We start from the raw sequence: 72,089 nt of genomic DNA on the forward strand, positions 1-72,089 counted from the left end.
CCTGTAGATAAAAATTAAATACTTAATTTAAAAAAAAAAAAAACTAACTACTCTCCTCTCTTTCCCTTCATTTTAAATTATTATTTTTTAAATCTTAATTATCAAATATTTACTCTCTTTTTCTCAAAATTCACACTTCCTAACTTACTCGCCTCATTTTTTGTAAGGGCAAATTACCAATACCCCCCTCGAGGTTTGACTAAAATACAAATTTTTTCCTGAGGTTTGGGAAATTATAAATTGGCCCCTGAGGTTTATATTTGCATCACAAATGATGGGGTAATTTGTTATGCAAATATAAACCTTAAGGGTAGGATGTAATTTCTCAAACCTCAGGGGGGAATTTGTATTTTAGTCAAACCTTAAGGGGAGTGTTGGTAATTTTTCCTTTTTGTAAAGATTTGTTGGTAAATGAAGTTTGATCAGATTAACTTATTTTATTTTATTTTATTTTAATCATTATCACCATCTTCATCTTTATCTTATATATTAACCCGATTTGTTGACATATTAAGTTTGGGAAAAATGATCAAAAAGTCCTATTTTAGGATTTGTTACTTTGTTTGGTTCCAAAGTTTTTCTAATACACATGGAAGTCCTATTTAGTTTGACGATATTACTTTGAGGTTCTATTTTCAATTTTTGGTATGGTTTGCTGGACGAATGTGCCCTTCCCACAATTAGAGTCAACATTCTAGGGATCACATACTTTCTCATCACGTTTCTGAGTGATTGTTTTTGGAAGGTGAATCCAAATCTTGGTTCAGATGGACTAAATAAGAGGTGATATTGTGGTGTGACATGGTTGTTAGGTCACGGAAATTATCCAATTTCCATCGTCGGAGTCCGATGAGGTTGTCGTTCGTTGCAAATAGGTATGGTGCGATTTTACATGTGTCGATGTCTTACTTCTTGTTGGGCATCTATGTGTGTGTTTGTATGTTTTGGATAAGCCACACGCACATGTGTTAAATTCACAGGCCTAAACAATCACATATTCGAAATTAGGTTGTAGTAAGTAGGAGGTTGATGATATTTCTGATCATTGATGCGAACATACATATGTATATCACATATCAATTTTTTCTTATGTGGACGAGGTTGTATTTCAAGAATGGAGGCCAATTTGATGTTATTGTGTTGTTATCATGCTATAAATGTCGCATACAACCTTTAATCTCCATACTTGTTAGGCGATTTGGTCAGTTATCTGTGTGGCAAGTTCCTAGTTTTGACACTAGAAAAGGTGTGTTTGTGTTTCAAGATCCTGGGATATAACAATGTAGCATTACAAAATGACACCAATATGCACAATATGATGTGCCTTGCCCGCTCTTTCCAGTTGCAACTTATCGACATTACTATTGAACTACGTAGTGGTGGGGGTGTTGGTATGAGTTATGCAAACAAACACAATGTCGAACCCAATTTAAGAGGCGTAAAACGGTCAAGCCATGTTATTGATATGGACGACGATGGTGATTTGTTACCTAATTTCTGTCTCCACAATGAGAAGGTGTTTTTCTCAGCCCCATAGGCTTACAGTCTAACCCATGTTGAACAAAGTTTCGGCACAATTGAGTTTTGGGTAGTCTTTTACAAGCATGTAGTGGAGTGTGGGTTCGAGTTCAACTATGTGAAGAATGGCTTGGTATGGATTACCACGGTGTGCAAGATGCGGGACACAACGGGATGTCAATGGTCGTTGAATGCACAGGCCTTAAATGTAAATGGTTATTTGTACCTTCAAAAAATGGGTTGACGAATAGCAAAGAACCCAAGATTTGGGTCAGATTTGGTGTCTAATTTCTTCTCAGACCGTATTCGGGACAAACCACTCATACAGCCAATAGATGTTATTTTTGACTTAAAAAAAGATTACAGACTAGAAATTATTTATCGTGTTGTGTGGTTAGGTGACAAAAAGGCTCAAGGCGAACTGTTTGGTACACATTCCATTTCGTTCGACCAATTGCATTGATATAGCAATGTTGTTGTGGATCACAACCTAAGAAATTATATCAACATTGATTACGATGAACAACAACCACCTATTTCAAAGATAGTTCATATCATTCAAGGCATGTATTGATGGATTCAAATACTGTCGGCCACTACTATTTTTGGATGGTATTTTTTTGAAGGGAAAATTCAAAGAAAATCTACTAGCTGCCACTGCCAAGGATGGAAACCAAGGTATGTACTTCATAACCATCCAATAATATTCCCAAGCATTGAACTCATTGCACTTGGCAAACAGTGTGCACAAATTTTTAAATACTATGCTCATTTGTGATAGTCCAAATGTTCGACAAGAATGTTAATCAGATCTTATTACCATATATGCATGTTCCCTTTTGTGACAACCCTCACCACTGTTTACCGATTAACCACTGATTACTGCTAAACTGAGACTGATTATGATAAGTAATTGAATCAACTGAAATACTGAACTGATCGATTAAATGTGCTAATTTAAATGCATATCTATCTGTTGATTGTTAAATTATCTGTTTATGTTTTATGCTTTAAACTGCAAATTGAAGGCCTTATCGGCGGCAGAATATGAAATTGATTGATGATTTATGATCATTAGAATTTATGTGATTTTATGGCATATTTAATTAAAATGTGATTTGGTATGTCTAAATTAGATTAATTATTGATAAATTGCAAACTTAGACTTAATCACAACTTTGCCATGCCTAGTGACCCACTAACTAAACACTTTGAGCCTCATACACACTTGACCAAAACATTTTCTTCAGCCATTTCCTTGTTCTAGCCGACTAGAGTGAGGGAGTGAGAGGAATTGAGTTAAACTTGGAGAATTGGCTAGAGAATTGAAGTATAGATTGCGAATTGAGCTCCCTTATCTTGCATTGGAGACCTAAGGTAGTATAATCACCCTCTTGTTTATGAATTGAGCTTGTTCTTGCATGATTCATGTCAAGATTAGGGGATTGAGTCTAGAATTGGCTTAATGTGTTGAATTGTAGCATAGATCATGCATGCATGCTTTCATTGTCAAAATTTGAGTTGATTTCATGGAAAATTGTTACTTGCATGTCCAAGTTCTAGCTAAGGTTCATGAATTCATCTTGTTTTTGGAACAATTGGCTCATTAGAGCTATTATTTGAAGCTTGAAAATTGTTTAAAGTCTTGCATGTTTAATTGAAGTTATGTTCTTGAAATTTGGTTGAAATTGAGTTGAATTGATCTTCCTTTGGGGCTTTGGTTTTACAATTGACCTTTGAAACATGTTGTTCTATGTATTTACAAGTGTTTTCCAGGAAATGGGCCCAAAAGAATCGAGTTTGTTACATTTGAAGTTGAATTTGAGCTTGAGGTTCAAATCTGGGAATTCCAGATTTTGAACTCACGCTCGAGCGGGGTGACTGGCGCTCGAGCGTGAAATTTGTGCTCTCAGCACTTTACACTGTTTTGAAGTCCGCTCGAGCGGGGTAATTTACGCTCGAGCAGGACCTTGTGTCTTACGCTCAAGCGGGTGTCGAGCGCCCAATCGAGCGTGATTTTCACACATCCAGCACTTTTGACTGTTTTGCAGTACGCTCGAGCGGGTAATTCTACGCTCGAGCGAAAACCTTTGTCTGCATATCCGCTCGAGCGGTGTAACCGACGCTCGAGCGTGAACTCTGTTTTCTAAAAATTCTGGAAATGCTTTTAAAGTGTATCTTTGCATCCTCATCCCATCCTAGGCATTCTTAGGCCTAGTTTAAGGCATCTTAATGAGGATATAGATGTAGAACCACAACGAGTCTAAGTAGGGACTAAGTCTTTGTTTCCCGAATCTGAACTTAGTGTGTGTTCATCCTGTAAACTGTGTAGGGTTGGCATCTGAGGACGCGCTCTAGTTTAACTGTAGCCCATAACTCTGTGAGTAACAACTGTGTAAAGATATGTTCAAATATGAATATCTTCTGAATGGTTAAACTGTACTGTTTCTGAATTGATACTGCTAACTGAATGAATGTATGTCCTCTATTCTGAACTATACTTTGGCATCCATAACAACTACTGTTACTGTTACTGCTACTGTTACAAAGATCTCTGTCAGTTCCCATGTTGAAACCACTACTGTTTACTGATATGATGGCCATCATTGACTGTTCCGTCTTTTAAGACCTACTGTTTACTGTAATACTATGCCAATGGATGTACCACATATGACCGTTGTGACTGAATGACTGATATACTGAATCAATTGACTGTTTTCAATACTGAAAGGACATTCATTCTCAACCACTTTACGCATTATGTTATTCACTGGGCTTTAGCTCACTGTTTATATATTTATGTAGGTGTTCAGGCACCAGACCGGAGCTAGGAGCATGGGTTAGACTCCCTTTTTTGTCAAGCCAACCACTGTGCCTCACTGCGAGGTTCCGAGCCTACCAAGTTATGGCTTAGGGGTGTTTTAATTTCCCTCGTCTGTCTCTGTATCTGTTTTGTATTATTGCATAGACTGATAACAATGTATTGTACTATCTTAATAGGGATTAAGTCCCTGACCTGGATGATGGTAAATGTTGTACAAACTGTTTTGCACTGATTGTATATATGTGTGAAGAGTCTTTTTGCATACAGACTATCACAGCTCATTGGACACTGTTTACTTACTGTTTTGGCTTCCGCCATGCCCCTGTACTCTGTATTACTGTATTTCTGTTAAACAGCCCTTCGGTAATCTCGAATTACTGGCCGGTTACGGTGCTAAATCCATAGGGGCAGGTTTGGGTCGTGACACCTTTAGTTATTGCAACTATCGACTCTAAGAACGAGACAAACTAGTCTTGGTTTCTATAGCACTTATAGAACGTCATTGGCAACGATCACACAATGACATTCGTGTCCGATCATCACGTGGAACTTATGGAATCAATGCCCAACAGCGCACCATGCTTTTTGTTTACAACACCTTCAATGAAATCTACTAGACAGACTTAAATATATAAACAAACTGCATCGGGTAGGGTTGGTTTGCAAATTACGTGAATGCACATACGCACCCACCGTAGCTACCTTCAATCAAATGGTGGAAAAACTCATCAATTCCCAAAAAACAGTGGATGGAGAATTTCTCCAAGACTTAGATCCTAAGGCATTAGGCAAATGCGTATTTCAGGTAAGTTTGTTTGTTTGTTTAACATTTGGTTCGTACAATGACTTCCTAACACATCCACTATTGAACGCAAAATTTTTTGATGCAAGGGTAATCAGTACTGTGAGGCGTGCTCCAACGCCGCAAAATCGTTCAACAATTGGATCACTGAGGTGCGACACCTTCCAATCACTCATTTGGCGGACAGTATACACACCCAGAAAATGCGTTAAAGAGCAAAACGAGTGGCCAAATCACACAAATGGGGTAGAAATATGTGTCTAAAAATGAAGTCCCGGTTGGAGAAGGCTTAAAATAAAGGTAGATCATAGATAGTAAGTCAGTCAAACATCAACGTTTATGAGGTCCATTCATACATGTCGATGCTGGTGGACATTGGCAAGTGAACATGTTCATGCTTCTAATGGCAGGGCAATAGGTTTCCTTGTGCACATGCAATGGCTGCAGTCCACAAAAATGGTCAAGATCTTTCAGACATTATAGAACCATTTTTCGACATTACCGAATACCAGCAGTCGTATGCCACCAATATATCCCCAATCCTAACTGTCGAGCAACCACCATTCAATGCAAAAAACTATGTGATACGACCACTCACAGTCAAACGACCATCAGGGAGGCTCAAAAAGAAAAAGAAACCATTACGTCGAGAAAAAGTGAAACAAATACGTTGCATTAGGTGTGGTCGAATAGAGAATAACAACCGAAAGACATGCAAGGAATCAATTTAGATCTCTATGACTCCTATTAGTCCTCAACACAACCAACCAGTGTGGAATCAGGCTTACCATTTTCATCATTCAAATGAAAGAAATAATCAATGAGATTTATATGACCCATTGTTTTCCCTTCAAATATTAACATGACCAATGCGATCACAATCATAGCAGAAATCAGCCAGCTTCTCATATTTGAATGAGATCCATGAATCTACAGCCCCTCCTTGAGAGTCACCCTTGCGCTTTAGAAAAAAAACCTTTAGGAAGAGGTTGTGTGACATCAATCTTCGTTTGGATACAAAGAAAACTCCAGTAGAGAAGGAGCCTTTCAGTATGAGCTTCAACTCATAGTAAACACCCGAATTTACGCCCTATCATTTTGCCATTAGACTTCATGAGCTTTACATTGGGCAACCCATGCACTTGAACCCAAAAGGAAACCCATCGAAACTCTATCTTTGCTGCCAGTGTATCCACCGAAAGCGACTGAAGAAGTAACATATTTCCCATTACAATCCAAGGTGCCTTTGCCAAAATCTTCTTGCAGTCCTCTAAATCCTCAAACATGAACAGGAATACATTCTCATTCCATGGGGCGATAGTGAAGGGCTGCCTCGTCTTCCAAGCCCCCATCAGAATGGAGGTCACAGCTTGTCGATTTAGTTGTTTAGAAGAAAAAATATTCCCAATCAAACAACGATTAGATACATCCTCGTTTTCCCCAGAGCCTTCCTCAAGGTCCAAAACTTCCTCCCCACAAGTAGGTAACTGGTTGTCCGCCATCGTCGAAATTAGAGCACTCTAAAAAGAAGCACCACATACACAAAGAAATAGGGATCAGTGGCCTTACCAAAGGGAACTTGTTTGATAGGAATAAAGCTTCAGATCCCGAGAAAAGAAAAAGAAATTTGGGATAACCCAGAGAGCTACGCTAGGGTAGAGAGGCTCTCATAAAGAAGAGAATAATAGATTAAAAAAAAAAATTCATACCACATAAATGAAGATGTGAATTACAAAATTTTTCCTCATAGATAAATATATAAAAATAGATTAAAAAAATTAATTTCGTGACTTACAAATAAAGATAAGAATTAAATAATTAGTTTAAAAATATAGGGTATGTTTGGTTTGAGTTTTAAAGATGAGTTTTAGAAAAAAATTTCCAAAAAATTGTTTGATTTGAGATTTTTCTCAAAAAATTTTCAAAATCACTTTCTCTCTCTTACACATCAATCAATAACTTTTTCTCTCTCCTCTCTCCTTCTCAATCACTTTTTCTCTCACACACATCTACTCAATTACAACAAAATATCAAATCATTCCAAACTCCCAAACTCCCAAACTCCAAAACTAATTTCAAAATATACAACCAAACAAACCAAAAAAATTTCTAAAACAACCCATCCAAATTTTTTTCAAAAACAACTCTCCCAAAAACAAATCAAACAAGCCTATAGTGTTTTCTCAAAAGGCTCCAAAAGTCTATTCTTAAATTCTCATTAAATTTTTTCTTTCCCACATGGCAAACCTCTTTGATTGTCATTCATGTTTTCTTTTCTCCTTCATTTTCTAATTGTTTGATTAATTAAAATAAAAATTAATTTCATAATTTATAGGTAACGATTTATATTTCAAAATTTTCCCCTATAGATAAACATATAAAAAGAGATAAATAATTTGAAATTTTAATTTCATGAGTTACAAATAAAGATAAGAATTAAATAATTAGTTTTAAAAAAAATAATTTCATAACTTATAGATAAAGATTTGATTTTGAAAATTCCTCCCCATAGATAAACATATAAAAATTGATAAATAATTAATAGAAACTAATTTCATGACCTACAAATAATGATAAAGGTTACATAATTTATTTTTTTTAAAAAAAAACAGAATTACTCATATTTTTTCCATCATTTTGAACTTTAATTAATTCCATAGCTTGTAGATAAAAATTAAATACTTAATTTAAAAAAAAAAAAAAAACTAGCTACTCTCCTCTCTTTCCCTTCATTTTAAATTATTATTTTTTAAATCTTAATTATCCAATATTTACTCTCTTTTTCTCAAAATTCACACTTCCTAACTTACTCTCCTCATTTTTTGTAAGGGCAAATTACCAACACCCCTCTCGAGATTTGACTAAAATACAAATTTTTCCCTGAGATTTGGAAAATCACAAATTGGCCCCTGAGGTTTATATTTGCATAACAAATTTTGTTATGCAAATATAAATCTCAGGGGGCAATTTGTTATGCAAACATAAACCTCAAGGGCGGGATGTAATTTCTCAAACCTCAGGGGAGAATTTGTATTTTAGTCAAACCTCAAGGAGGGTGTTAGTAATTTTCCCTTTTTGTAAAGATTTGTTGGTAGATGAAGTTTGATCAGATTAACTTATTTTATTTTATTTTATTTTATTTTCATCTTTATCACCATCTTCATCTTTATCTTATATATTAACCCGATTTGTTGACATATTAAGTTTGGGAAAACTGATCAAAAAGTCCTATTTTAGGATTTGTTACTTTGTTTGGTTCCAGAGTTTTTCTAATACACATGGAAGTCCTATTTAGTTTGACCATATTACTTTGAGGTCCTGTTTTCAATTTTTGGTATGGTTTGCTGGACGAATGTGCCATTCCCACAATTAAAGTCAACATTCTAGGGATCACATACTTTCTCATCACGTTTCTGCGTGATTGTTTTTGGAAGGTGAATCCAAATCTTGGTTCAAATGGACTAAATAAGGGGTGATATTGTGGTGTGACATGGTTGTTAGGTCACGGAAATTATCCAATTTCCATCGTCAGAGTCCGATGAGGTTGTCGTTCGTTGCAAATAGGTATGGTGCGATTTTACATGTGTCGATGTCTTACTTCTTGTTGGGCATCTGTGTATGTGTGTTTGCATGTTTTGGATAGGCCACACGTACGTGTGTTAAATTCACAGGCCTAAACAATCACATATTCGAAATTAGGTTGCAGTAGCTAGGAGGTTGATGATATTTCTGATCATAGATGCGAACATACATATGTATATCACATATCAATTTTTTCTTATGTGGACGAGGTTGTATTTCAAGAATGGAGGCCAATTTGATGTTATTGTGTTGTTATCATGCTATAAATGTCGCATACAACCTTTAATCTCCATACTCGTTTGGCGATTTGGTCAGTTATCTGTGTGGCAAGTTCCTAGTTTTGACACTAGAAAAGGTGTGTTTGTGTTTCAAGATCCTGGGATATAACAATGTAGCATTACAAAATGACACCAATATGCACAATATGATGTGCCTTGCCCGCTCTTTCCAGTTGCAACTTATCGACATTACTATTGAACTATGTAGTGGTGGGGGTGTTGGTATGAGTTATGCAAACAAACACAATGTCGAACCCGATTTAAGAAGCGTAAAACAGTCAAGCAATGTTATTGTTATGGACGAAGATGGTGATTTGTTACCTAATTTCTGTCCCCACAATGAGAAGGTGTTTTTGTCAGCCCCATAGGCTTACGGTCTAACCCATGTTGAACCAAGTTTCGGCGCAATTGAGTTTTGGGTAGTCTTTTACAAGTATGTAGTGGAGTGTGGGTTCGAGTTCAACTATGTAAAGAATGACTTGGTACGGATTACCACGGTGTGCAAGATGCGGGACACAATGGAATGTCAGTGGTCGTTGCATGCACGGGCCTTAAATGTAAATGGTTATTTGTACCTTCAAAAAATGGGTTGACGAATAGCAAAGAACCCAAGATTTGGGTCAGATTTGGTGTGTGATTTCTTCTCAGACCGTATTTGGGACAAACCACTCATACGGCCAACATATGTTATTTTTGACTTAAAAAAAGATTACGGACTAGAAATTATTAATCGTATTGTGTGGTTGGGTAAGAAAAAGGCTCAAGGCGAACTGTTTGGTGCACATTCCATTTCGTTCGACCAATTACATTGATATAGCAATGTTGTTGTGGATCACAACCTAAGAAGTTATATCAACATTGATTACGATGAACAACAACCACCTATTTCAAAGATAGTTCATATCATTCAAGGCATGTATTGATGGATTCAAATACTGTCGGCCACTACTATTTTTGGATGGTACTTTTTGGAAGGGAAAATTCAAAGAAAGTCTACTAGCTGCCACTGCCAAGGATGGAAACCAAGGTATGTACTTCATAACCATCCAATAATATTCCTAAGCATTGAACTCATTGCACTTGGAAAACAGTGTGCACAAATTTTTAAATACTATGCTCATTTGTGATTGCCCAAATGTTCGACAAGAATGTTAATCAGATCTTATTACCATACATGCATGTTCCCTTTAGTTATTGCAACTATCGACTCTAAGAACAAGACAAACTAGTCTTGGTTTCTACAGCACTTGCGGAACGTCATTGGCAACGATCACGTAATGACATTCATGTCTGATCACCACGTGGAACTTATGGAATCAATGCCCAAAAAACAGACTTAAATATATAAACAAACTGCATTGGGTAGGGTTGGTTTGCAAATTACGTGAATGCGCATATGCACCCACCGTAGCTACCTTCAATCAAATGGTGGAAAAACTCATCAATTCCCAAAAAACAGTGGATGCAGAATTTCTCCAAGACTTAGATCCTAAGGCATTAGGCAAATGCGTATTTCCGGTAAGTCTATTTGTTTGTTTAACATTTGGTTCGTACGATGACTTCCTAATATGTTCACTATTGGATGCAAAAATTTTTGATGCAGGGGCAATCGATATTGTGAGGTGTGCTCCAACGCCGCAAAATCGTTCAACAATTGGATCACTGAGGTGCGACACCTTCCAATCACTCATTTGGCAGACAATATACACACACAAATAATGCGTCAAAGAGCAAAACGAGTGGCCAAATCACACAAATGGGGTAGAAAGATGTGCCTAAAAATGGAGTCCTGATTGGAGAAGACTTAAAATAAAGGTAGATCATAGATAGTAAGTCAGTCGAACATCAACGTTTATGAGGTCCATTCATACATGTCGATGCTGGTGGACATTGGCAAGTGAACATGTTCATGCTTCTAATGGCAGGGCAATAGTTTTCCTTGTGCACATACGATGGCCGTAGTCCACAAAGATGGTCAAGATCTTTCAGACATTATAGAACCATTTTTCGACATTGCCGAATACCAGCAGTCGCATGCCACCAACATATCCCCAATCCTAACTGTCGACCAACCACCATTCAATGCAAAAAACTATGTGATACAACCACTCACAGTCAAATGACCATCAGGGAGGCCCAAAAAGAAAAAGAAACCATCACGTGCAGAAAAAGTGAAACAAATACATTGCATTACATGTGGTTGAATAGAGAACAACAACCAAAAGACATGCAATGAATCAATTTAGATCTCTACGACTCCTATTAGTCCTCAACACAACCAACCAGTGTGGAATCAGGCTTACCATTTTCATCATTCAAACGAAAGAAATAATTAGTGAGATTTATATGACCCATTGTTTTCCCTTCAAATATTGGGCTAATTATTATGCTTAATATTGTGGGATTTCTAAGACCCATAGTTTCCCTTTAAAGATTGGTATAATTTTTGATACTTTTTTATGTGTTAGTACTGTGTGTGACATTGATTCACATACTCACAATACAATAATTTATTTTGTTCATTTTCCATTAATGTTTCAAGTGTCCATAATGACTTCTTGGTAAGACACATCGTCATTCTTTATAATATTGGATGAATTTTGATGCTTATTCTTTGTGGAATTTTTCTAAGACCCATTGTTTTCCGTTCAAAGTATAGGCTAATTTTCATGCTTACGTTTGCGTTAGTTATGTGTGGGGCATTAGTTCACATGCCCACAAACTAACAACATAGGCAGTACAATTTTAATTATTGCATATATCATGTGCATATAATAATTGTTTGTTTTCACATTGCCTAATACTATTTTGTCAACATGTACTACTTACATGTTTCGACATTACATATTTTGCCATCAGTATTATATTTTGTTAAATCTAAACACGACGACCAACTAGGGAACAAACGTTACATACAATGGACAAAAATGGCACAACCAACATTTCATGGAAAACACGTTCACACTTTCCATCACACTCCATATTAGCAATGACAACACTGTAACTTAGCATTAGATACGTTCGTGTTTCTCATGCCATAATGTTTACACGCATAAACAAACCACATAAACACCACATGTGCATATTACTTGACAGCAAAACTAACTGGCACATGACATCTACCCTTATACGTAAACAGTTTGACAGTGTTGTGTCCTCGATAACATCTATGCGAACAAGTATCACACACCACCCCTCGCATTACACGCAAATGCGTATTATACAACACACAACAACAGTTTCAAACGACATTCACAACTTAAATGGCGACGTTTTTTTATTTAATTAAACTATGTTACCATGTCGCACACACATGACACTTAAAAACAACATCCGTGATTCCAACAACCATGAACGCTAGCTAATTACTAAACAAACGAGCTAAACAAACAATTTAAGCGGCGCACAGTATGTCAAAAAAAAAAACACAAAGGTCACTTAATGAACAAGATTTCACAAAAACAAACAAAAAAAAATGGACTTCATTTTGTGGATCCCATGCATGTCAATCAGTCATTCGGTACACCTCGTCCCTCAATCCCCTCTCGAGGTCATTCACAAAGGCCTTAACCATGTTGATGTATAGAACAATACAGTTGTCCCTTTGCAATAAGCAGTTGACCTCGGCGTGATGCACAATCCAACTTGCATGACCAAACAATCGATCAACACATCAATGCAACATATATTTCAAAATTGTATACATATGTCACATACGTTTTGGTCATTTAAAATGTTAAGTCAAATTACACGTATGAGCCCGCTTTTTGCTGGGGGCAATCCGAAAATGATTCGAAGTCGTGCTCAAAATCTTGTTTCAAGGCAACATCAACCCCCTATATGTACTTAAACTTTGTTTAGCCGCCGCAAGCACACATTTTTTCTAGAACATAAAATGCACATGTCACAACTAGAGTAATGGTATGCACAAAATACAGTAGCACCCACACATATTCTGAACAAAAACCAAACAGTGTAGTATATTACCACAAATATAGCCTTCATGAAGTGTGTCCTCAAACCTATTACGGGGCCTCATTGGGTTGTAATACTTCTAGCTTCCAACCTCAATGTGGTACACCATAAGAGTCTAGTGCGCTTTGTGACATATAAGAAAATGTCCGTACCTGCTGGCCTGCACTGGGCAACATTCATGTTGTCCAACAAGTACCTCACCCAAGAACTCTTATTTTTAGTGCTAAGCATCCCCTAAAATGGCCATCATGTTACATTAACACTTCCCACATTGATAAAAGGACTAAAAAGAAAAAAAAAGAAGTTAACAACGTATGAGGCATATCTTGCTAAAAAAGTATGATGTCTTTGGCGTATCCTACTCGACAATAGAGGCCATTTGTTACATCAACAATAGCTTTACGTAAACATTGATCACCTAACACACACAACCATTCACATCAATTATGAAGGCATAACTCCAAAAAAACAAACGACTTGCCACACCAAGCCATTTCACAACAAAATATGAACACAACTTATGTTTCCACACACACAGTCGATTTGGTAACGAACGCCTTCACGTCAGTAAAATACACACATTGTTCTTACCGTCAACCCACATTACAACCCTATCAGGAAAACAATTCATGTGTCACAATGTGCACACCACCAATAAACATTAAACAAAATGAAAATGACAACTCAAACATACTTGTCGCCATGCTGCGTGCATACGTTACTGATTTTTTTCCTTTTCCTCGACCGTTACCATTTTCCAAACACCAAGGCGGTGGTTAATATCAAAATTGGATCACTTATCCTCCGATGGTATTGTCACGTCCACATTAACCACGTCATCAATAACACCACACTCCTTGCTACACACACTGTTGTCCATGAGCTTAAAACTCAGACCGTCGTACAAAATTCCCTCAACTTTCCGCCCTATGCCGTACTCAAACTTCGACAGTTTTCCTTTCGTACTTTATTCTTGATGTTCCTAACAAGTGAATTTTGCCCACCTGCAACCAATGCTCCTTCCAAGTTGTTTGTTCCCAATTCCACATTAGCATCATCCATAATAATGGCGTCGTACACAGCATCTTTCATTTTGGGTTGTACTACCAACATGCCCTTGCTAGCAAGCTCGCAGTCCACACCAATAAAGTACACATCTGCTTGGATGGCATCCAACACACTGTGATCATCAGTCCCATTATTACCCATTCGGTCGTCCCCAAGAGTACCCTTTTCGTTCACACATTGAAATGGTTGTGTTACAACATGCACTTCCCGGTCAGCAAGCTAATCTTCTAGTGAAGATACCTTCTTCATCAACTCAACATTGTCCTAGGCCATCCTACGAATCTCATCATCCTTCACTTTTACAACTAAAGTGAAGCCACCGACAATATGCACAGTTTGTCATTCATTTGTCTTTTTCAGATTATCAACCTCTTCCTCCAGTTTCATGATCACTTTGTCCTTATCTTTGTTCTTCGTTTCAAGCGCTGTTAATGTAGCAACGCTTCCATGAGCTTCACATCATTACCACCCCCCAAACGAATATCTTTTGCAGCTTCATGTCGTGCCTCGTAATTGACATTCACAGTTTCCACATTATCACTTACCCGGCTAACTGTTCCCCCACGTTTCAAACCACCATACCATTGAACCAAACCCTTATCAAAACTCATGTCCTTAATCACATTCATATATCTTCGTGCCATATCTGCATTGAATTGCCTGGACCCACCAATGCCATCCACGATGAAGTCACTACTAGCACCATCACCTAGTATATACATAACCATTGTATCGGTACATGCCACATCCACCACATTTTCGTCACCCATATCCTCCAATTTCAAGATTTCCCATTCATAAGATTCTAGGATCAAACAGTAAGCCCTAACCTGTTCTATTTAAGAGTTAAAAAAAAACACACGTCACACATACACACTACACATACATTACACAAACACCAAAGGAATAATATCATACAACAGCTCTTTCGGATACTTGAAAGTTGACATGGCTCATAAAAGTGATCGATCGCGTCCTCACAAATAGATCGCTCACATTCCATTTCAGAAACCTGGGAAACATTGTCGAGGTTTCAAGTTCGACAACAGTGAATGTTCATACAACTAGAACTGTAACACATCCACAAAACAAATTAGTACAATTCGAAATCAAAACACATTAGTCGTACTGTACCATGGCGGCTCACCAACATTACATACAACGTATGCCATTGCTAACCATAAAACAACACAAACAAAATAGGAAAACCAATTAACGTAAAAAGCATACTAACAAGGCCACCATGTATCCTATCACTTTGTACGACGTACAATAAAACTCCTTAACCGACTCCATTAGTGTGTTAAGCACCGCCCCCGTCCAATCATACGTTCGCACCATGTCTAAATCGTCGAGGAAGCGGACAAACACCAAGTGATTATCTCTCCAGAATAGAGAAGACCAGTTTAACACAAACATACAAACTGAATAGTTTAGCCGCATCCTCCTCACCTCATTCTATCTTGCCTTGCATAGCATCATGGAACAACATCTTTATGAGCTTCGCGATGATACAACTAGGGTTATGGCATTGATGTTGGATGAAATCAGATGGTGGCTTTGGGCTCAAGGTTAGGTCGAGGTATTGGCCCCCACATTACAGGCTGAAAATCAGCCTGATGTCTTCTTTGCATACCTTAACAAGTACGCTCACAATGACAAACGCGTCGTCTCGATGACTGTACAATCAAATGATTTTCAACACCAGATCATCGCACTTTCTAAATTCGTTGTGCTCTGGCTTGTTGATTAGTATCGATTCAAACATAACCCAGAACGGCGTCCTCCATAAGTGTAGGTAATGGACATCACATAACCCAACAGTGGACACCATATTCACGATTCCAGCCATGTTAGAACGAAAGTTTAATCTTTGCTTCACATTTTTCGACGATCCACCCATACGCACACCAGGTTTTGCTTGTTTGAACAAGATATGTCCAACCGGCCTCACCCTAATGTTCTTACGTAACAAACCCTCTGCATCTTGAACCCTTTTCTACTCGCACGATCTCGTCCACGGGCTCACACTCTTACCCACCGCTATATTCAAAATAAAAGACCAATTTAGAGCGACCACCCGAAAAGTCACACACACAATTGTAGACACCCCATTTTTGATCGACCTCAAGACTTTGACGTCATCATTTGTGCACTCGATGATTGCGCATGTCTATGCTTGTTTTGAGCGCCTGAGTCCTCGGCTGAGCGCCTTGTCTTTGAGCCTCTAAACCCTCTTTGTTTTGGCCTTGTTTTTGGGCCAAACCTTGGTGCCTCTTTCCTGGAGGGGAAAAGGGCATTGCAGGCCACTTTTGGCTATTGTCGACCACTTTTCCTTCTTATCGGCCACTTGAAGTGGTCGGTCGGCTAGGGGAGGTGGCCGGCCGGCCACCTGAAGTGGCCAACGGCCAATTTTCTCCTTTTTTCAAATATTTTCAGATCTTTTGAGCCAGCTGCTGAGCACTGAAGCTCATCTCCATACACGTGTATGGAGGGATTGAAGCCAAGCTTTTGGCTTGCCCCTCTATATAAGGGGAGGTCCCTCCCCCTTTCTGAGGGTTTTGCAATTTTAGAAGCAAAATTTTACTCTCTCTCTCTAGAATTCTCTATCTCTCTCTCTATATTGTGCTTGAAAGTGAGTTTACTTCACATTTTTGCACTAAGACCCTTAGCCAAACACCACCACCTTGGAGCTGAGGTTCTTGAAGGTTTTGTTTGGCCTCTAAAAGTTGGTTTTAGCTCAGAGTTTTCGTTGTTTGCTGTGGTTCTTCAAGCGTAAGGCCTTACCTCCCTTTAAAGCTTTATTTATTTGCTAGTTTAGGCCCCCTTTGCATGCTGTTTTGGCCTAGTTGTCAACTGCAAAAACCTCTATTTTTTAAGTATTAAAAATAGTAGTTTGAGGCCTCTTTGGAGTTAGGGGTGGTCCACCCTCTTTTGTAGCTTGTTTGCTAAGCTTTGTGCCATCTTTTAAAGCCTTTAAAACAATATTTTTTTGGCCTTTTAACCACTAAATTCTAGGGGAATTTCAGTGGTAGAAAGTTAGTTTTGAGGTCCCAAATAGGAGGGGGTGGCCTCCCCTCCTTGTGTTTTGTTTGCATGTGTTGATGGCCTAAAAAGAAAGCTTCTATTTCTACCATATCATGGCTTGATCTCAGCATGTTTTTGTGACTTTTTTGACCTACTTTAACTATGTTTTTGGTTGGTTAAGTCACTTGTTGCTTGCTCTTACACTTGTAGTGTAATCATGCATACTAGCCTTGAATGCCTAATGAGTTAGCCTATCATTTTAGCTTGTATTAGCTCCATCTCAGCATGCTTTTACTCATGTTTTGCTATGCTTTAGCTCTATTTTGGGTGGTCTTGGTCATATATGCTTTGCTTTGTATAGCTATTGTGTAAATGGCTTCACTAGCTTTTTGAGTTAAGGCCCCTAACATGCTTTGCTTGAGTTGTTTGCATGTCATAGCATTATTTCACACATGATTTCAGAGCATATACCACTATCACACTCTCACATATATCGCTCTTTAATTGCTTTTGAGAGTTGTGTCTTATGCCTTGCTTGCGAGCCAACATGTGCGCATGATCTTCTACTCTTTTGTGCCTTAATTCCAATATGTTTAGGCCACTGTTTTGGCATGTTTTAGGTCTGTCCATAGCTGGTTTGGTTGTTTAAGCTTGATAATGCATGCTTCTAGTGTAATACACTTCACTAGCGTTGATGCTCTTGGCCCTTAACATGTTGTGCATATGTTGATTGCATATTTCAGCATTACTTGTCATGCCATTTTAGCACTGAATATCTGCCACCTCCCTCATTTCTTCATTTTTCCTTTTGCTTTGAGGGCTTGTTGGCCTTAAGGTTGTGTTTAAGCATGAGTTAGAGTTTGTGCTTAAATGGCTTTAACCCTCTTATGAGGATTCCTCCTAGCCAAAGGCATGATCTCTCTCATGCCTTAAACCATTCTTTTAGTTAACCCCTCTCTCATTAGAGGACTTTCACATTGGACAAATCAAGTAAAGAATGGTTTGGTAATGTAAAATGAGTAAACAAGAAATGGACCAAGTAAAACATAAATAAGATAAGCATTTGTGTTACATTGCATGTGTTTGGATCAGACGTTAATCCAAACACAAGAAATGTGGGACGTTTCATACTCAAAGTGATGAAATGTGTCGCATTTCTTGGTCGCTATCACCCTTGATCATGCATGATAGGGTGGAGGCTCTTTGTGTATTGTTTGTGCATTCACTAAGCTTGTACAAGCTTGGTTTTTGGGCCATCATGCATTGAGATGCTTGGTTGGTGGCTTGAAAGCCAAGTACCACACTCCTTTGAGCTTAAGAAATGATGAGGAGAGTGGTATTGCACACATTTCCTTGCAAATACATTGTTGTGCCTCTGTTGTTCTCTATTGCAACAAAACCAGAAGCCTAGAAAAGCTGGTGGCCGACTGGCCACTTGAGGTAGCCGATCGGCCAGTTAAGGTGGTCGGCAGCCACTTTTTGTGGCCGATCGGCCACCAGTCCATTTTTGTGCAGAAATGATCCTGTTTTGTAGCAGAAGCAGTATGGAGGTTGGTTCGATGTTCAGAGACTAAGGCAAGTGTAAACAGAGACAACCGACGGCAAAGCAATGGATTTCCAAGCGGAAGCCAACCGAGCATGCATATCTTCCTCGCCCGCAAGGCCACTTTATTGCTTTAATTAGCTTAGTGTAGTTGATTATTCAATTTGTGTTGTACTATTTTAATTAGCTTAGCATAGCTATTTGTTTCAATTCGGTTTGTAATATTAATTAGCTTAGCATAGCTAATTAGTTGGTTTGTAATAATTGGCTCAGCTTAGCTTAGCTTAGCTTATTTATTTGGGCCCTCCTTCGCGATGGCACAATGTTGTAATAAGGGTGCATGTGTGTGTGCATGTCTTCCAACCCCATTTCTTTCTCCCTTTTACTTAACTGCTTTCAATGGTTAGTTTTAGGGCATTTTTCAATTAGCATACCTTATGCTTTGCATGTTTGCATCATTCATTTGTCTTGCATGCACCGAGCTCGGCGCATCATACAAACTGCATCGTATGTCAGTACTTACTTGAATACGTGTTTCAAAGCATGTTATCAAGTTGCTCCGTATGCCATGATTAGATAGTCGAGCCTATTTAGTTGCATTTTGCATGTGTTGCATTAGGCATCTTATATAGTTAGGAATCATGCATATTTCTAACTAACTTTTTGTTTTGGCTCGGAGTACACTATAAGTGTTACGCTTTAGCATACTTGCATGAGTGTGAGTGTTGCCATGATAGCATGCTTGCCATGAGGCTACTTGCTTATGTGATTAACTGCATGAATGCTTATGGGTGAAGGCTAGATGGCCTGAATTGGAACAACTAGATGATTGTGAGTTTTAAGCCCACTTTGCAAAGTGGCAAAATCATGTTTTAAAGCCCACTTGAGAGTGGAAAATCCGCGCTTTAGCCTGCTTGCAAGTGGCACTTTCAAACCACTTTCGAAAACAAGCATGAGTTGTTTTGTTCCAATTCTCGTGATTGAGTCTATACTTGTATGGTTTGCACATCACATAGTAAGTTAGCTAATAAACCGGAATAAGAACACATGAGGTTTATAAAATAACATGTCATGGTAGTAGAGGCCGACCCTTTGATCGGGCGAGCGAGGGTGCTCATTTCAGGACCGTTCCCTCTCGTACCCAAGTTCCCGAGCCAATGTAACTTTGGTGATAACAGACACGTGGCCTTTCGCATGAGTCGAGGTTTCCTAAATTTCCCAAAACAAAATATTTAGGTGGCGACTCTGTAATCTGGAAAAGCAGTCCATGTTTGGCGCTTTTTATTCAAAATCGATTTTCCAAAACGATTTGCCAGATTTGGACTCTTTGGTGTTTATCAGTATCACATTGCACTTTGTGAGATTAGATTTAGAACCGTGACAGGAATCCGAACTATAGTAAGACCAATTTGCGCCTTCTCCCGAAAGGGGGGCACGTGAAGGAAGTCAGGTCTACAGTTTCTGGCAACTCTACTGGGGATTTAGAGAACTTGACTCGAACTCATGATATGTTGTTTTATCTACATTTATATGTTTATTTGCATTGCATTTGCATTGGTGCGCCTAAGTCACAGTGTTTCCCATCTGCCATTCCTGAACGGTTTGCCAGAGGCTTACTTGGAAAAGAGTGCCATAAGGCTGACTGGTTGTTGGCTCTGCCACGATGGGAACACAAACCTCGGATCTGGATCACCGTTGTACCGTTTGATCCTCCTTTCATTTCTCGGTGTTAAGAGCGAGAGGTATATTAGGTGGTCTTGCTAAGGCACCCTTTTTAACCATTTGACCTAGTTACATATCGGAAGCCTTAGAGACTGTTCCAAACTAGGGCAGGTTGCTCACCCGAATGTAGGATTGTTTGAAACTGCATGCGTGCATAGTGAAACCCTAGCTCCTGACGAAACTAGGACAGGGAAACCCTACCCCACCATAGGGGTGTTTTGGCTCTCACTTGCTTGATACGTGTTGTTAGGGTGTGTCTCTACAGGGAATGTATGTATCAGTTGCAAGTCTGGGTATCAGTCTAAGGACATTAGTGTTTGAGGGTATCAGTATTGAGGCAGAAAATTTGGGGGCAAAAATCAGTGTTTGAGTGTAGTTTGTCCAGCTTTTGATATCAACTGTGTGTTGTCTCTATCTAAGCCGAGGTGCTGCACGTTTTTCTGATTTTTGTTTCTTTTGCTTTATTTTCTATTTTGCAAGGTAGTATTTTCATCATTGCTTCCGACGAGGCAGTTAACCCTTAAGCACTCTGGACCTGAGTAAGAAGGCTTTATCGATCTGGGGATCTTGTGAGTGGATAACCAGTGTTTGTTTCGCTTTCACCGGTTACAAGACGGAGGAGAGTTCGGCATAATTCACCAGTTCGTCAGTCACCTGTGTTCCGTGAAAATCAATTTTCTGTTTCCACTTCAGAGGGTACACAGAGTCTGATAGATCAACATTTCTCAGTCAATATGGAGGCAATGATGCGTTAACTCCAGCAAACTATCGAGGCCATGCAGCGGGACGCTGCTCGCCAAGCAGAGGTTACCACTCGACAAACAGAGGTTGTAGCCCAGCAGGCCGAGGTAATTGCCAGGCTTCAACAGCAACAGCATCAACAACAACAACAAGCAACAGCATCTGTTTCGCACCCACCCCCACCTAGGGTTCCAATACCCGGGGATACATCAAATGTCCAGGAGAATACGAACATTCCAATAGGGCCAGTCCCACCTCAGACCACCAAAGCGCCGGCCTACCCAACGGACACACCGTTCGAGTTTGAGGTCGACCCTACCGCTCTAAAAGTGAGAAAGCTTGAAAAGCTGTTTAAGCGAGCTCAGGGAGTTAACTCAATCCCAAACATAGAGGACGGCTACACAGATTTGGTGGTGACATTGCCGGATAGATTCAAAATGCCTCACATAGATCGCTTCGACGGCTCGGGCGATCTTATGGTCCATTTGAGGCTGTTTTCAGATATTCTACGCCCGATGGGCTTGACTAGAATGCAGAAGCTATCCATTTTTGGTCGGACCCTATCAGGTGTTACAGCCATCTGGTACGCCAAACTGGAGGATTCAGTGAAGAGAAATTGGGAGGAGATGGCTGAGGCCTTCATTGCCCAATATTCGTACAATACTCAAGTTGAGGTCACAACTCGTCATCTCGAGGCAACCAGGCAAGAGCCGAAAGAGGGCTTCTCTGACTTTGTCACTCGGTGGAGGGCCAAGGCCTCCATGATGACAACCAGGTCAGTCGAGAAAGACCAAATAAGGATGGTTGTGCGGAATCTGCAACTGAAGTTACAACAGAAAATGATTGTCTTACCCCTCCCCACCTTTACTGATCTGCATGAGATTGGGGAACAAATAGAAGATGCTATGAAACTAGGTCTGATTGACCAGGAAAAGGAGCAGCCCAAGAGGGACTTTACCCGCAGTGCGAATGCAGCTACGAGTAGCAATGCAGCTACGAGGACTTCTGACGTGGGCATGGTCACCACCACCACCTCAAAAACAGCCACACCCTTACCAGCTCATCTGGAGCCACCTCCCAACCAGCAAAATACCCACCCCGGGCCAGAGGGTTTTCACCCCACTTTACATGTCTTTATCTAAAGCCTTGGGGCTTCTGATGAGAAAAGGGCATCTGAAGCCCTTGGAGCCACGTCCATTGCCAAATCCCCTCCCTCCTACACACAACTCGGCCAAGTATTGTGCCTTCTATCAACAACATGGACATGATACTGACCAGTGCTTCAGATTACGTCATGAGATTCACGATCTCATCGACAATAAAGTGATAGCGCCTCATGAGAAGACAAATGTCACTACAAACCCCCTCCCGCCACATAACAACCCCCCCTCCTCTACCTAGGCAAATAAACCTGATCCAAACAATGGTCGTTCCATACGACCCCAGCATATACATCACTCCCTCCCACCTACCTAAGCTGACTGTGTTCATCCCGGAATGCACAGACTTGTGCATGATAAGCACGTCATTAACCCTACCCAAGCCAGTGGTGGTGACTGTCGAAGACAAAGCTGGGGTGACCTTGGAGGAGAATGAGAACGTTGGTTTAGAACCTGAGGGATCTAAGAGCTTAATTGAGGAAGCATACAACTCGTGCGGTTATATTGTATCAACAAATCAGGCCAAGCCAATGGTAGAGTTGCCAACTAGGGCAGAGGTCAATGTGGTCCAAGAAGACAGGCCAAGTCAGGGGCTGGATGATTTAGCAAAGCTTGAGGAGGACATTGTGAATCTGCAGTTCTTTGATGAGCAGGATCTGGGGGATGTGAGCGTCAACTGGTTTGACATGAATGGGTCAACAAACACTACGGGGTGGCTTAGTGATAAGCCAGATATTGATGAGGGGTCACAGGCGAAACCGGGACAGTCAGAAATAGGAACATCTGCAGTGGCCGGAACGGTCGACAATGAGGAGAAGTTGCTGGAGAGCACCAGTACGAACAATTTTGTTCGAGAATCGGGTAGCATTTGTACAGCAGACACAGAACAAAAGGCCGCATTGAAGCGGTTTGAACAAGAGAGGATTGAGACTGATCATAGGGCTAGAAAAGCCAAGGCCCCTGCGGGGGCAGAATGTGCTGTGAGCACGAAAACAACTATAGCGGAACCAGACAGTTGTTTGTCAGTCGCTGAGGGCATGTGGTGAGAAGACAATGATTTGCGTCTAGCCCATACCGATGAAGACTGGGGACAGAATCTCCCGGATGATACGTGGTACACCGAAGAAGTCGACCACATGATACGGAGTGGGCGGTACTTTAAACCCCCACGCCTAGACCAACCAGAGGCATCCGGGAAAGACAAGAAAGCAAAGAGGCAGAAAGACAAACTGCTAGAGGAGGAAGCTGTACTGAAGCAGCTAAAAAAGATTCAAGCAGACATCTCCATCTGGGGACTGCTCATGGCCTCGCGGGTGCATAGACAAGTTGTCCTATCGGCAATGGACAAGGCTAAGCTTTCTATTGATACAACTCCCGAGCAATTGGTGGGACTGGTGTTCCCGAGTGGCGCTTCACCGACTTTGACCTTTACAGAGAAAGAACTACCGCCTGAGGGCTCCGAGCACAATAAACTGTTATGCATCTCTGTGGAGTGTAAGGATAAGTGGATACCAGTTGTCTTAGTTGATACGGGTTCTGCCATAAATGTGTGTCCGTCGCGTACAGCTTACGCTATTGGGTTGAAGCCCGCAGATTTCATACCAACAGCCCAGGTGATATGGGCTTATGACAACACTAGCCGGGAGGTGATGGGGACAGTGCGGATTAAAACTCAGGTTGGCCCGGCCCAACAGGACATTGAATTTCATGTTCTGGATGTTCTAGCCACCTTCAACTTACTCCTTGGACGGTCGTGGCTGCACCAAGTGAAGGCTGTCTCTTCCACTTTACACCAGATGTTGAAATACCTCCATGAAAAGAGGGTAGCAATCATTTTTGGGAACTCCTCCATACATCCACCGCCGGAGATTACTATACTGATCTTGGAGATTGCACATGGCGAGGAGGATGTCTTCCTGTTTGGGTTCACCTTGGCTGAGGCTCGGGTAGTACAAGATCTTCTAGCTGTTGGTGAGGGGCTGTATGTCAGTGCGCAATCTATTTACCTCATGAACAAGTTTCAACATATACCTTGAATGGGATTAGGAAGGAGTGGCCGAAAGGGTGTCGCTGCATTGGCCGAAGTGCCACACAATCCCCATACCTTTGGCCTAGGTTATACACCTACCAAAGAGGACTGGGTGAGAAAAGGAATGGAGATGGCTGGAAGAGCCAGGGCTAAACAAGCTGGGAAGCACTATGAGTTAGTGCATAGACCTATCCAAGGGACCCTGAATGGACGCTTTGTCCGGGAGGGGGAAGATTTCCCGTTTTACGGCTTTCCAGAGCCATGGCTAAACTCAGAGAGGCGACGCTAGTCGGGTTTTAAGATCTTTTTTGACTTATAATTGCTAGGGGATGAAGTTGCCGAGGAGCAGACTAACCCACCAGTTGTGGCTGAGCAATACAAAGAGGATGCGTCCAGTGGCACAGATTTTGAGTTGGGAGCAGCGCTGGCCTTTCTCCTCTCAAATCCTCAGATCATACCGGAGTGCTCAGGGAATGACTTCTCTATTTCTGTGATTGGGGATCAACCACTATGAGCCCATATTCAGACATTCTGGATGCATCCATCGCACCCTCCCTCATCTGGCAATACGAGGAAGGCTTTTTATCTAGGAATTCTAGGTCAGGTAGTGATCCGGAATCTGATTCCACAGAGTCTGTGGAGTCGGAATCACATTCCAATTCTTCTGAGTCAGAGTGCGGTATTCTTGGGGGTGATAACCCGGATGCCGTTGTGTTGTCCAGGTTGTCTTTTTCATTTTCTTTTGAGTCGGTTATAACTGAAGAATCAGACAATCTAGATATTGCTAATGAGAATGGTACCGTTGTGGCTTTTGAGTACTTTTCTGTGCCTTTAGTATATTGCATTAATCAGGACTTTCAAAATTTTGATGAAAACGACGAGAGAGAAATTCCTCCAATTTTGAAACATTTGATTAATCAAGAAGAGGAGAGGTTTGTAAAACCTTTGGTTGATGAAATCACCTTAATTAATGTTGGTACTAAGAAGGATCCGCGCCTGGTCCAGATCGGGTCCACATTGTCTTCGGAAGAACGCGAGCGCTTAGTCACTTTATTAAAAGATTTCAAAGATGTTGTCGCATGGTCCTACGAAGACATGCCTGGAATCGATCCTAAGATTGTACAGCATCAGATCTCTCTTGACCCTAAAGCCCAACCCGTCAAGCAAAAGCTTCGGAGAATTCGCCCGGATTGGGTTCTAAAAATTAAAAAAGAGGTCACCAAGCAGATTGATGTAGGGTTCCTGTTAGTATCTAAGTATCCTACTTGGTTGGCTAACATAGTTCTGGTGCCGAAGAAAGATGGCAGAATTCGGGTATGTGTGGACTTCAAAGATCTGAACAAAGCCAGTCCGAAGGACAACTTTCCTCTGCCACATATCGACGAATTGGTGAACTTCACTGCGGGGCATGCACTGCTCTCGTTTATGGATGGATTTTTCGGGTACAACCAGATTTTGACGGCCCCCAAAGATAGGGAGAAAACTGCTTTCACCACACCGTGAGGGACCTACTGCTATAGGGTGATGCCATTCGGTTTGAAGAATGCTGGAGCTACTTATCAACGGGTTGCAACCACAATCTTGCATGATATGATCCACAAGGAGGTTGAGGTGTACGTGGCTGACATGATTGTCAAGTCCAAGGAAAGAGAGGGCACTACACCGCCTTGAAGAAATTTTTCCGACAGATTAGAGAGTATTGGTTGTGACTGAATCCTCAGAAATGTACTTTTGGTGTTACAGCAGCGAAAGTGCTGGGGTTCTTAATCACACAAAGGGGTATCGAGATTGATCCTTCCAAGATTAAGGCCATCTTTGAAATGCCACCACCAAGGACTGAAAAAGAGGTGCGAGGCTTTCTGGGTAAAGTGCAATTCATAAGATGGTTTATTGCAAAATTAACCTTGACTTGTGAACCACTCTTTGGTCTCCTGAAGAAAGGAAAGAAATTCCAATGGGATGACCAATGCCAAGTTGCTTTTGAGCAGATCAAGCAGTATCTACAGAATCCACCCGTGTTGTCACCGCCAGAGCCGGGAAAACCATTGATATTGTATCTGTCAGTAACCGACACAACAATGGGTTGCATGCTTGCACAGAAGTCTGAGGACAAAGTGGAGAAGGCTATTTACTACCTGAGCAAGAAGATGCTGGATTATGAGACCCGCTACACACCGCTGGAAAAGGCTTGTCTGGCCTTGGTATGGGCTACCAGGAAATTGAAGCACCACCTGTTAGCTTACTCTGTAATACTGGTTTTGAGATTAGATCCCGTCAAATATCTTTTCGAGAAACTAGCACTTATGGGTAGACTAGCCCGTTGGTTGCTTCTTCTCACCGAATTCGATTTGAAGTACATGACTCACAAGTCTGTGAAAGGGAGAGCGGTAGCGGAGTTCCTAGTCCATCACCCAGTGGAGGGAGATAAAACAGTAGAGTATCTGTTCCCAGATGAGGCCATTCTGCAGGTTGAAGAAGAGATATGGACTATGTACTTTGACGGAGCGTCAAACCAGTACGGGTATGGGATAAGGGTGTTGTTGATAGCACCCTACAATTCCCACATACCCTTAGCCTTCAAACTCCAGTTCAAGGTATCAAACAACGAAGCAGAGTATGAGGCATGTATCGCTGGCTTGGAAGCCGCCCTGGAACTAGGGGCAAAACGGTTGGACGTCATTGGGGACTCGAACCTAGTTGTGTCTCAAGCGAAAGGAGACTGAAAGGTTAAAGCAGAAAGGATGAAAATCTATCACCAAACCCTAGACGTTCTAATTCCCAGGTTTGAGAAGTTAACCTTCACGCATCTATTAAGAGAGAGCAACAGGTTCGCTGACACCTTATCAAGTCTATCTTCCATGATAGACATCCCTTTAGGAGCCCGGATACGTCCAATCATCATTGAACAGAGGTATGTATCGACCTACGAGCTGATTGACGCGATAGATGAAGTACAAGATCAGAACCCCTAGTATCATGACATCTGGAACTTCTTGGAAAATAAGGCTTATCCACCAGGGGCAAATGCCAAAGATAAGAGGGCAATTCGGTGAATGGCTGCTCAGTTTATCATCTACAAGGGTAAATTATGCAAACGGGGTCATCTGGGAATGCATAAACTGTGTGTTGATGCTGAAGAGTCAAAGCGCCTGATGGAGGCCATCCACGAAGGAGAGTGCGGAGCGCATATGAGCAGAGTAATGCTAGCTCGAAATATCCTCAGACAGGATTACTACTAGTCAACCATGGAGGAGGATTGTATTGGCTTTGTTCGGCGATGCCACAAATGCTAGATCCATGCAAATCGCGTGAGCATCCTGCCGTTGAAGCTATACAACATGACTTCGCCATGGCCATTTTCAATCTGGGGGATTGATGTTATTGGGGTAGTTACTCCAAAGGGGTCGAATGGGCATGAGTACATCCTAGTGGTGATAGACTACTTTACAAAGTGGGTTGAGGCCCAATCCTATGCAGTGTTGAAGGTGTCGCATGTAGCTAAGTTCATCAGGAATAACGTTATCTGTCGCTATGGGGTCCCGAATGAGATTATTTCGGATAATGGTTCCCACTTCAAGAAGGAAGTGATTGACTTGTTGAAGAAATACAACGTGGTTTTTCATAAGTCATCTACATATAGGTCGCAGACCAACGGAGTAGTTGAGGCCGCCAAAAAGAACATCAAGCACATTCTGCAGAAGATGGTGAAAACCCACAGGAACTGGCCAGATAATCTACCATTTGCTCTTTGGGGCTACCGGACATCAATTCAAACTTCTACTGGGATAACTCTGTATTCCTTGGTTTATGGGATGGAGGTTGTTCTGCCAATCGAAGTTGAAGTTCCGTCATTGCGGGTTATGGCTGAGTGCCAGATAGTAGAGGCAGATAGGCAGCAGAGCAGGTTTGAAGAACTCATGTTATTCGACGAAAGAAGGGTGAAAGCACTGTACCACATCCAAGGTTATCAACGAAGGATTGCTCGAGCTTTCAACAAGAAGGTTAAGTCCAAGAATCTGAAAGAAGAGGATTTAGTTCTCAAAGACAATCGAGCTCCCATCCACGACCCTAGGGGCAAGTTTAGACCCAATTGGACTAGTCCTTACATCATCAAATCTATCTGGTCGGGTGGAGCTGTCATTCTGATGGATTTAGATGGCCTTGAATTCTCCCAGCCGATCAACATGGACAAGTTGAAGAAATACTATCCCTGAGCAGCTCGCTAGGCTGAAAAGGCGACCTAGGCAAAAGTTAGAGCACAAAAAAATTTAAAATAAGAAAAACTGAGCTCGCAAGGTTGAAAACCCAGAAAGGGTGGCCTTGGAAAAAGTTAGAGCGCAAAAGTAGAGTGTTAATACGCGAGTGAACCTGAACCGAACTACGTAAGGCTTGATTCCCATCTTCGGGATACGTAGGCAACTTCATTCTGAAGTCCAGCCATAAACACTTCCAAATCAACTGTGTCCATGTAATTGTTTGGTCATCTTTGTTTTTTCTGCATCCAAGAGTTCGGTTGTGATCTCCAGTGCAGCGTTATTCAGACAAGGGGCAACTTTCCAGTTGTTGGATTTGGGGTTGTGCATGTCAGTGACAAATCTCGGGCGTGTCCAGTTGTGATCCATATCGAAAATGGTTTTGAAAAGTTTTAATAAAAGTTGATTTTGTTCAAATTAATCTTTTTACAACTTAGACCATTTTTGGACCAAAACAGAAAATTTTCAGAACCCACAACCTTCAATTTTATTGATTTTAATACAGAGTTCTCTGACTCTCGATACAAATTGAAGCTGCTTTTCATTACATTCAAAAATAAAACTTGAAAGTACAGATTAAAGCAATAAACTTGGGGCATGGCTAACTCAGGTGCGCCCCCTCCCAGAGCTTGTGGAAGCCTCAGATGCCAAAGTAGACCCAGTCTGTGCCTCATTTTCAAGCCAAGCTATGCATTCGCCAGAAAGGACACAACTGAAATTGGGAGCGGGGGCCAGAAGTTCTCTCATCCTCCATGTAATGGAATACCAAGCTAGCTATGGGCCTCAGATTAGAAATGAAGCTGGGTATTCTATCCCCTCTTCTGGGCAAGTCTGGTCGTGGCCGAACTGACGCCTGAACCGAAATGGAAAGTAGAAGACACAGTGTGTCAAACCAACCAACTGAATGCCAGGTTGGCGAGACATACTGTAACTCATCTCCAGCAGATCAAACCAGGGTCAACGCCAAGTGATGTCAACACCAGACCTGCTGCACATCCAGTGGCACCACCATCCTTCGTTCGGAAAGTCAACTAGCCGTGGGCGAAAGAAATAGCCGCGCACTGAATATGCAGGACCAGCATCCTCTACTTTCAACTTCTCCATCAGCCATACCTGGGAAGGGATAAAAAATAAGAAAAATTAAAGAATAGAGAGATGTACGTGGAGAGAAAAGTAAGAAAAGGGTTTTGAGGGAAAAACAGAGTCTGAGGGCCGAGTGATGTGAGAAACACATGTGAGAAGGGTGGGAAATATTACCTGCAGTAGTAGTGGACTTCCTGCAAACTTGGTTGTCTCCCGACGATGGAAAGCGTCTAAGCCCATCAAAGTTTCGGCAAGTGTCAACTTGATGCAGCTTTTGCCTTCTTTCAAGCCTTGGGAAACTTCGATCAAGCGAATGCTAGACCCTCAAAAGCCAGGGGCAAGTAGAAAATGGGCCAACATACACAAACAAAGGGCATGTTGCCAAAAACTTTGCCAAAAGTGGTCACTGCAGTTGCCAGTGTCAGAAAATCGATAAATAAGAGTGGGGATGTCCAACTCCCCTTTGTGAACCAAAGCTCGGGCATCATGCAAAGTGAACCCGCACATCCTTCCTAGAGCCTGGATGTGGCCAAAATGAGACTGGGGCAAGATTTCCTCATCACGCCAGGATTCTATCAAAGCTTGGAATTCTTCGATTGTGGGGCATACCACTTGTCCCCCAAAGCTAAACACATGTGTAACCGGGTTCCAACACCTAGCCGCGGCATGGAGGAACGAAAAACACAGTAGAGTACGGCTCAGCGGGAATGGTGCGTTTAGCCCAAAACCTCAGAAATTCAACTTTTTCGTGCCATTCAAGTTTGCAATCCAATTGGAGAGTTTTTCAGCGAAGAATGGTTCCATTTGGGGAAAAAATGGAGCTAAAATGAAAATAAGGCATTGAGTGGAGGACAAATGGCAGCAATTTGGAGATTCTCAAAATTACTGGCCGACCGGCCACCTTTACTGGCCGACTGGCCACTTCAAGTGGCCGACAATGAGAATAAGTGGCGGCAATGAGCCTAAGTGGCCAACAGCCACTTCTTGTCTCCAGCAGAGAGCTTTTAGCCTTCCTGTGTGCTGAGGATGCTGAAAACCTAAGTTTGATTCTACTTCGGATGCGTCTCGCTGTTCTGTTTAGCAGTTGTATTTGTTTATCGAGTTGTTGCAATTTGCTTATCAAGTTTGTTGCACTTTGCTTATCGAGTTTGTTGTAATTCATTTATCGAGTTGTCGTTGTTTTGCTTATCGAGTTGTTCTTTAAGTTGTCTTTTTTTGTTTGTTATGTTTGTTGTGTCGGTTCACTATCTGACTTTGCAATGTACAAATGTTCAATGTTCATCAATCCCATTTTTGTGTAAAATGGTGCAATACAATGCTCAAAATATAAAATACAACACTTTTTTGAACAAAAAGCTGGTTTTCATTCAATCATGGTTTCTTTTACAAAAGGTACAAGTTTTAAAGAAAATAAAATTGCCTAAGACTGCACAATGAGCTAATACTACTAGCAAAAAGAAAACAAAGCAAAAACATCTAAATCAGTGCCAACCACCTCAGGACTGAGAGGCCCTCTTCATCCTCTTCCTCAGCTGAGCAAACTCTGCACCATCATCGTCGGCACCGTTGTCAGAACCAGAGCTGCCTCCGCTCCCACCCTCAGAACCTCAGCCGATGCTGTCGCCTCCACCCTTAGATGACTGTGACTGAGGACTCACTGGCTTCGTGTCCTCGCTGGACTCGTCATCGTCATCGCGCGTGACGGGTTCCCGACCTCTCCCTCGGCAGTGTGCCGGAATCTCTCTCCCTACTGCTGGAGTAGGCTCTGATGGTCCTGGCTGTAAGGGTCTGACCTGAAAAGGTAGTTTGAATATATCAGCCATCGTATGTATATCAGATGCAAGTATGATGTGCAGGGTGAGTGTATGCAGAAGTCAGACATAGTATGTGAGTGCAATGTGTCAAATGTGTTCTGTACATGCAGTGTATTAGTGCAACGTAGGAAAATGTTCAGTTAAGATATCAGTTTCAGTATATCAGCAGGAAGATGATAACCGAAGTGCAAGAAAGCTGAACAGTGCCGGAATGCCGTGAGAGCTCAGCATCATCTCTCTCCGCAAGATCATGCCCTCAAATGAGGCCATCACCTCGAGTAACCCCTCTACGTACTCTATGGAGGGCTGCAAATGCAAATTGAAATGATCAATGCATGAATGAATGCATAAGAATCTGAGCGAAAATGAAATGCATGAAAGCTGTAAAGTGTACCGGTGGTAAGCCAGGCATCCTGACGTATCAGTGATCAGGCAATGGGGGCTCAAGCGGAATCTGATAAGGTACCCCATCATACCGACAACCTGTCAGCTCAGTCGGGGGATTCGGCCATCCAACACACTGTCTAGTAGAAGGCTTCCCTCTAGTCTCACCCCTCGGTGCCCGAGCTCTGCTCGTTAAAGAGGTATCTGCTGCCCGGGCTCTACTCATCGAGGGGGCGCCTGCTGTCTAGCCCTGCTCGACGATGCAATATCAACCGCTCTCCCCATGTAAGCACGAGCACCTATCAACAGGGGCATGAGGTATGTCTGAAGATAAGTCGTGTAGTCCCGTGGCCCGATGAACAGGTCTGCATCTACACCCCGTATGAAGTCAGTAAGCTCCTAAGGGAAAAGACTCTTTGTGGCTCACATAGAAGACGGAGGCAGAAAGGGGACTGACTATAACGGCAAGCCCAGTGTCTGACAAATGAAGAGCTCACCTAAGAACCAGGCTCGGCCTACGGGTCCCTCGAGCAAAATCCGATATCGGGAAACATCCCGAGCTCCGACAAAAGGAAATCAGGCAAACTCTGGCATCGCCGCCCAAGGCTGCCATGTGACCTGCAGACAGCAAAGTGCATGAACTGATTAGTTGCCATTAGATATGAAAAATGAATTGAACCTGAAAGTAAGAAGAACTATGAGTTTTGAATTACCTCTACCGTCCTCACGGTGTCAAAGTACTCGCGCAGATATGGGAGAGTCTCTCGGGCCCTCGGCTGGCACCGACCATCATACCGATGTGAGTAAGGTACCTCAGGAGGTGTCTCGACCTCTGACTCGAGAACAAATGTCAGGAAATAGGCATATGCCCACAACTATGAAAAGCAAGAGGGCTACAATGAGAATATAGGTAAACACAAATAATGCGGAAAGCAGAGTATGTATGCAACGTCCAGAGAATGTAGAATACAGAAAATGCAGAATGCAAAGTGTGGCACAGTGTATAGAAAGTACAAGTACAGGACAAAGAGGGAACTATGTGTGTATAGTGTGCAGTATACAGAAAATGTAAAGCTGAACAGCAAAGCATACCTCCCAGGCTCTCCAGTAGCTGCCTACTCTGTTCCCGCTCCTGCGGGAGGTCGAGCTCATGTAGCAGTAGAGGGTAGCGAGGCCGGCACCCCCTCCAATCATAGTGTCACACCTGGGATAGGTCCACTAAGGCACTCAGAAGATATAGCCCAACTACGTTCGCTCTGTCAGCGAACAAGGTAGTACCGAAGAGGAACATGAGGAAGCCTCTGGCATACTGCTCTGTCGCCTCGATCATCTCGGGCTCTCCCTCTCTGAAGTGGTCAGCAAACCAAGTGTACCGGACCAAGCCCGATGATCAGAAAATGGGCGGGTGTGCTCCCAGTTGATAAGTCCAAGCAGCCTCCCACTTACCTATGTCAGAATCATATGGGATCGGCTGGCCTCCTACCTCAAGGCCTGTTAGCATAGCGAAGTCATACGAGGTCATCGTCATGTCCCTGGTGGTAGAGAAATGAAAGATGTTGATGGTGTCCCACCATCTCTCTACTAATGTGCCTAAAAGGGTCCTACTCGCCATGAGACGTGAGAGCCCCATGTAGAATAGGCCGAATTCCGCCTCGTCAATAATCTGTCAGACGCCGTCAGGTAGCTCCATATACCACTCCCTCGCCGCGGTGGACCCGTATCCGCGGGTGAAACGGGAGTTAACTTGTGTGGATGAGCAGAAATATAGTGTGTGAAAATGTTCAAAATGAGCAGAAATACAGTGTGTGAGAATGTTCAGAATGAGCAGAAGTACAGTGTGTGAATGTGTTCAGAATAAGCAGATGAAATACAAAGCAAAAGTGCCAGCTATGCAAGAAATGTAAAGTACATCGCAGAAACTGTAAGAGTGCCGTGTGTACCTCAGTGGCGTCGTGAGACAGATGGGACTCTGGCTCCCGTAGCAGCAGGTCTGCGGGTGAGCGCCACACAAATCTAGTGAAGTAGCGTACTGTGCTAGGTGGTAGTATATGTGCCTCAGGATGGTACGTCGTTGGGTCGAATGGCCAGACTCTAGGCGGCAGTGGTATATCCTCGGGCTCCTCCTCCATCCTCAGAGAACCCCCGTCGTGTGGCGCGTCATTTGCCATCTGAAAAGAAGGTGAAAAATGAGCGAAATGGGCAAAAATGTCAAAAAGTCAACAAAAGTCAACTCTTGGAAAGAGAAAAATTCAACAAAATTCAAAGCCCAGGAAAAGGCACCAAACCCAAGACAAACTTGAGGGAAACAAACCTCAAAGGGTGAAAATGGAGGAAAAAGCTCCGAAAACAAGTTTTGATAGGTTCAAAATGAAGGAAACCGAAGAGTTTTAGCGAATCAACTTCGCGAAGGGCATTAGAAAACGCGTGTGGGGCATGGATCTGAGGAAAAGTGTTTAGGAATGGAGAGGAATGAATTTCGGCCTTGTGGGTGTGAGCAAAAGTGATTTAGATGTGTGTTTTTAAACTTCTCCGAGCAAAATGACCAAACTGTCCCGAATCTGCCACAACTGGACGACCGGCGAGTTTTTGTGGCTGACCGGCCACTTAGGTGGCCGACAGCTTTATCAAGTGGCCGACAATGCTTCATGGTGGCCGACAGGCGCCCAGTGTTCCCTCTGAGTGTTTTCAGACTGTTTTGCGTCCTTGGTTCTCAAGAAATGGCAAGAAGAGTCCACTTTTCAGCTCAAAATGTCTCCGCAGGAGTTTCAATTCATATCTTTGACGCGAGACTCGTTATCAGCCGACATGAACAAGGTTATCCTTTTGAAACACATTATAATCCCTCCGAGAGGTAAATCGGAGGTCATAACTAAGTTGGCCTTGTTAAGGCGCGTATTTCTTTATGCGACATTTTGCATTGAGCATGCTATTAATGTGCATAATATATTGTTATCATTGTGCGCAGAACATGTACGTCGCATTTCATTGCACTACATATGTTCTTTTGTTTGCATAGAATATGCATGTCACGTTGTATTGCATTGTGCATGCTCTTACATTCGTATAGGAATTCTCCGTACTTGTTGCATTGAACATGCATTCGTTGTTGCCTAGAACACGCTTCATGTTATGCTTCTATTTTTTTTTTTTTGGCATAATGTGCATGAAACATGCCTCGCTAAGCATTGTATCATGGTTATCGATCTCGCATAGAACATGCATTCCTATTGAACTGTACTTGTCAAAGTTTCTTTCTTGTGCAGGCACAATATTGTATGTACGGTTTATTCAAAGCTGGTGCACCCAAACGATATTGTATGTACGGTTCATTCAGAGGAACTCTAGGTAAGATCATTCCTGTCCTTTGAACACCTTGCTTTGGTTAGAAACATTCGGGTACGCCCGGTGTTCACACCACTTCTTGTTTTGGTTAGAAACATTCGGGTACACCCAGTGTTTACACCACTTCTTGTTTTGGTTAGAAACACTAGGGTACGCCCGGTGCTTACACCATTCCTTGCTTTGGTTAGAAGCATTTGGATTGTGTGCTCGACGCTTATATCTCCTTACTTTGGTTAGAAGCGTTTGGACCGTGTGCCCGACGCTTATACCTCATTGTTTTGGTTAGAAGCGTTTGAACCGTGTGTCCGACGCTTATACCACCTTGTTGGTTGGAGACATTGGGTTGTGTGCCCGATATCTATACCTCTCCGGTTAAAAGCGTTTGGACTGTGTGCCCGACGCTTATACTTCCACTTTGGTTAGAAGCGTTTGGGACGTGTGCCCGACGCTTATACCACCTCTCCAGTTAGAAGCATTTGGACTGTGTGCCCGATGCTTATACTTCCCTTCTAGTTAAAAGCGTTTGGGACATGTCCGACGCTTACACCATTTTGTTCTTGGTTAAAAACACTTGGGTCGTGTGCCTGATGTTTATTCCCCCCCGGTTAGAAGCGTTTAGAACGTGGTTCGACGCTTATACCTATCTGTTTTGGTTAGAAACGTTAGAACGTGTTCTGATGTTTATACCACCCTCCGATGTTTACACTGCTCCCTTTTTCCTCTCGTGTGTGGCGCGTTAGGATGCTTTGGTTAAATGCATTCGGATGAACTTCAATGTTTATACCGTTCTTCATTTTGGTTGTATAATAGTTGGATGTGTTTCAATTGTTATTATGTGCTTTTGTTAATTTGGAACCTAGGGTGTGTCCTTAGGTTCACACCACTTCTTTCCTCGTGTGTGCCACGCATTGGGATCTTGTTTGCCGCCCCGGGTGCGCCCAATGGTTGTTGTTCTTTGTCTTTTCTACGTAAGGCGCAGTTAAGATTGTATAATTTTTTTACATTCCTTTCTACATGAAATGTAGTTTGGTTCGTGTTAACTTGCTTATGTACGAGTTTGTTGTAGCATTTCTTTGTAACATTTGCATTTAGATGTTTCATTACAGCCCCCATTGCATGATCATAAGTTATGTTCGACATCATGCATGTCGCTTGCATTTTTCCACAACCTGCGGGCGCATCTATATTGTTATCTTGTTTGTCTGAGTCTTCGGCTTTGTCAACAATGGGTTGTCTCTGGGCTTTGACATTCACTCCCGTCATTCATGACTTTCGAGTTCTGTCAAAGAGGGGCAATTGTAGACACCCCATTTTTGGCCGACCTCAAGACTTTGACATCATCGTTTCTGCACTCGATGATTGCGCATGTCTGTGCTTGTTTTGAGCGCCCGAGTCCTCGGTTAAGCACCTTGTCTTTGGGCCTCTAAACCCTCTTTGTTTTGGCCTTGTTTTTGGGCCAAACCTTGGTGCCTCTTGCCTGGAGGGGAGAAGGGCCTTGCCGGCCACTTTTCCTTCTTGCCGACCACTTGAAGTGGTCGGTCGGCTAGAGGAGGTGGCTGACGGTCAATTTTCTCCTTTTTAAGATCTTTTTAGATCTTTTGACCCAGCTGCTGAGCACTGAGGCTCATCTCCATACACGTGTATGGAGGGATTGAAGCCAAGCATTTGGTTTGCCCCTCTATATAAGGGGAGGTTACTCCTCCTTTTTGAGGGTTCTAAAATTTTAGAAGCAAAATTTTACTCTATCTCTCTAGAATTCTCTATCTCTCTCTCTCTCTATATTGTGCTTGAAAGTGAGTTTTCTTCACATTTTTGCACTAAGACCCTTAGCCAAACACCACCACCTTGGAGCTGAGGTTCTTGAAGGTTTTGTTTAGGCTCTAAAGTTGGTTTTAGCTCAGAGTTTTAGCCGTTTGCTGTGGTTCTTAAAGGGTAAGGCCTTACCCCCCTTTAAAGCTTTATTTATTTGCTAGTTTAGGCCACCTTTGCATGCTGTTTTGGCCTAGTTGTCAACTGCAAAAACCTCTATTTTTAAGTGTTAAAAATAGTAGTTTGAGGCCTCTTTGGAGTTAGGGGTGGTCTACCCTCTTTTGTAGCTTGTTTGCTAAGCTTTGTGCCATCTTTTAAAGCCTTTAAAACAATTTTTTTTGGCCTTTTAACCACTGAATTCCAGGAGAATTTCAGTGGTAGAAAGTTAGTTTTGAGGTCCCAAATAGGAGGGGGTGGCCTCCCCTCCTTGTGTTTTGTTTGCATGTGTTGATGGCGTAATAAGGCCTTGTTTGGGAACCTTCTATTTTAGCCAAAAAGTCAAAAAGTTACTAAATTAGCCAAAAAGCCAACAACCCATATCAAAAAGTCAAAGATTCTCTTTTCTCTCTACTTTTTGCACATCTTTTCGTAAAAAACTAAAAAGTCATCCCAAACATACTAGTTTTCTTTAGTTCATATTTTAGCCAAATAGCCAAAAAGTTACTAAATTAGCCTGTTCCCAAACGAGGCCTAAGAAAGCTTTTATTTCTACCATATCATGGCTTGATCTCAGCATGTTTTTGTGACTTTTTTGACCTACTTTAACTCTGTTTTTGGTTGGTTAAGTCACTTGTTGCATGCTTCTTACACTTGTAGTGTAATCATGCTTACTAGCCTTAAACGTCTAATGAGTTAACCTATCATTTTAGCTTGTATTAGCTCCATCTCAGCATGCTTTTACTCATGTTTTGCTATGCTTTAGCTCTGTTTTAGGTGGTCTTGGTCATATATGCTTTGCTTTGTATAGCTATAGTGTAAATGGCTTCACTAGCTTTGTGAGTTAAGGCCCCTAACATGCTTTGCTTGAGTTGTTTGCATGTCATAGCATTATTTCACACATGATTTCAGAGCATATACCTCTATCACACTTTCACATATATCGCTCTTTAATTGCTTTTGAGAGTTGTGCCTTATGCCTTGCTTGCAAGCCAACATGTGCGCATGATCTTCTACTCTTTTGTGCCTTAATTCCAACATGTTTAGGCCACTGTTTTGGCATGTTTTAGGTCTGTCCATAGCTGGTTTGGTTGTTTGAGCTTGATAATGCATGCTTCTAGTGTAATACACTTCACTAGTGTTGATGTTCTTGGCCCTTAACATGTTGTGCATATGTTGATTGCATGTTTTAGCATTACTTGTCATGCCATTTTAGCACTGAATATCTGCCACCTCCCTCATTTCTTCATTTTTCCTTTTGCTTTGAGGGCTTGTTGGCCTTAAGGTTGTGTTTAAGCATGAGTTAGATTTTGTGCTTAAATGGCTTTACCCCTCTTATGAGGATTCCTCCTAGCCAAAGGCATGATCTCTCTCATGCCTTAAACCATTCTTTTAGTCAACCCCTCTCTCATTAGAGGACTTTCACGTTGGACAAATCAAGTAAAGAATGATTTGGTAATGTAAAATGAGTAAACAAGAAATGAACCAAGTAAAACATAAATAAGATAAGCATTTGTGTTACATTGCATGTGTTTGGATTGGACGTTAATCCAAACACAAGAAATATGGGACGTTTCACTACAACAAAATTGAATTTTTATGGCTTGCAATGCATGCCATAAAAACTCTTTCACGGCATGCATACAAATGCCGTTATATGACATGCCGCGAAAAGTTGAGTATCATTTACGGCATACAGGTAAAGTTGTAAAAAGTAATAAATTAAACATTAATGACATACTTTGTATGTCGTATATAATTTTTTACGACATTTTTGTCATGCCATAAATTATCATGCTTTCCATGACATAATTTTGCATGCCATAGAAGGTTATTTTTAATATATTTATGGCATATTTTGTATGTCGTATATGATATTTTACGGCATTTTTTTACATGTCATAAATCATCACTTTTCACGACATAATGTTGTATGCCGTAGAATGTTATTTTTAATATATTTATGACATACTTCGTATGCCGTAAATAATCTTTTACGATATTTTCTTGCATGTCATAAATCATTACACTTTTCATAACATAATTTTATATGCCATAGAAAGTTATTTTTAATATATAATATATATATACAGGAATATAAACTTGCCTAATAGTATGTAGACAGTAGCTTATAAAATGCAACATGTTAACAAACCAGGCAGAAACAGCAACTATGAAGTAAGCAAAAAATTCTAATATCCATACACCAAACAACCTGCATACTAATTTTCATCCTTAACTTCTATCATATCAAGCTGATAACAATCTCAAACATACAAATCAAAAAAAGTATCCAAATCATAAGATTCATTTATCAACATGATGTACACTATGAAAGATTGCAAATTTTTGCCATCTGATTATGCATCTATCCAGAGTTTTAAATCACATGATCTACACTATGAAAGAATTGTCCAAGTTTTGGGATCCAATAGTGCCCAGAGATGATTATGATCACCATCCTTCACAGTTGTTGGCAATGCAACACTCATCACTTAGCTGTAACAATTAGCTTTCTTGTTTATCAGACACCATGGTGTCAACATCTCAAGTCTCAGTCACTGAATTATCATCATCATCACCATCTTCACTTGCTGCAAATAACAAAACAAGAAGTCATTTTGAGACCACCATATCCTCCATTAGTTGGATGGTTGGTTAGACCCAATTTTAGGTAGGCAAAATTTAGAATATGATATTACAGCTATTTGGATAAGTCATAATTGAAACAACTCAACTGTTAATTTAGTTGTGAAAAAACCTGAAAATAATGCATGAACATTAAGTCATGACAGCAACTGTAACCAGCAAAACCTCTGTCCTGATTCAAAGTGAAAGCAAATCCTATGACTAGTTAAGCTAGCATATGCCATATTTTGGTGATGAAATGTTAAACTAGCATATGCCATATTTTTGGGAAAAGGCAGAGCAAGCACAAGCCCCAAAAACCATAACTTTGATTCATAACAACAACATGCAGCATCAAGTAGTAATAGCAGCCAGCCCCTACAGAAAGGAATGAATGTAGTTTTACGTTACCAGTTGAAAGAAATAAATGATAGTGTCGAAAATACCTTTATCTCAGATATCATCCCATCAAAATCCAAACCAACTGTTTTTGGATCATAGTAGCTGTATTCAGACCAAGGAACTCTAGCATCATTGAAATTATTCTTGTGGTTACTTGGAAAATTGATCTTTATTTTAAATTATCAGACCTTTGGACAAATTTTACCAATTAGACTGACAATACTCACCCCAAGTTGGGGATGATGTTACAACTTTGCCCTAGGGAGATATCTTTCAATGAGTGCAACAGCGAGTCGAAGAGAACCAGTTCCTGAAAGACCTTGAACAGTAGCAACCTGCAGAATTTTTTTGTTTAAGAAAATGATTAGTTAAAAAGGCCCCTTGACTGCGTCAGAGAAATTTTAAAATCATGCATACCCTTTTGCTGTTCAATTACTGGGTTATCTGGGTCATAGGCACTATGGATCATACTAATGCTAATGTCCAGCAAAACACCAATGTCAAGCTACATAGAATAAATTGAATTCCTTTTTTGTTGTCTTGCATTTCTTCTTCTACATGAAGACTGTTGTTTTTTTCCATATAGATATCCATAAAACAATGAAGTAATAGAGTCCGATGTGATCCAATCAATACTCTAAAATATAACCAAGCATTCCCTATAATTACCATTTTTTATCCCCTATTCATTTATTTTTTTTCTTTCTATCTCACTTTCAAAAAAAAAAAAAAAAAAAAAAAAAAAAAAAAGGTGTTCAGGTATCCATAAATTTTGACCTATAAACTAAACATTTAATTTTATTAGTTTCAACCTATTTACTTTGTTTGAACAATCCACATTATGATATATAAAAGACTATAACACACAATTACTTCTCTAGAACTTGTTAATCCCATGAATCGCTTATGTCTAACAATTTTAGAGTAGAAGGGATGATATATGTAAATGGCATGGAGTACCTGATACAGCAACATTCTCTTGAGTGCTAGAGGAAAGTTCTCCATCAATTTTTGCTTTCATGGCTTTTGCATCATCAAGCATTGATTTGTATTTTTCCCACTATCTTTTTGCCCTCTATCTAACTAGCCACTGTTTCCAAACAATGCACAACAAGTATGATAACTAATTCCAGAATAAAGAACAGATTACTAAAGAAATTTAAAACCAACATATTCAAGAAAAAATATTGATATATAGGGAAATGGAAATTTAGACAGATACGACAAAAAACTAGGAGAGTTTACCTCATTAGCCTCCGGTATACTTGCCAGCAAAGGAATACCCTTAGATTTTGCCCACATACGTGCACCTTCACCAACCAAGAAGCTAGGAAACACAAAAAATGCCTCATAAGAAAACAAAAATCTGAGGGAGAACAACGAATGGCATGCCCTAGTGAGATGCACTAACTCATCATGAGTGCATCTCACTAGGGCATGCCATTTATTGAAGTAAGAAACTAATTTATCAGAAGCTTGGAATGGACTCCTCAATAAATCATTTCTTTCAAATTTTGAATTAAAGACCAAATCACTGTAACTAATTTCACCCATTACCCTTCATGGTTTCACTTTATTTGAGTTTTACAAGCACTAAACATGTGTAGAAGGCAGATTCATATTCACTATTCACACATGATATGCATTACATAACATCTCTAACAAAATAATGTTGCATACTCATAATTTCCAATAAAAAATCCCCAACTCCTAACTCATGGACATGATATACAATATGAAATATAAACTGAGATGCAAAAGAAATAAATAATAAGTACTGTGACAATGCTGCGAGAAAGAGGTAATTTGTATATCAAAATTCAAAGATAAACACAGCCATAATTACTAACAACAAAGACGGACTAAACATGCTCTAATAGAAATCCATTAAATAGACTAGCATTAAATTTTCTTTTTCAAGAACAAACTTCATTTCATGAATTCCAGCAAGTAAATATAAAGTAAGAAATTGGTCAGAAATTCAATGCAATAAATCAAAATTCATGAGTTTCTTACTGCAGAATGCAATCAACCAAAAACAAAATTCACCCCAAACTTGCATTATCTAAGACACATATAAAAAATCCACATTATCAAGTCGAACTTAAGATACAACAAACATTTTAGTAGGTTACAGGGGAGGAGATAATGGTGTTCAAGTAGACACATTAAAGTCAAGGACGATAATTAAGGAACTATAACTGGTAGAGAAATGATTGGGTTAGTGTCGGAGAGATATATGGAAATGACAAAAAGCTTAACATCAAGAGGATTTAGGGTTTAGCAGAAACCATGATTCCCGATGGACTGGAAAGGAGAGATGGGATTCAACTAATACATAATTCATCACATTCTGATTCCTTATCCCCAGTGAAGCAATAAAACATCATCTCTAACAAAAAAATGAGGACTATAATTAGTTGAATTGGTCTCCTTGTCTCAATGCCAGAAATGAATACAATTGATGAAAATTCAATAGTAGCATTAACCAAAGCAACACAAGGAAAAATGACAACCGATTTAGCCAAAAATTGGTCCAATTCAAAACACAAAGAAAGTGGATTAATTTCAACAAAACCCAAAAACCCAGAACAGAAAAATTCTCAATGAATCAATAGTGTGCAACAAGAACATGAAATTATACACTTTGCAAGTGCCAAAGATTGAATTTATCCATAGTATGCAACAACAAGAAACAATGTCAAAATAAGATTCATTCAATCAACTTCCAAATGGGAAGAAAGGAAGGAAGGAAGGTGTTATTTTAAAATACAGGTTATTTTAAAATAAATTCCGAAAGTCCGGCAAATTTTTAAACTTATTTTTCAAACCGGGATTTTTTCATGAAACATGATTTCAATGATAATCTTTTTTGGGAACAAAGGCAACAAAGCTCACAAGCAGCCAGAGAACAAAGCGAAAAGAAGAGCTCCATTAGCACATCAGGAAGGGAAAAAAAACCCTGCCAAAGAAGATCCGTTTGAAAAATAAATTTTGAAACTACTTGAATTTTGATCTGTTGTTACCTACACATTTTGAAGAACAAAGAAAAACAGAGAGTGAGAGAGAATAATGGTCATCCACTTAATACTGACAATGGATATCAGAAGTAATGCTACTCTTTCTTGTGCATCACTGCATCAGTAGAAAAGTAAGTGTAAATACACAAAATTAAATAACTAAAAAGGATAAAGAATGTACACATCAACACAATAAGGCTCACTGGAACAAATTAAATGTTAAAATTCAATGTATAAAGAGAAATAGAAAATTGTATTACTGATTGATTGTATTGATTATAAGATTCATAATATTCTGTATATTACAATTCCTATATATAGAGGAGAAGATGGTAGTGGAGTGTGTGATAGTGGAGGTGGATGGTAGTGGAGTGTGTGATAGTGGAGGTGGATGGTAGTGGAGTGTGTGATAGTGGAGGTGGTAAGTGTGGAGAAAGATAGTGGAGGTAGTAGGTGAGTGGTAAATTCTAACAGCCCCCCGCAAACTCAAGGAGGATAGAAACTAACCAACTTGAGTTTGAAGAGAGGAACAAAACAAGAAAATACATAAAAATAAAAAAAAAAGATAGGAGACACTGTATGGTCGTGTCAGACCGTTGATGAAGACACTGAAAGGTGGTGCCATAACGTGGTAGAGGACACTGTATGGTGGTGTCAGACCGATGTAGAAGACAGTTTATGGGGTCATGTCGGACCGTTGTAGAAGACAGTTTATGGGGTCATGTCGGACCGTTGTAGAAGACAATGTTGTGACAGTTTACGGAGTCTTGCTGGACCCTTGTAGAAACTAACCGGAATCAATGTCGGGACAGTTTACAGAGTCTTGTCGGACCCATAAAGAAGCTAACCGGAATCAATGTCGGGACAGTTTACAGAGTCTTGTCGGACCCATAAAGGAGCTAACCGGAATCTATGTCGGGACAGTTTACAGAGTCTTGTCGGACCCTTAAAAAATCGCATCCTCAAAAGGTGCGCTCAATTTGTTAAAAAGGCGTGCCATCAAAAGGCGTGCCATCAAAAGACGTGTCCACTTTATCAAAAGATGTGCCATGAAAAGGCGTGCCATCAAAAGGCGTGCCATCAAAAAACGTGTCCACTTTATCAAAAGATGTGCCATGAAAAGGCGTGCCAGTTTGTCGGGCGGCAAGAGGCGCGCGATGCGCGTGGCTGGCCCTGGCTATTTAAAAACAAGGTTGAGGCGAAGGCTGTGCAAACCAGTCTGAAACCGCCGAAAATCCTTTGAAAAAACTCTTCCGTTTCTGAGAAAGAGATTCTGGAACACTCTGTTGCCATTCTGTCACCAACCCTTCCGAACATTACCAGTCTGAAATTGCTATTTCGCTGAAACACTTAGCAACCCAAAAAACATGGCCTCGTCTTCCCGTCCAGCTACCCAGAACCTGCTCACGCTCTTTCCAGAACTGAACGAGCCCACAGGAGAAATAACTGGTGCGGTGTCCAGTGAACCGCAACCAAACACCTCTGGTTTTGCTCCATTGAACTTTCCGATGCGGTCGGTGGAGCAAAAAATGGCGGTGCAGTCGGATGTGGAGGCCAATCAGTATACTCTGAAGGCATGTGTGGAAAGCATGACGGCGGTCACAAACTTGTCGAACCGGCTGCAGAGTAGAACAAATGAGGTGCAGCATTTAAACTCCCAGCTGGCTCTGCTCCAACGCATGTATAAGGATGCGCGAGCAGAGATAAGTGTGCTAAAGACAGAAAACAAGGAGCTGAAGCGGAAGGCCACCGTGATGTTCCGATTTGGAGGGCCTCCATATGCTGGAGTGGAGGAGCATGGAGGAGGCAACTGGCTTGGTGGTCAAGGAAACACGGAGGCAACACCGTTAAGGACCGCCCAGGACGGAGGCAAAAAGAAGAGACCGGCGGCAGAGTAGGTCGGTGGGTGGCCGTCTGCAGAAAAAGAAAACAAATCTGTTGTTTGTTTGTTTGTTTTTTTTTTTTTTTTTTTTTTTTTTTTTTTTTTTTTTTTCGTGTGTAAAATGGTGATCGGGGTGAACCCCCATGAATAAAATAAGGTTTCCGCTTCTTCATTCGTCCTCTTTTTTTTTTTTTTTTTTTTTTTTTTTTAAATATATATATATATATATATATATATATATTCTATAGACTCTAGTGGAAGGAATGATGGGTGTGGCGACATCACATTGTGGGAAGTCTGTCAAAATAAAAAAATGAGAATCATGAGGTGGGTTCGACTGTTGTCTGTGTAGAAAGAGGGTTGGTTTTAAAAGAAGGGAATAATAATAATAATAATAATAATAATAATAAAAATATATGAATGGGAAAGCCTGGTGGGGAACAGGATTGGCATCCGTGTGAGAGAGTGGGTGTAAAGTGAGAGAGAGAGAGAAAGAGTGAGAGTGTGGAAAGCAGATGAGGAAGTCGGATAGATGGGGTTACGAGGTGAACACCTCCTCCGATGCTTGCAGTTCTGCAATCAATTCCTACTATCACCAGGTACTGACCTATGGAAGAGAGCGATCCGTAATTCTACAAGCTCCGGTCCACGATCCACACTGTGTTTTAGCAAACATATTCGCTGCTTATTTCCTCTCCTCTTCCAAACCCTCTCGTACTCCTTCTCATCTCCAAGCTGCCAAAGCTTGACTCACTGGCTGCGAAATTCTTGGAAAAGCAGAGTTTGTGAACCCAGATGGGCCTGAGCAGTGAACCTGAGCAGCAACATGATCCGTGGGTTCATACCGCCGTTCATGGGTCGGATGCGGAAACTATCCGCTCTATCGCTAGAGAACAACCGGTTCTCGGATGTGATACCAACCCAGTTGACCCTGAAGGCGGTGCGAAAAAATATCACGAGACCAAATCGGATTAGAGCGAACCAGCAAACACGCCAGAAACATGCTCGCACCAGGAAGCTCCAGCGACCCAACCACTGCACTGGCACCCGAAAACCAGCCCAGTTCTGAAAAGGAGAAGGACCACCTGCATCAGTGTTAGAGGAGGCTCTAGACCTCCTAAACAACAGACTTATATTTGTCTGGAATTGTATCTCAGTAACACAAGGAGGCCTAGCTACGGTCCGATTAGTGGAAACTCGGTAGAGATCAGATGGCGTATGATCGCCTAAGCTGAATCGAGGTTCGAAGGTGGGAGAGAAGAGCATGGAAACGGGGAAGCACATGCAGAGTGATCAAGGTATGTGTAGAAAATTCAAGCGGAATAGGTTGAGGTCCGGCGGGCGGCCAAGGCGAGATTGCCGCCCGCCGGTAAAGCAAAATTACTAGATTCTTAACTTTGCTCTGATACCATGTTAAAATTCAATGTATAAAGAGAAATAGAAAATTGTATTACTGATTGATTGTATTGATTATAAGATTCATAATATTCTGTATATTACAATTCCTATATATAGAGGAGAAGATGGTAGTGGAGTGTGTGATAGTGGAGGTGGATGGTAGTGGAGTGTGTGATAGTGGAGGTGGATGGTAGTGGAGTGTGTGATAGTGGAGGTGGTAGGTGTGGAGAAAGATAGTGGAGGTAGTAGGTGAGTGGTAAATTCTAACATTAAACAATTTAACAACAAATTAAAAATTGAATTGAAAAATCATAGGAATCTCGGTGAGGAGTATCAAATTCAACATCAATTCACTCCACTAAACCACCAAAAAACCATAGGAATCTCAAAATGCAAGCGAAAATCAACAAGTAAGAATCAAAAAATAAGAGCTAGAGAGAGAGAAGGTACTGTGACAACATTCTTCGAAGAAGGCTTCGGCTGAAGCTATCGCAATGAAAGAACCTGAATACATAATTGTTGAGGTTGGATTGAGCAAAATAGCCTGTGTGAGCTGTTCTATTGCTTCCTCCAGTTTCCCTAATCAACCCAAAACCATCAAAATCAAATTATGAAAACATGTGTTTACAATATATACACGTGTGTGTATGTACATGTAATGAAATTAGAATGCTTTCAGAAATTGCTCCCATACCCTGCACCTTAGCCTCCTTCGAAGCATCACGGTTTTCTTCCATGACCTCGATAGAAAAGTCTCCTATCTGCAAAATTCAGCATTAATAAGATAAAACATGTTACAAAATATCAAAGTTCTGAATCAAGCTACACGAAAGTGAATTATATCATACCTTTCAAGGTAATCTTGGAAGAAGAAGAGAGAAAGATCGGAGGGGATTGAGGGATTGGACTTGCAATCATCGATGAATTACTTCAACTGGTCCAAGTTCGCGATCAGAGAGGAGACTGCAGAGAGGTCGAATCGTTCGATACAGAGGAGTGTGTAGAGATCAGTTAGGGTTTGAGATCAATTGATTGAGAATGCATTTGGCTTCGTAGTCTACATTTCCATGACTCTCACTCAACCCTAACTTCAAATAAATTGATGAATTCAAAGCTTTTGGGAAAAAAATGATCGAGAGACAAAAAAAATTGATCGATTGGGAGAGAAAGTGAATGACATACATTGTGAAGCCATGCGAAGTCACGCGATCTATCAAGGCAATGCTCAAAGAGAGGTCGAGAGATCGCACGCAGAGAGAGAGAGAGAGAAAGAGAGAGAGAGAGAGAGAGAGAGAGAGGGTATGGAGAAAAACATGTACAGATAGAATGGGAGGGAGAGGGTGAACAGGGCTTATAATAATGTTTTTGAGTTTTTTTTTTTTTTTTTGTTATTGTAAGGTTTTAAATATTTTAGATAATTTTTTTATTTTTAAATTCAGATAATTTACATATACTTGGAAGAAAATTATATTTTTAATTTTTTAAAAAAAATCACTAAATTAAAAAAATATATAACTTAATACATTTGATATATATTATATTTTTTTATAAATATTTTACTTTTTAGTTGTATCCAAATTAGGCATATCTAAAAAGTAAAAAACAAATAAATTATTAAAAGACACTAAATTATAAAATAATGTATAAATTATTTTTTATCTTGTCCTCAATTAAAAAAAATTAAGGAGAGAAACTTGGTTGGAAATTATTAGCTTTTTTAAATAAATAAAAAAAATTAGATTGAAATTTTTTTTAATAAAAGTTTTCACGACATTTTAACGCATGCCGTATAAAGTCATAATATTTCATGACATGAAATGTATGTCGTCTTAAGTGCAAATATTTTACAATATATTTTTGTATGCTGTGAAAATATGTATTTTTTACGGCATACTTTTGGATGCCATAAAAAAAATCTGATTGAATATTTTTTTTTTTAAAGAAATTTTCACGACATGTTAATGCATGTCTTGTAAAGTTATAATATTTTACAACATGAAATATATGTCGTCTTAAATGCAAATATTTTACGACATATTTTTTAAGTCGTGAAAATTTACATTTTTACGGCATATTTTTGTATGTTATAAATATATGAATTAATGACTTACATGTTATGTATGTCGTTATTGAAAAGATATTAACAGCTTGCCAAAAAAAAATGTCGTAGAATGTACTAATTACAACATGCATTTGATGTATGTCGTAAACTTAAAGTCGTAAATAGTTAGTTTTGTTGTAGTGTTTCATACTCAAAGTGATGAAACGTGTCGCATTTCTTGGTCGCTATCACCCTTGATCATGCATGATAGGATGGAGGCTCTTTGTGTATTGTTTGTGCATTCACTAAGCTTGTACAAGCTTCGTTTTTGGGCCATCATGCATTGAGATGCTTGGTTGGTGGCTTGAGAGCCAAGTACCACACTCCTTTGAGCTTGAGAAATGATGAGGAGAGTGGTAGTGCATACATTTCCTTGCAAATAAATTGTTGTGCCTCTGTTGTTCTCTGTTGCAGCAAAACCAGAAGCCTGGAAAAGCAGGTGGCCGACCAGCCACTTGAGGTAGCCGACCGGCACTTATACCAGCCGACCGGCCAGTTAAGGTGGCCGGCAGCCACTTTTTGTGGCCGACCAGCCACTAGTCCATTTTTGTGCAGAAATGATCCTATTTTGGAGCAAAAGCAGTATGGAGATTGGTTCGATGTTCAGAGACTACGGCAAGTGTAAACTGAGACAACCGACGGCAAAGCAATGGATTTCCAAGCGGAAGCCAACCGAGCATGCATGTATCCCTCGCCCACGAGGCCACTTTATTTCTTTAATTAGCTTAGTGTAGTTGATTATTCAATTTGTGTTGTACTATTTTAATTAGCTTAGCATAGCTATTTGTTTCAATTTGGTTTGTAATATTAATTAGCTTAGCATAGTTAATTAGTTGGTTTGTAATAATTGGCTTGGCTTAACTTAGCATAGCTTAGCCTATTTATTTGGACCCTCCTTCGCGAGGGCACAATGTTGTAATAAGGGTGCGCGTGTGTGTGCATGTCTTTCAACCCCATTTCTTTCTCCCATTTACTTAACCGCTTTCGATGGTTAGTTTTAGGACATTTTTCGATTAGCATACCTTATGCTTTGCATGTTTGCATTATTCATTTGTCTTGCATACACCGGGCTCGGCGCATCATACAAACTGCATCGTATGTCAATACTTACTTGAATACGTGTTTCAAAGCATGTTATCAAGTTGCTCCGTATGCCATGTGCTGGAAATTGTGTTCATGCATGTAATATGATAGTGGTGTTGGTGGTAGATAGTGGCATGTATAGAATATGATAGTGGTGTTGGTGGTAGATAGTGGCATGTATATAATATGATAGTGGTAGATAGTGGTAATATATAATATGTAAGTGGCATATAATGGGTTATGATGATGTTTGTAATATCTCCTATATAAGGAGTGTCATTTGGTCTTGTAAGATAAGAAGTTTTGAATATAACAGAAATATATTCCTTCTTCCTCATATTTTCGGAGTTCTTCTTCTTCATATTTTCTAAGTTGGTATCAGAGCAACAAAAAACACAGCAGCCCTAAAACCGTCATAACCATGTCGGAAGTCACGTCCGGAACCACTTCAACCCCTGCCGCTGCCATTCCGGTGAAAACGTCCAACTCTCACTCTGTCCAAATCACCACCATCCGCCTAAATGGTGATAATTTTCTCCGCTGGTCACAATCTGTCCGGATGTATATCCGTGGGCAAGGAAAGATCGGTTACATCACTGGTGACAAGAAGGCTCCTGCTGTTAATGATCCGCTGTTCGACAATTGGGACGCTGAAAACTCCATGGTTATGACATGGTTGGTCAATTCCATGGAGGAGGATATAAGCTCTAATTACATGTGCTATACTACTGCACAAGAATTGTGGGATAATGTTAGTCAGATGTATTCTGACCTAGGAAATCAATCTCAAGTTTTCGAATTAACTTTGAAGTTGGGAGAGATTCGTCAAGGAGATGATTCCGTCACCAAATATTTCAATTCGTTGAAAAGGTTGTGGCAGGATCTTGACATCTTCAACACATACGAATGGAAATCGGTTGACGACTGCAACCACCACAAGAAAACTGTGGAAGACAGCCGTATTTACAAGTTTCTTGCCGGCCTCAACATTGAATTCGATGAAGTGCGAGGAAGAATTATTGGCAGACCTCCTCTCCCATCCATTGGCGAAGTATTTGCCGAAGTCAGAAGGGAAGAGAGCCGAAGGAGCGTCATGCTTAAGAAAAAAGGTAATGGTGAATCAATTGAAATTTCTGCTTTAATTAGCGATGCTGCGGCCAACAAGGCTGCAAATTACCAGCGCAGGTTTGATGATAAGCCACGGGTCTGGTGTGATTTTTGCAACAAGCCTCGCCATACACGCGAAACGTGTTGGAAGATTCATGGCAAACCTGTCAACTGGAAAAGCAGTAAACAAGGAGAGAAGAATCGTGGCTTTCCTACCGCTAATGAAGCCGATTCAGGTCCCTTCAACAAAGAGCAGATTGATCAACTCTTAAAGCTGATAAAATCCAACTCCTCAACCGGTACTCCTAGTGTTTTGTTGGCACAAACAGGTAGAAATCCTAAAGCCTTCTCTTGCCTAAACTTCTCTCCGTGGATCATAGATTCCGGTGCCTCCGATCACATGACTAGTTTTTCCCATTTATTTAGTACCTATTTCCCTTGTTCTGGTCATGACAAAATCAGAATAGCCGATGGTAGTTTTTCACCTATTGCAGGAAAAGGATTTATTAAACTATCTGAGAAAATTAATCTCAATGCTGTTCTTCACGTCTCCAACTTAGCCTGTAACCTTTTGTCTGTCAGTAAACTATCTAAGGATTCTAATTGTCGTGTTACATTTTTTGAATCCCATTGTGAATTTCAGGACCAGAACTCGGGGATGATGATTGGGCGTGCTAGGATGCTTGAAGGTCTTTACTACTTTGATGAAGTACCTGTTAGTAATAAAAAAGCTCAGAGCTTTAATAGTACTAGTTCAATCTCTGTTCGAGAAAAAATAATGCTATGGCACTATAGGCTAGGACATCCTAGTTTTCTTTATCTGAAACATTTATTTCCAGAATTATTTAAAGGGATTGATTGTTCTTCTTTTCATTGTGAAAGTTGCATTTTTGCAAAATTTCATCGCTCTACTTATTTGCCAAAACCTTACCAGGCTTCAAAACCTTTTTATTTGATTCATAGTGATGTTTGGGGCCCTTCTAAAATCACTACTCTTTCTGGTAAAAGATGGTTTGTTACATTTATTGATGACCATACCCGCTTATGTTGGATTTATTTGATGAATAAAAAATCTGACGTGAAAAATTTATTCACAAATTTTTACAATATGATTGAAAACCAATTTCAAACCAAAATTGGTATTTTACATTCTGATAATGGAACAGAATATTTCAATGAGCAGTTGGGTGAGTTTTTGGAAAAAAAGGGAATTTTTCATCAATCTACATGTCGGGATACCCCTCAACAAAATGGCATTGCAGAACGAAAAAATAAACATCTACTTGAAGTAGCACGTGCTATAATGTTTTACATGCATGTTCCTAAATATTTATGGGGTGAAGCAATTTTAACAGCCTCTTATTTGATAAACAGGATGCCTACAAAGGTGTTAACATACAAAACACCTTTTGATTGTCTCAAAACTTTTTTTCCTGACACGAGGTTGTTTTCTGATTTACCCGCCAAAGTTTTTGGATGCACTGCCTATGTTCATGTTCCCAGTCAATTTCGTTCAAAACTTGACCCCCGTGCTATAAAATGTGTTTTTTTGGGTTATTCCTCAAACAAAAAGGGGTATAAGTGCTTCGATCCTCAAAACAAGAAATTTCATGTGAGTATGGATGTGTCATTTGTGGAAACAAAATCCTATTTCCCCAACACTTCTCTTCAGGGGGAGACAAGTGGAGTAGAAGACCGTTTTTGGGATATTTCTATCCCGCTCCCCAATGTCATTTATCCTACACAAAAACCACATCTGTCTGATAATGATCACTTAGGAGAACCAAGTTCTATGGTGCCTAGTCAAGAAGATTCTTGTTTAGGGGGAGAAGTACTACAAAATGATCTAAATCCTGAGCTTCAGGTTTATACTAGGAAGCGATTTCATCTGAGGAATAATGACCCGAATGTCCATCCTAATGACCCGAATGTCCACCCGAGTTCTGGCATCGAAATTTTAGGTAATCCTATTCCTTCTATTTCCGACCTTGATGTACCTATAGCAATTAGGAAAGGTGTCCGAAATTGCATTAAACATCCTATTGCAAATTACCTCTCCTATCAAAGACTGTCTAAAAACCATAGAGCTTTCACATCTAGGATTTCACACTTGTTTGTTCCAAGGAATATACAGGAAGCATTGGATGATCCGAATTGGAAATTAGCAGTCATGGAGGAGATGAATGCTTTAAGGAGAAGTGGTACTTGGGAGATAGTTGATCTACCCAAAGACAAGAAAACAGTTGGGTGTAAATGGGTGTTTACGATAAAATGTAACGCAGATGGAAGCGTTGAGAGATACAAGGCGAGACTGGTAGCTAAAGGCTTCACTCAAACTTATGGGATCGACTATCAGGAAACGTTTGCTCCTGTTGCTAAAATAAATTCCATCAGAGTACTGTTATCTCTTGCAGTAAATTCAGATTGGCCTCTACATCAACTTGACATTAAAAATGCATTTCTCAATGGTGATCTTGAAGAGGAGGTGTTCATGAGCCTACCGCCGGGATTTGAGCAGAGACTTGGAAGTGACAGAGTATGCAGATTGAACAAGTCATTATACGGACTCAAACAATCACCAAGAGCGTGGTTTGAACGCTTTGGGAAGGCAGTTATCAGTTGTGGCTTCTCGCAGAGTCAAGCAGATCACACAATATTTTATAAACATTCAAAAAACAGTAAAATTGCAATTTTGATTGTTTATGTTGATGACATCATTTTAACTGGTAATGATGAAGCAGAGTTAGCAGCCCTCAAAGAGAAACTCGCAAAAGAATTTCACATTAAGGATCTGGGAGCCCTCAAGTATTTCCTCGGAATGGAATTTGCAAGATCCAAGGAAGGTATATTCGTTAATCAGAGAAAATATGTTCTTGATCTCCTTGGAGAAACAGGTATGCTTGGTTGTAAGATGGCGGAGACTCCGATCGAGCCTAACTTGAAGTTACAAGCTGCTAAGGCTGAAGAAGTCAAAGAGAGAGAACAATATCAGCGACTTGTAGGGAAATTGATTTACTTGTCTCATACGCGGCCTGATATTGCCTTTGCAGTCAGCATGGTAAGTCAGTTCATGCACTCACCAGGGGCAGAGCACTTTGAGGCCGTTTATAAGATCTTAAGATATTTGAAAGAAACTCCAGGGAGAGGCTTACTATTCAAGAAACATGGACATCTTCAAGTTGAAGTATACACAGATGCAGACTGGGCAGGAAGTGTTACAGACAGGAGATCAACATCCGGATACTGCTCCTTTGTAGGTGGGAACCTAGTTACATGGCGGAGTAAAAAACAGAATGTGGTAGCTAGAAGTAGTGCAGAAGCAGAGTTCAGAGCTGTTGCCCATGGAATCTGTGAAGTAATGTGGATTAAAAGAATTCTTGAAGAATTAAAGCTTTCTCACCCGACACCTATGAAGGTCTATTGTGACAACAAAGCAGCTATATCTATAGCTCATAATCCAGTTCTACATGATCGCACAAAACATATAGAAGTGGATAAACATTTCATCAAGGAGAAAATCAATGCTGGCATAATCTGTATGACCTACCTTCCAACAGGTGAACAATTAGCTGATGTGCTAACGAAGGGACTACACAAGAAGCAATTTGATAAGCTGACTAGCAAGCTGGCTATGGAAGATATCTTCAAACCAGCTTGAGGGGGAGTGCTGGAAATTGTGTTCATGCATGTAATATGATAGTGGTGTTGGTGGTAGATAGTGGCATGTATAGAATATGATAGTGGTGTTGGTGGTAGATAGTGGCATGTATATAATATGATAGTGGTAGATAGTGGTAATATATAATATGTAAGTGGCATATAATGGGTTATGATGATGTTTGTAATATCTCCTATATAAGGAGTGTCATTTGGTCTTGTAAGATAAGAAGTTTTGAATATAACAGAAATATATTCCTTCTTCCTCATATTTTCGGAGTTCTTCTTCTTCATATTTTCTAAGTCCATGATTAGATAGCCGAGCCTATTTAGTTGCATTTTGCATGTGTTGCATTAGGCATCTTGTATAGTTAGGAATCATGCATATTTCTAACTAGCCTTTTGTTTTGGCTCGGAGTACACTGTAAGTGTTACGCTTTAGCATACTTGCATGAGTGTGAGTGTTGTCATGATAGCATGCTTGCCATGAGGCTACTTGCTTAAATGATTAACTACATGAATGCTTATGGGTGAAGGCTAGATTGCCTGAATTGGAACAACTCGATGATTGTGAGTTTTAAGTCCACTTTGCGAAGTGGCAAAATCATGTTTTAAAGCCTACTTGAGAGTGGCAAATCCGCGCTTTAGCCCGTTTGCGAGTGGTACTTTCAAACCATTTTCGAAAACAAACATGAGTTGCTTTGTTCCAATTCTCGTGATTGAGTCTATACTTGTATGCTGTGTGCATCACATAGTAAGTTAGCTAAAAAACCGGAATAAGAACACATGAGGTTTATAAAATAACATAGCATGGTAGTAGAGGCCGATCCTTTGATCGGGCGAGTGGGGGTGCTAATTTCAGGACGTTCCCCTCTCGTACTTAAGTTCCCGAGCCGAGGCAACTTTGGTGATGACGGACACGTGGCCTTTGGCATGAGTCAGGATTTCCTAAATTTTCCAAAACAAAATATTTAGATGGCGACTCTGTAATCTGGCAAAGCAGTCCATGTTTAGCGCTTTTTATTCAAAATCGATTTTCCAAAACGATTTGCCGGATTTGAACTCTTTGGTGTTTATCAGTCTCACATTACACTTTGTGAGATTAGATTCAAAACCGTGATAGAAGTCCGAACTGTAGTAAGACCAATTCGCGCCTTCTCCCGAAAGGGGGCCGCGCGAAGAAAGTCAGGTCTACAACAATATGTTCAGGCACTAAATCAGAATAAGCGATATATGTCACGGATGATAGAATCAACATTTCCAACTCCGACGACACACGGTTTAGCAATACAAATTAAACAAACACTTGGATACATACAAAAAGAACGTCTAAACCCACATGGCCATATCAACAACACAAAACAGATGGAGAAATGTTATTTTTTCAATTTACGTAACATCCTTCCACTGGCATGATCAATGCGACACCATTGCCTAACCCACTGACATTGCCCATGAACCACAACACCACAAACAACCCCAAATCAGCAAACACCCACAAAAAAATTGAGAAACAAAAATCAAAATGGGGGACACACACACACACACACACACACACACACACACACAAAAAAAAAAACCTTGCATATGCCATTCATTTTCAAATAAACAGTCACATATTACACATCGTCAAAGCAAAAATCCTAAATCAATAAAGACCCACGAAACTTAACTACCCATTTCCGAAATGAAATTAGTGAACGAATATTGAAGTTACTTACGTTTGGGTCCCATGATCGTAGCTCACACACAGTAGCATGACGGCATCTGCGACTGATTCAAAACCAAACACTTTGTCGATTACCACGAGTACTACGAAGCGGTCGAAATATTCTGCAAAACACACAATACGCTTTAGGGTTTGTATGCAGCACACTATGTCACATGCCTACCTAATCACAAATTTGAAAGAGTTTTAGAGACATTCAAATTTGGAAATACGATTTTCCCCAAATCGCATGAATGCAGCTCATCCCACATTTCATACCTCTCTGACTTTCAAACGAGGAGTTTCTAGAACACTCCATAAGTAACACACGTGTTGTATGTCACATCAGGTGTGTGACATCAGCAACAACCCCAATTCAAACAACCCAGAAAGGAGTAAGCTTTTTATTAACAATATGTTACACCCAAACTAATTGCCCCACCCAAATGTAACATCCAATTCAGACATAACTAACCATAATAACTTACACACATGGGTGGATACAAATCCAAAATATGTGACATCCAAAAGCCACACATGCCAAAACTCCAAATAGGTATTAGTAAACTTTTCCTAAACGTTACACCTAAATAGATACGCCTAATAAAGAATATTGATACGATCAACTAACAAGTGACGGTCTGATCTTTACACATCAAATGGGACCAAATGGAATACATAAAGTCTAGTTGGAACATAATTCCAACATATAGGATTTATTAGTAACTCACCCTTAAGTTTGATCATATTAGTTTTTTTTTTTTTATTTAATCATTATCACTATATTCATCCTCATCTTATATATTAACTACTAAAAATTCACATTTAGCAATGATCACACCAACCATTGCATAAGAATTTATTTATTTTTATTGTCTCCATTATTTTCTTAGGTTTCCCTCTCCCTCTCACTTCCCGATTCCTTACTGTTTAGTGGAGCCACAAATGATTTCTTTTTATACATTCCAATAGGGTTGTTTCTATTAATTATATATATATTATTTTCTTACTTGCTTTTAATATCATATATTTATATATATAAATATATATATACACATTTATCTTGCGTAGTGGTGATATATAGACTGACACATGAGACAAGTTAGTGAAAAGGGGAAAACAAGAAAATGTTTATTTCAAAACACTAACCAATATACATAATTTATGTCATGCCTCACTTTTTATTACACAGCTATCGTTATCAAAATTTATTATTATAGTCCATTTTCATTTATACAATTTGGAAACAAGTCCACCAACATCCATAAATATAAAAAGGTTCCCTCAATCGTACATACATGAAGAAATACAACATGAATTATAATATTTAAGTGCTCGTAGGCTAACACTATTACATAAAAGAGAAAGGGTTCAACCCTTTTTACAATAACGGCATTCCGCTAACAAATAAAGGTCTCACGACCAACAGCTAAAGAAGATCTTTGATCTTGAGTCACTTCTCAACATATACCTAAAAAAAGATTAGTAACATGAGATGAACATAAAGTCTAGTAGACATTCCAACATGATCCTAAAAAATAACAATATATAAATAATTATGATCATGAATGCTTCATATCATACTATATAAATAATATAACGATTTATAACCAAAATATACCTATATAAGTACTTTTTCCAAAAATCATTCAGCTTATTCATCACACAAAAGATCCACTTTTTTTTCTCATTTCTCATTTCATAAATATCACATAACAACTGGTTTGTTTAAAACATGTTCACAAAAACTTGATTATTTCTCATTACTTAGGCCCCAATACCTGACCTCCATTAATTTCCAATACGTTCATAACATTTCCCGACCTTAAGCCCATGGTGAAGAAACACTTTCAACAACTCGTCCAATAAGCCTATATACATACATATATATCTTAACATGAATACGAAAACAATAAATGTGCAATGAACACTACACTATCACAAAAGACAACCCGGCCTCATCTAACCATAACCATTACCATGCATGATATACACGGATACACCGAGACAAAATGAGGAACGAAACAATGATCTACCTGCCTCAAGCACAGTAAGCCAAGGATACACATTTCCATAACGAAATGCCCATTTACCAGACACAAGCTAGAAGGTAATGGTACCTCTGCCAATTTACCAGACATCGGCTGGATGGTAATGGTACCTCTATCAAGTTCACCAAGCGCTAGCTGGAAGGCACTAGTACCTCTCATTCTAAGCGCGTATACATTACCAACCATCACAACATGCTAAAAGCATAAATAACACGAGTGTAATACATGCACATAATCTATTCAACACATCAATTTCATCCTCCACTGATGACTAAGGACAAAACCTCTAAGCATATGCATGTAATATGCGTAACAATGATCCAATTCTCATGAGACATTAAGTCCAACAACAACAATAATATATAAAGTGTTCAAAATCCAACCTCCTGTTCATTCTCAATTTTCAAAGTGTTACGATTTCATTTTTCCTTTCAAAAATCAATTTCCTTATTTTTCCAAATTCACAAAACTCCAATCTTTATCCAAAATCCATTTTTCCTTCATTTAACAAAACTCAATCCATAGATATCAAAACCACAACCCAACTCAACTGAACTCAACATATGTTAATAAAAAACAATCCTAATATCTCGGTTAACTTTTTAACAATTGACACATTAATTAAATTTCCATAATATATATAGCACAACAATTACTCAACTTACCCCTTTACATTTCATCAAATCCTTGAGAATAAAAATTAGGATTTTTTCTCCATTCATAACATAAATAAGATAGACTACCTTCCCAAAAAAAAAAAAAAAAAAAAAAAAATCCTACAACATACAATCTCACTTTCCAAAGTTTAAAACCCAAAAACCCTGTTTCATGGTTTTGCAATCATATAACTAAATCATGCCCCTTTTATGCAATAAAAATATACCACATGTTCATCTATAAAGAAGTATTGAAAATGAGCAAAGAAATCACTACCTCAAACAAAAAGATGAGAAACCCAAAAATTTGATTTCACCGAAAATACGATCTGCTCAGATTAATAAAAAGCTCTCTTCATACACTCTACATTTTGGTATAAGGAACTAGGGTGAGATTTTAAATAAAAGGAGAGAAAGTCCAAGCTTGAAAGCTTGGGACTTTCGAAAATGGAGGAAGGAGAGGGAGAGAGAGAGAGAGAGAGAGAGAGAGAAATGATCTAGATTTGACCAAAAAAAGACTTTTTAAAGTGTTGATCTCGAACAGACAGCTCGAGCAACGAAACTTGCGCTCGAGCATCAGAGACATAAGACCGCTCGAGCGATAAAACTTTCGCTCAAGCGTAAATCTCACACTCCCAGAAATTCAAATCATCTATGCTTGAGCAAACAACACTAACTCTCAGAATCTTAAGCTTGCAATTAAAAGTAATGGATGGATCGAAAAACCGCTCGAGCGAACAACCCGTTTCTCGAGTGATGAAAATTTTTCAAATGGTTACAATTTGTTATAGTCCATCATGAATTTTCTGCAATACAAATTCACTAGATTGTCATTATTCTTTCAATTGTTATATGCTAAATTTTTTTAACATAATTTCAATTTAGCTACAATTTTACTCATATTTTGAATTATCATTTCAATGCAAAATACCTATACCAAAAATTCAATAATATTTAAGTTTGATGATGTGGTTGGAAGTCTCTTTTAACTTAGCTCCTTTAGATCTATTACATGTTAGATTAAAATTTGATTGAAGTATAAAATGTTTTCCACGCATGAAAAATAAATAAATTAAGTACATTTTCAAAAAGTTAACATATTTATTAAATAACAAATATTTTTCAAAATTTTTAGATTTAGAAAAATAATTACTTCTTTGGCCAATTATGAAATAACTAAATTTATTTTAGGTGGGTGAGAAAATTAAATGACATTATGTGTTTTATAAATTCAAAAAATCATGTAACATTAAACTCATATATTTTTTTTTTCTATAGGCTTATAAAACTCTCAAACTTATAAATAAATTTTTTATGAGAGAAAATTTGGTTAAAAAACAAAGAAGATGTGAATATAGTATTTTATTTATTTATTTATGCATAATATATTATTTTATATTGTGCATAGTATGGATATTATGCTAATTATGTTAATATATAGATGTATGAGTTAGTGAGGGTTTTGTTTTTTTATTTTTTTGTTTTTTTTTTTTTTGGGGGGGGGGGAGGGAAGGAGGGTGAATAAGTCATATGTTAAAAAGACAAGAGGTTACACTAATACAAGGGCCATGCCTCAGGCCCTAACAAAAGCTATATAAAAATTGCCAACATAGCAAAAAACGAAGCAATACTACCCACCTATTTAGTACTACCAACATAGCAAAAATCTGCCACCACTAAAAGACTAGACTATATATTCACCTGTTCATATATGTCGTGGCAATCAACACAAAAATGTCCATCTATTTTGATTAAAAGATTTTAATATGTTTAGGAACCTCATACAGAATATGTGTTGAACATGAACATATTTTACGTTCTCAACCACCCAAAACAAAGATAAACATAATACGAGAGTAATCCCTAGCACAGCCCGCAAGGGTAGGCCAAAAAAGGCCTTATCTGGATAGAAACTAGCACTAGACAAATATATACAAATTAGAGTAAAACTTTCTTCACACTTTCTGTACTTGCAGCTTCTTCCCAACAAAGTGCACCCAGATGCCTTTGATTCCAGCAGCCCCAATGCCTAGCTTTCTTCCACTTTATGTTAATAAAACCTGTCCAACATAGGATATTACCTAAGAAAACCTCAAGTAGACAAGGTTGTATTACGATATGCAGTTTTTCCAAATCACAATCACCAACACGGATAACATATATGCTCACATCATTCAACCCTCTATTTAGAAGCTCACAGCACTCGACAAGAAAAAACAAGCACACAATATACAAGCTCCCATCACTCAACCCACACAGCATGGTTTCAACATATACCTTCATAGCCTCATGTACCTGCAAAATAGATAAAGTATGGCTATATATGTAGTATGTTAGAATTAAACTGTATGGGTAGTGACAGGTTAGTATTATAGATGTGCTCCCTCAACCCACATTGGTTATTATCTTCATTCCAACAAACACTAAGCTACACAAGAAACAAATCATTAGAAAACACACAATCTTGCTCACTTTCACTCAACCCACATTTACTAAACTCCCATTGTCCCTCATTCTTCTAGTGCCTCCTTCTATGCCTGTATAGTCTTTTAAGATAGACTGAGGGAGACTCCAGGTGTTCAACAACCATCTGTCACATTGGAGTGAGAGATAATGGCACTAAGTTTTACTTGTGTTTGGAGAATGTAACAAACTCTTGTAGGCATGTTTGTTATCAGGTATGAAAGATGAGATTAGATTAATAGTCAGATGAGACTTACAAAAATTATTTTTATTTTAGAAAACTAGTTTCCAACTCCGTGCTATATGCACGGTTTTTATTTAAAAATTTTAAAAATATAATATTTTTATATTTTTAAATGTAAGTATTATTAAATAATAAACATGAATGTATATACTAAATAGTTATGTAGTCAAAGCATAGAAGTATTTTCATTTATTTATTATTTTTTGTAATAGAAAAAAATATCTATGAAAAACACTTTTTCTATTATCTCAAATGAAATTTATAAAATAAATTATAGTGATTTTAAGACGGGTTTTTATAAATTAAATTCATTTTAATATAAATATAATTATTTATTTTGATTGCAATTATTGTACTTTTTTTTCAATTAAGAACATTTTAAATGCCATAGAAATGTTTATAATTTAAATATAACAAAAACATCCTATTTAAAATAATATAAAATTTTAATAATATTGATTTAATATGATTGTGTCATTACTAAGTTATTATTTAGCAGCATGATAAAATCATTCTAAGATGAGGATATTTGTTAGAAAATATTTTTAAATAAGTCAAAAGATAATATAGTGTCCCATAAAATTACTTAGCAAATATAATTTTGTAAATGATTTTACATGATCCAATATAAAATTATTTGTTAAAAATTATTTTATTAATATTTTATGTGGTCAAATATCACAAAATCCTTTTCTTTCTTTTTTTAATAATGAAAACAGTTTATAACAAATAAAATGAGTCTGATTGTTATGATGCCTACACAACATCAATTCAACAATATTTTTTTTTTATTTCTAATGTGATATTATTATAAAACTAATAGAATTAACAAAATTAATTATGAAAGTTACTGGCCACAAACTTTTTTGACTGAAAGGTCTTCGTAAAATAGAAAGTTTTTGTAATTATATTTACATCATTCACTAGTTTATTCATGTAATCTTATAGGTAGATTGTCAAATTCCTATCTCCAACCCCCCCCCCCCCTGTTTCTTATTTTTTTGTCTTTTTTTTTATTTTTATTTTTTTTATAACAACCTTTTACATTTGCTTTATCATACTTTTGTAAAAATATTTCAAAATTGTAATTTCCTTCTAAATGTTATTAAAATTAATAAATATAAATATATAGAATGGAATAATTCAAAACAATTATACAAAATAATGTATTTATAAACAAAATAAGAAAAATCATAAGAGGAAAAAGGAGAAAAGAAAGAGATGGAAAAAAAAAATGCAAAAAGAAGAGGAAAAAACTTAAAAGATAGAAAGTCACCCCTTTAATCCTAAGAAGGACACTTGGCAAAATTTTTAGATACTAAAAGTGACACATAACATCTTTCTAAAACTTCATAAGAAAATACTTTACTTATATATAATAATATGATTATCATGGGATTAGGAGTATCATGATTCATGGGAGTCCTCTGGAAACCTTGGCTTTACTAATCTAATCCCATGAGATGAAATGTGAAAAGATCTTATTGTCTCTCCTTTTACAAAAAATAATAAAGTCACATTTTATATTATTAAGATTTTAACATAATTTTATAAATTTGACCCCAATCAATTAATACAATTAGTGCACAAATAAATACAATTTATTTAAGATCTTCAATCTAATGTCACGTAATTCGCTCACTCAATCCGCAGTATCAATAATCTCATCCAACCTATAAATTAAATAAAAATAAATAAATAAGAAAAATATTCTTATCTAACTTTAATCCAATAAATTTCTACTAGCAAGATGAGAATTTAGAGCCCGGGTCACTTGGTACCTCGGACTTTACCTATTGTGGGATTCTAATTGTTATTGGTGGTGGTCCTATTTTTCAGGGTTTTAGCTGAAAAGGAATGAAAATGAATAAAATTTGATAAATGTACAGAATCCAGCTTTCTCAGGTATGACCAAAATCTTCTTGTTACCCTTTTGTGTTCATGCTGTTATCTGTATGTTTCTCTATATCATCTGCTTTGTATATAGAAGAAGTGATTTGATTTTGTTTTGCCTTTTTGTCATTTATGCTATATATCTTTTTTTACCCTTATTGTCCATTAAATATGCAAAATTGTCATCTTCTTCTGAATGGTTTAGATTTTCCTGGGATGTTCATAAAGGGAAATACAGTGCTTAACAATATATGGCCTTTTTACATGGTAGAATTCATCTGGGAGAAGTGTTGTTTGATGCAGTTCAAGGCATGATCTATTTGTTAACATTTTAGAAGCTTAATATCGCATTAAAAAGAAAAAGAAGAGAGAGAGAGAGAGAGAGAGAGAGAGAGAGGGTCATATTCTTAAGGGTAAGTGATCCTGCATTTTACTTGCTGTCATTTTTCGTTCATATACTTTCAATTGGTTTGGTTTGATTTTGAATTTTGTGTCAATTCGATTCAATTAATAAAGCCGGTTAGAGTTTTTGACAAAAGATAATAACTGAGTTGGTTGAGATTAACTCACTTAGTTGTATATGTTTACAATTTTGCCCCAAATGCATATGAGATATGTTGTTCATATGCGTATTTTCTATTAAAAACTTTTAACGATTATAATCAATTGGACCTACTTGACAGAAAATAAAAAATTCAAAATCAAAATTGAATCAATTGAAATTATAGGGATTAAAATGACACAAGAGTCTACCATTGTAATATGCCCTATTCTTAATTAGGATTATTGGTGGGGTTTGGAAATTGTATCAATAGGAGTATAAGTGGGGTTTGACAATTGCTTAACCTTATGCGCTTGGTAATCGTTAAAACAAAATTATTTTTTTTATTTTTTAGTTTTTCCAAACTTGTATTTTGGTGAGGAATGTTTTGCGCTGTCACACAGTCAGCTATCTGTTGCAGTTCACAATTTTTTTCATTTTGGATCGAATGTCTGACCTGTCACTTGCCCTCCTTATGGTGTTGTGGATCTCCTGTAAGGATACGTAGGAATTTCTTAAACCTTGAAGGTAAAATTATCTTTTTCACAAATTTTCCAAAAAAACTATTTCTTGAGGAAAAGCCATCCAAAACAAGTTTATGTACTTTTGACTTTTTCAACATAAAAAAGTTGCTTATTAAGGCCTCGTTTGGTAAGTGACTTTTTTAGTCAAAACGTTAAAAAATCACTAAAAAAATTAAAAAACCAACAATCCATATCAGGAAGTCAAAGATTTTATTTTCTCTTCACTTTTTGCACATCTTTTCGTAAAAAGCCAAAAAGTCATCCCAAACATACTAATTTTTTTTATATCACATTTTAACCAAAAAATTAAAAAATTACTAAAAAAACATGTTCCCAAATGAGGCTCTTTCACTCCCATTTAGATGCTCAACTTGTCATATCAAGCAAAGTCATTACCACAATCACCAAAATCACTGGAATGACAACCAAAAAGTCTAGTGATGGAGTATCAGTTTTCCCTCGCTCATTTTATTTATTTATTTTTATTTGTACATCCTAAAATGAACTTACTCCAAATTTCCAAATTTGTACTAACGAAATGACCTTAGATAGAGTCGAGTAGAGAGGAAAGATTCACGTAGCTGACCCCATTCGATGAGACTTAAAAGCTTGGTCTGGTTTCGTTTGGTAGCAGTACTTGTATATTTACTGACAATTAAGGTTAAGATGCAAACTGAGCTGATTCCATATGGCTGCATAATGAACAACAATTAAAGATTTATTTTAACTGTTTCAGGAGTAATATTTTTGCCAGTCTATTATCGAGTTATTTATTCGTTTATTGCCTTTTCATTCTTTTATACACTTGATGGATTTAGACCACAACGTAATGGGAGTTTAAGATTTGAGTACTATGGCTATGTGCCGACTTATGTTCACTACATGCTGTCTTTTAAGGCACGTACAATGTTCAGTTTTCGCAAAACGGTGAACAAATATGGATCTCCAGACTTGAGGCGATTCCACACATAGGCTAAGTTCATTGAAGTGCTCATATTTTCACTTTCATATCATTGTCATCATGGGGCAGCGACTCAACTCCAGGACTAAGTATTATGTCTGATAAAAAAAAATGGGGTGCCTAAGATGCCCCTTTTGAAAGTGGATCAGTTTTGGTCTAGAAAGTGGTAATTGTCAAACAAAATAGGACAATTTGTTGTTCCAAAAGTCTTTTAGTTTACGTGATTCAATTGCTGCAAGCAATTATTTTCCCCCCATCACTTGAAATTAAACCTTAAAATTGAGTCAGTGATACATATTTGCATATAGAAGGAATTTTCAGATATGATTTCTTGCCAATGAAAACTTTAAATCATCACAATTCAATATGATGCAGGTTGTCTTCAAACAGATGCGCTGCCTTATATTAATTATCTGATGGCTTGCGATGACGTTAAAGAGCCTTTGCTTTCAGGATCCGTAGATCCTTCCCATCAATTCAATGAAAAAAAAGCCCTCAAGAGAAGAAGATATGCCCGTAATAGCAGCATTCCTTCAATGAAAATTGATCTCCCAGAACAAAATGGTGTTGAATTGCTACCAAATCCCGACCTAATTTCTTCAAAAGGACTACTTAATTTTAGACTTATATTCATATACTTTAGTATCTACATAGGTGTAGGCACACTATGCTTCTTCCTCATGGGTAATCAGATCAAGGGTAAGAAAACAAATGGGATTCTTGATGCCATATATTTCTGTGTTGTGACAATGACCACCGTTGGATATGGAGACCTTGTGCCCAATAGCGTATTGACCAAACTACTTGCTTGCATTTTTGTATTCACCGGTATGGGACTTGTTGGCTTTGTTCTTAGTAAGGCCGCAGACTACATTGTAGAGAAAGAGGAAATCCTTTTGGTTAAAGCCTTGTACATGCATGAAAAGATCGGTTCAGCTGAGATTATTAAAGAGGTTGAAAGCAACAAAGCCCGATACAAATTTCTGACCACAGTGACCCTTCTTTTGGTGCTTGTAATTGTTGGAACCATGTTTTTATATCAAGTTGAGGAATTGGACTTCATCAATGCATTCTATTGTGTTTGTGCGACCATCACGACTTTGGGATATGGGGATGAGAGCTTTTCGACTGAAGGGGGACGTTTATTTGCTGTTTTCTGGATACTGATCAGTACCATTTGTTTAGCCCAATTATTTCTTTATCTTGCTGAAATATACACTGAAAACAGACAGAGATTACACGTCAAGTGGGCTCTTACACGCAAGTTAACAACCTCGGATCTTGAGGCTGCAGATCTTGACAATGATAAAGTTGTCAGGTAAGTTCTTTGGATTGATCTCTACCTCCAGAGACCTAAACCTCAGCTATTTATTTTGTGCTTTACTCTCTCAATTCTAGTTCAATTTCTAATTTTGTTTGTTTGTTTATTTGTTTGTTTTGTGTGTTGGCTTCTTTGATGCAGTGCTGCAGAGTTCATTGTGTATAAGCTGAAAGAAATGGGGAAGATAAGTGAGGAAGATATCTCAGTTGTGATGGAGGGTTTTAAAAATCTTGATGTTGATCAGTCAGGAACATTGACTGCAGCTGATCTGCTGCTCTTGGAATCATCTCAACCACAAAGCTGACAGAAGCTATATTTGACAGGTCATTGACTCAAATTTTTCTTGATCGACACAATTAGAAGTAGAATATACTCATCAAAATATAGGGGAAAATATCTTTCTGCTTAGAAAAACAAGAAAAGACTGAATGAAATCTTTCAGATGATGCAGTCATACCATTCTATCTTATTTGTATATACTAGTTTGGCCATATATAAATAAGGCCAAAAGCAGTTGCAGAGTCCCCATTTCTTTTCCATACTGCAATTGAAAGCAAAGCTTAGTTGTACATTTGAGCATACATTTTGACTACGAATTCACAAATATGTGCATACATGTCATGTTATGTCTTATTATTGTTTTGATCTAACATGATTGTTTGAGTTTGATTTATAAATTTCACGTCATTTCCACAAATTTAATTTATTTAGGATAGATTAAAAAAATTTGGTCCATATTTGTTAAGATTGGGGGGTCTGGTCATCGGTTGGTACGATAGAAATTTTCTTATCAAATCAACAATTTTGTGCTTTATTGTCCCTCAAATGAACCTATATTGTATATATAAAAAATAAAAAATAAAACAACCTTAATTTTCGTTTATACATAATATGCCAAAACCTGTCCATACCATGTACAAGGAAGAAGTAGCAAGACAACCCAGCTGTCATGACCAAGTAATTGTTCATTATTATTTTCTCGGTTCCTTCTACAGATTATAAAGAAGCTGAGAATCCAGACATACAGATTACACGTACATGGTTGAATAGAATAAGATGTACATTGGTTTTGTACTTGGAGATTAGTCACTGTAAATGGGTCCGAGTTTAGCCATATAGCAAGTCTTAGTGAAAAAACTCCAAATCTCCACTTGTTACTAGGATTTCATTATTCTTCCAGCTGTTCTGGCCGCCCTGTAACGTAATCCAAGAGTCCCTCGCCTGCTTTGTCATCATAGGATTCAGTGAAAGTCGATGATATCTGACCAAAGACAACCATTGCCACCAAGAATACAGTTGTAGAGAGTAAGAGAGGCCAAAAGTAAGAGAGAATGGTGATAAACCGAGGAGCAACGATAATGAAAAAAGCAAGGATTAGGGATAAAAAGATTGTTATGGTAAAGTGATACTTGTACTGCAAAAGCTTTTCCGGGATAGCCATGGCCTTCTGAGTCAGAATTAGAAATCTTGTTATCTTTCCAAAGCGACTTTCCACCAGGAGAAGAAGGGATGGAGGGATTAGAACTTAAAGTAGTCATATAACTATTTGTCTTTGAAGAGATTCTTTGTTTAAAATGTTCACCTTTCTTTTGAAGAGAGCTTGTTCCCCAAGCTATCCTTTTCTCATCTTTGTCCTTTATCGCTATGATTACTTAAATACCCTTGGCAAGTAAAAATGAGAGACTGCCCTTGATTCAGAAGGCCACTATGCACTAATTAAGCTCTTATTCTATATCTCATACCACTTCCTTCACATTTCTCGCGTAGATTCTTTGATTTCATGTTTGATTGCTGAACTTCAGTTAGGAAACACTATCTCTAGATGTTATTATGGTATAAATCAAACTGGAAATATGTCTTTTGTTGATCAATCTTGGAAGATTGCACGTAAAGATACCACTGTGCTATGTACTATTCGGTAAGAGGTGTATCCAACTGGTGCAAAACCAAGGGTAGAATGGTATATTCAATACAACAGAGAAAACAAGGGTTGTGTTTCAGCATATGTTCCTTGTCCCACCCCTTTTGGTTGGTCGGTTGCTTTCTCTTTTTTTCAATGGCCTTTTTAAATTTCAAGTGAAGATTATAATTCAGGAAAGGCATAACCTTTTTGTTCTCCTTTTGTGGTTATGGGATCTTTGAAAGAAATTAGCCAATTCAAACAAGGAATGAAAGAGACATCTTGGCTGAGTTTATTCTTCTTTTTTGATCATTCAATTATGAAAAGGACAGTCTTATCTTATAGAAATACAAATTTAAGTCTCTCTCGCTGGGCCTAAAATTTTCTCTACCATCAATAAGTCGAGCTTTTTTTGTGATAGATTTCAGTTGCGCATAGTGTTGATATGTAATCATAATATATCACTTTCGGTAGCTGTTCGATTGAGTTCAATTTTCATCCACAGAGTTCAATTTTCATCCACAACATCACATAAGTTTTTATTTTTTAGAATTTAGATTAGATGACATTTTCAGCACAAAAAGAGAAGTCATTTTTATGGGTTTTCTGTCTTTCACATTATGATTTTTGGCCAACTTGAATTCACAGATTAAATTATATGGAATATGTTGATGTAGTTGGATAACATTTGTATCAATCAGTTTCAAAAAGTGTTGATACTAGCACGGTAAATTACAAAAATACCCCTGAGGTTTACTTAAAATACTAATTATTCCATGTGGTTATGAAAATTAAATTATATCCTTTAAAATTTCTAACTGCATAACAAATAACCTATTTCATTAATCAATCATTAAGTTAATTAACAGTTTTTAATGATGTCATAATATATTTCAATTAACTATTCTGGTGATTTTATTGTTGTATAGAAGGATAGTTAGAAATTTTTTTTTTTCTTCAATTTTGTTAAATAACAAATTTTGCCAATGGATATTTGTAATTTTCAAAATTACAAGATAATCTGTATTTTAAGTGTATTTCTAATTTACCCTACTAAGTACTGTATAATACAAGGATTATTCGATGAGGTTGTGTGTCAATAATAGGAATGAATAATCACTTTTCATAAGGGTTAAGGTAAAAAATAATTTTTTAATCCTAATCAATCGAAGTAATTATGTTATTATCTTCAATTCTGCCCAAGAAATCCTAAGCAACTTATATTTTTCTCTCAAACCAGAAATGAGAGAGAATATGCAGGTTTATAAGTATTTGAACTGGGAACAATTTTAATAATGCTCTTCTGATTATGAAGATGTCATATATACATGTACAAAGCTCATAAGTTATAATTCAGTAAGATTTTTCACAACATTTAATTGAATTATAAGGACTGCTAAATGCCTTTATCTTTTTACTTTGAACATCTCACTACTTTGAACCCCCACCACCAAAATGGCTCCCTTCCACATTTTTCTTTGGACCCCTACTAAAATCTCAAATATATCCTTACAACAACATGTTGTCTCTCTTCTCTCACTTCACCGGTCCTCCAATCATAACTCACTCTGGTCCACGACCTCCCCCGCCATCACAGCCCCTGTTGGCAACTTTCCCGTCATCGCCCACTCATCTCCAAACCAGACCTACCACCACCACCTCTTCCCAATCCACCATTCTACATCATTCCCCCATCACCGTCGTTCTCTCCTTCACCCCAACGAAGAGAGAGAGAGAGAGAGAGAGAAAGAGAGAGAGAGTCTCCTCCATCCAATCTTGCCAATCAATCTCCTCCTCTTCTTCTTTCCCTAAAATCCTAACAGTCAAACAAATCATTTATGTTCAGTACTATGTTAGCGAGCCAAAAGGATTTTGTAGACACCCCATTTTTGACCGACCTTAAGACTCAGACGTCACCGATTGAGCGCTCGGTGATGGTGCATATTGTGCTCTTTCAGAAGTTTCAGAGTCTCGGCTGCGAGCCTTGCCTCCGGACTTCCGGGCTCTTTCGTGTCTTGCCTCGGTTTGCGAACCAGGCTCTGTTTTCTCTGTTTTCTCTTCCCGAAGGGAGGGAGAGGTCTCGTAGATCATCTCTCAGTGCCCGTAGGCTACGTTTCGTGGTCGTAGGCCATTTTTCCCGTTTGGAGCCCGGTTTCCGGTTTTTCGGAACCGTTGACCGTGTGCCTCTGTTCGGGACCACTTAACCACCTCCGTTTGCTCCGGTTTTTGGCATGCATCTTATTTGCTCCCTTTTGAGGGACACTGTGGCTCGAAAAACCAACTTCGTGGTCAAACACCACTTCTGGTGCCTAACAGTCAGTTTTCGGGGCCTCGGGCTGCGCGTTTCGGCCCCCGAACCTCCATTTTGCATCGGTATGAGTTCATTTTTGGCAGGAACCTCTGTTTCATTGTTAGGAAGGTCGTAGAAGGGTGGGAGGCCAGTAATTGTTCGGACAACCAGTTTTATTCCATCATCGCCCTCCGTCGCCCGTTTTTCCCACTTGAAAGCCAATGTTGACCACCCTAAGGCCACTTTTTCTTGCCCCAAACCACATATTTGTGTTGTACACACCTGGGTGGCCACCAATATCATATGGCTGGCCAGTAATTCTTTTTTGACCCTTTTGAACCCCTCCTAAAAGTGGGCTTTTCTCTCCTTGGTTCATTCTCTCCAGTTTTTGACCACATGGTTGTGTTGTGCACACATAGGAGGCCACCAATCTGGGGTGGCCGGCCACTAATGCTGCTTGACCCTTTTGACCCTTGGCCGACCTGCCATGGGGAGGGCCGGCCGGCCACCTGCAACTTAGAAAAGCAACCGGCCTTACTCCTCTCTCCTGGTACATCACAAATATGTATTTTGTTTCCCCCCAGATTGTGTATCCGGGGGGCTGCACTTTTGGGGGGAAATTTGAAATTCCTTTACCCCCCTTTTTTCCCTCCTCTTTTTCCTATATAACAGCACCTCCAGCTCCCATCTGAAGGGTTACAAAATTTGCTTTGAGGCTCCCACATTGTATCTCTCTCTCTCTACACTCCAACCCTCAAAATCTCCCAAACCCTACACCATTTCTACACCACCACCTAGCACCATACCACCACCATCCATTCCAACCACTTGGAGCTGTTTTCTAGAGGCAAGGAGCACCTTTTCTCAAGCCAAGAGGCTGTTGAAGTTTGGTCTACAAGGGTGAGCCATACTTTCCCTCTTTTTGAGCTTCTTTTGCATGCTTTCTAAGCCATACTTGCTTCCATTTTTGGGCTCCGACCCTAACTGAAAATAGCATTATTTTGAAGTCTTTTTCATGTTTGTTTTAGGGTCCTTCCATGTTTGAGGTCTCTAGCTACCACTTTCTTCTTTACCCCTCTTGTATGCCTCTTTCTTGCATAGTATTTTAGGCCTATTTGTAAACTGTTTTGAGTTTGGTTATGAACTGAA

At 39.0% G+C, this 72,089-nt stretch overlaps 1 protein-coding gene, 2 long non-coding RNA genes and 1 other non-coding gene across 8 annotated transcripts; 1 reads left to right on the top strand and 3 right to left on the bottom strand.

The window, feature by feature from the left end:
- Nucleotides 1-39,289: 39,289 nt before the first annotated feature.
- LOC114278611 (uncharacterized) lies at nucleotides 39,290-43,371 on the bottom strand. 5 transcript variants are annotated; one of them, XR_014340026.1, is made up of 4 exons: nucleotides 43,167-43,371; nucleotides 41,386-41,467; nucleotides 41,101-41,230; nucleotides 39,290-40,475 (listed from the first exon to the last, which is right to left on the bottom strand). It is a non-coding gene; the product is annotated as an uncharacterized LOC114278611 (transcript). The 5 variants fall into 5 exon arrangements; XR_014340025.1 differs by having other exon boundaries at nucleotides 42,432-43,371; XR_014340027.1 differs by having other exon boundaries at nucleotides 39,290-40,116; nucleotides 40,185-40,475; nucleotides 41,386-43,371.
- A 3,340-nt stretch (nucleotides 43,372-46,711) lies between these two features.
- On the bottom strand, nucleotides 46,712-47,758 carry LOC145798671 (uncharacterized). The gene is made up of 3 exons (XR_014340029.1): nucleotides 47,623-47,758; nucleotides 47,135-47,517; nucleotides 46,712-47,019 (listed from the first exon to the last, which is right to left on the bottom strand). It is a non-coding gene; the product is annotated as an uncharacterized LOC145798671 (long non-coding RNA).
- An 18,049-nt stretch (nucleotides 47,759-65,807) lies between these two features.
- On the top strand, nucleotides 65,808-67,374 carry LOC114278596 (two-pore potassium channel 1-like). Its single transcript, XM_028220671.2, has 2 exons — nucleotides 65,808-66,747; nucleotides 66,892-67,374. The coding sequence occupies exons 1-2, from the start codon at nucleotides 65,846-65,848 to the stop codon at nucleotides 67,052-67,054; spliced, it is 1,065 nt and encodes a 354-aa protein (XP_028076472.2). The 5' UTR covers nucleotides 65,808-65,845; the 3' UTR covers nucleotides 67,055-67,374.
- Nucleotides 67,375-67,700: 326 nt separating this feature from the next.
- LOC114278600 (uncharacterized) lies at nucleotides 67,701-68,297 on the bottom strand. Its single transcript, XR_003634965.2, has 2 exons — nucleotides 68,160-68,297; nucleotides 67,701-68,011 (listed from the first exon to the last, which is right to left on the bottom strand). It is a non-coding gene; the product is annotated as an uncharacterized LOC114278600 (long non-coding RNA).
- Between the last annotated feature and the right edge of the window lie 3,792 nt (nucleotides 68,298-72,089).

The sequence above is a fragment of the Camellia sinensis genome, chromosome 9 (assembly GCF_055761805.1).
Source record: "Camellia sinensis isolate YWXY chromosome 9, ASM5576180v1, whole genome shotgun sequence".
In the NCBI taxonomy this organism is placed as follows: domain Eukaryota; kingdom Viridiplantae; phylum Streptophyta; class Magnoliopsida; order Ericales; family Theaceae; genus Camellia; species Camellia sinensis.

Coding starts and splice junctions, on each gene's coding strand:
- LOC114278596 (XM_028220671.2), top strand. CDS start 65,846: ATGGCTTGCGATGACGTTAAAGAGCCTTTGCTTTCAGGATCCGTAGAT. Junction 66,748..66,891: donor GACAATGATAAAGTTGTCAG/GTAAGTTCTTTG, acceptor TCTTTGATGCAG/TGCTGCAGAGTTCATTGTGT.